Source organism: Myxocyprinus asiaticus, chromosome 49, assembly GCF_019703515.2.
Source record: "Myxocyprinus asiaticus isolate MX2 ecotype Aquarium Trade chromosome 49, UBuf_Myxa_2, whole genome shotgun sequence".
Lineage (NCBI taxonomy): Eukaryota > Metazoa > Chordata > Actinopteri > Cypriniformes > Catostomidae > Myxocyprinus > Myxocyprinus asiaticus.
Genome location: NC_059392.1, coordinates 5,463,463 through 5,524,410, shown reverse-complemented (window position 1 = coordinate 5,524,410; position 60,948 = coordinate 5,463,463). Strand labels below are relative to the sequence as shown.

The window sequence follows — 60,948 nt, the reverse complement described above, 5'->3', positions numbered from 1 at the left end:
TTTGTCAGTGAGATAGAAGATATAAAAATATAAAACATGCCGTTACAAAAATTTACCAACCACCATATTTTCTGCCAAAACATTACATTTACCTCAGTTTCTACAATAAAACTGTGGTAGATGTATGCCACTGCTGCCATCAAAAGTAAATTAAAAGGACAAAAAGATTCTGAAACGTCTTATACTGTCTAAAGGAGATCCCATATTAAATTATTCACTTAAACGATTTCACAGTAATGAAAACATTAGTATTTGGCAGAACCTCTCGTAACCTTGGTAATTTTGTGAGGCAAGACATAACAGAAACCTTGAGGAGAAAATTAAAAGTATTACCAATTTGAAATAGTATGTAACAATAATTATATTTTTACTCAGCAACATCGTTTCCCGCCTTTTGTCGTTTCGTTGTAATAACGGTTTCTCAGCTTCGATCGCGGGCTTCAGAAATGTGAAGAAAAGCGGCAAGTTCATTGCGCACGCGCACGATTTTAAAAAAATAAATATATTTGATGAAATTTAGATTTATGTTAAAAAAATCGGTAATTAATTATATGTTATCATACAAACAGAAAACAAAGTTCCAGTACAGACGTATATGATTGGTTCCTGAGGTGAAAATTAAAAGTATAACCAATTTGAAATAGTTTGCAACAATGATCATATTTTAATTTAACAACTATCTTTTGTGTCGTTTTATTCACATTTCCCGCCCTTTGTAGTTTTGTTTTCGTAACGGTTTCTCAGCTTCGTTGGCGGGCTTCAGAAATGAAGTTTTCACGGCGGCAAGTTCACAATATATTTGATTGCATGTAGATTTATGTTCACCAAATTGGTAATTAATTATATTTTTATCATACAAACAGAAAACAAAGTGCCAGTACAGACATGCTTTGGTCCCTTCATTTGTCTCTGCCTGTCGAATTTATTAAGATTGAAGAATTGGTTCAGCTTGACTAGATTTTGGATGAGTCAACCTTTCATTTAAATTGCAAAATACCTATCTTTAATTAATTTATTTTTTAACACAAGACCAATCGTGGCCCAAAAATGCCAAGCATTATATCCCCCAAACACTTATTCCAATAAAAAAAAAAAAAAAAGAAATTTTCTACCAGACAGGCTCTCATGTAGACCTTTCGTGCCTATGTCTTCACACACACACACACACACACACACACACACACACACATATATATATATATATATATATATATATATATATATATATATATATATATATATATACACACACACACACACACACTCTTGATTGAAATGTTTCCCATGATCTTAAAAATCTTTTGATCTGAAGGCATATGCTTAAATGTTTGAAATTAGTTTTGTAGACAAAAATATAATTGTGCCACCATATTAATTTATTTCATTATAAAACTACAATTTAATAATAAAAAAAAAAGTTTTTGAAATTGATGACTTGGACCAAATAATAAAGAAAAGCAGACAATAAGTGTCCAACATAGATGGGAACTCCTTCAATACTGTTTAAAAAGCATCCCAGGGTGATACCTCAAGAAGTTGGTTGAGAAAATGTCAAGAGTACATGTCTGCAAATTCTAGGCAAAGGGTGACTACTTTGAAGATGCTAAAATATAATACAGTTTTGATTTATTTTGGATTTTGTTTAGTCACAACATAATTCCCATAGTTCCATTTATGTTATTCCATAGTTCTGATGACTTTACTATTATTCTAAAATGTGAAGAAAAAAATTATAATAAAGAATGAGTAAGTGTTTCAAAACTTTTGACCGGTAGTGTATATATATATATATATATATATATATATATATATATATATATATATATATATATATATATATATATATATATATATATATATATATATATGGGGTAATTAGTATAGATTTGACAAAATACTACAAGCAGGACTGTGAAAGGAACTTTGACAACGTTATTAATGGAGAGCAACAGGTCAAAGTGGCCTGGCACAATTAATATTAAATATTTAGGCAATTTATGGCCATTACTCATTAAAAAAGTATTGCAACATAATTTTACACACAAAACAGATTTTTTTTTTTTTAAATGCCAAGGGCATGCTATGTAACCTATATGAATTATTAATTAATTTTAATTTGCCATAAAATAAATACATAATTAAATAAAAAAATATATAGTTGTTATTTTAGGTACTGAAATATTTATACAGTATTTCTTCCTGCAAGACTATTTGTTTTACTGTCAAATCCTGTCAAAAATCTTAAATATTTCCATATCAGTTTTTCATTTTCTTTGCTTAGCTGAGCTGATGTAGGTGGTGACACTGAAAGTGCGACTCATCCAGTATGTTGTGATTTGCATGCTGACCTTCATACATTCCTGAGTTTACCCTTTCCAATCCATGGGCCACACATTGCAAGAAGAGCAAAAATGAAATGCCACAGAATCAGTGAATTTGGGAAAGCAATACCTGTGAAGTGAGATTACAGACTCTGGAATATAAACGCAGTCTGTTAAAATGGACATAACAGAATGCATGATTTAATAGATTACACTTACAGATTTGCATTGGTCTTGTTTTAATTTTATGTAAATTTAGGGGTAGTCACAAGGCATTTTAATGCCACAATAAATGGCAGCTGCTGCCTTTATACCACGCTGCATTATCTGACCTGTATAATGGCAGATAACACCTTTCTGTAAAGGTGTGATGTATAATTCATTAATGCATACATACGATAGGAATCAATACCAGAAATCACACCTAGGAGTAACATTATCTTCTTTACGGGGGGGTAACATGACATTTATTAATTTTTTAAATAATATTATACAATAATATATGCATTTAATATTTTTATGTTTTATATTTGATTTAATTATAAATGTGAAAAGATATTATTTAATGTATATTTTTTCCTTATTTTTAAAAATAAATAAATAAATAAACAAGACATTTTTTAATTATGAAAGCGTTAGGCCTTTTCAAATTCAAATGTTCATTCTCTGCTGTCATCTAGTGGACATTCCAGGTGACTCCACTACACAGACACTCCCCAGGAAACAGGAAAATTCGGTAGTGTCTTGAAGATAACGCCCCGGCTACATAAAGTCTCGCGAGAGCCACATTGAATGTTCTCACACACACACACACACACACACACACACACACACACACACACACACACACACACACACACACACTGTGTTTTTGTGTTTATTTAGAGTCCTACAGAAACGCCACACCTACCCCTACCCCTAAATCTAACCCTAACCTTAACCCTACCATTAAATATAACCCTAAAAGTAACAGTGAATGACACTCTCGCAAGACTCAAGCTGCCGGGGGGTTACCTTCGAGACGCAGCAGGAACGATAGGCGTGGTTTAGTCATGCTGTCCTCCTATTGGTTCAAATCCAGGAAGTGTATATATGCCTTAGTTTAGGCAGTTATTTGAAACCGTAAACAGACTCGTGTTTGTCCGTTCATAAGATGCTAAATTGAACGTTTTAACAATAAATCATTCATAAACATTCCACGTCGGCACAGTAAAGGTAAGATTTAGATTGCTACTGCTTAAAGCATTTGTTGCAAATTAGTTATCAGCGGCGATTTTAGTGTTTTCATATTGAGTACATAAAATGTAATTAATACATAGTGGATATGGAAGCTAATTATTTATTAATAATGTTTTATTAATCTGATTCCTAGTCCTGTAGTGTGTTTGATGAAAGACTGTATAAAAAATATATTTTTTTGTAACAACATACATGATTTTAATCAACACACTATCAAAAAAGTACCTGAAAGTAACGGTATTACCATGTTTCTTTGGGTATAGTACCATGGTACTATGGTAATATCATGTTCTTGACTTTTAATTTAAATGCACATATATTGTTACTTATGCAAATGCAATAACCTGCCCATTGCATGCAACTTTGATCAATGCATTCGTAAATGCATTTGCATCTTTGTGCATCACATTCATGCATTCATGCATCTTTACATGTATCTGTTTTCTTATAGGGCATCAGGATGGAGCAGGTGAGCTGTCTTTCTATCATGAGATCACTGGTGTAGTAATCCGATCTGTGTCTCTTCTCCATCTGCTGTGAATAGAGAAGAGGGTTTGTAGAGCTGATAAGGCAGAGCAAAGTTGGAAGACTTTGAGGAGAGTACAAATAATGTAATAGCTCACAGTGCATGTGTGATCACGGTGGATAAACATGGATAGGAATGCTCTGACTGCTGCATTGCAGTCCAGGGACAAAACTTATGTGTTTTTGTGGACTTACAGCCAGTATCAGGTTGCACAAATTACAATATTTAAATGTCTGTGCAGTTTTGTTGTAGTGTTAAATTTCTAATGCTCTCATATCAATCATTGGTTGTTATAACTGCATTTAACATGTTCTTGCAGCAGGAAGCAAGAGAGTGGGACGCCGTTAACAGGTTGTTGCAGCATCATGGATTCAAACCCGTGAACTTTGCAGATCCAACAGAGAATACGAATCTTGCAGGTAATGTTTTATTTTTATTTTCATAATTTATTTATTATGTAACTAACGAATATGGAGAAATTGATAGATTCTTAGTTATAAAATTTTTGTATATAGCATGTTGTTTTGGCTCAATATGGCTTCAGTTTAATACTTCAATGTTGTATAGGGGTAATGTTGTTTGTTTGTTGTTTGTAGAGTTGGTTCTGTTGGAGCGCAAGTCCGCGGCAGACATAAGGGTGATGTTGAAAACTATGCTTGCAGATTCTGAAAGAAGACAAGGTCTGATCCAAGAACTCATTCAGTCCAACGGCTTATTAAAGTGAGTCCAGCTGTTATTTAACAGATTTTTTTTCTCTTTAATATTTATTTTTTATTATTTATTTATTTATTTATTTTATTATTTATTTATAGAATAAATAGATTTAATCATTATTTTATTTTTAATTGATTTATGTCCAAATTTGTTGAGCTTATTTAATATAATAAAAAAATGCCCCACTTTTTTCTTTATTTTTACTTTTTTAATTTTTTTATGTATTTACTCCTTTATTTATTGTTTTATTAATGATTGGATTACGTCCATTTGTGTTGAGCTTACTTAAAATAATTTACATATTCAGATTTACATCTTAAAGAAAAAAGGGAAAACATATTTTTCTCTTTTTTTTTTTTTTTTATACATCCATTTATGATTCATTGGATTATGTCTGAATGTGTTAAGCTCATTTAAGATATTTTACTTTTTTTTTTTTTTTTAATAACATTTTTCTCTTTTTTATTTCTCTTTATTCATTTAGTATTGATTGGATTATGTCAGAGAATTTTTTTTTTATTTAATTTTTCTCATTTTCTTTTTTTTTTTTTATTAATTAATTCATTTATTTACTCATTTACATTTTTTCGGATGCCCAAATGTGTTGTGCTTATGTAAAATAATTTACATATTCCCCCAAGAAAAAAAAAATTCTCATCATTTTAATTTTTATTTATCAATTAATTAATTTATTCATTTACTGTTGATTGAGTTGTGTCTGAATGTGTCTTGCTTATTTAAAATAATAATAAAAAAAATCTTTTTTTTTCATTTTCATTTTTGTTTTTATTTATCATTCATTTTTATATTAATTTATAATTTATTGGATTATGTTAGAATGTGTTGTGCTTGTTTAAAATAATTTACATATTTTTGTATTTTTAAATCTAATTTTCTTTTTTTTTTTTTTTTTTTATTTATTCATTCATACGTCAATCATTTCTAGGTTTTCATAAATGTTCAACATATCTTGGGGTCATTACCTACATTTCGTATACATACTTTCTGCTCAGTCGGTTAGCACTTGTCCCTTCCAATGGGATCACACCTGAACACGTCGCTTTTGTCATCCACATGCTCAATAATGTAAACTTAAACCCCCCATGTGAGTGAGTGGTGCTGACCACCTGTTGTAATGTGATATATAATCTAGTATGACTGGAGTAGAATGTTGTGACCATGATATGGGGGAATGAGATCAGCTGACATAACAGACGGGTTCCCTTTACTCTGATCTGATGTTCATTCCACTACACCCTTTAGGGTACGTTCAGACTGAACGCATTTTTGCGCCCGTTGTCCAATATGTAAACAGCACTAGATGGACATCTTTGACCGTTGCGCTGATTCTCGTGCAGGAGCACCGTCTTATTATCAACCTTTTTCCTGAATGTGGAAGTGTTCCATGATTTGCCTTTTTTCAATTTCCAGTCTCCAATGTTTTCACCCGCATCTGCGTATATTTTTAGCGAGTAATGTGATGTTTAAAATATCACATTTGTAAACATTTTCAAAAATGTGTGGCTTTAAAGTGCCGATACTTAAAGTTGATATGAATGTTTTTTTGGGGTTTTTTTTAATCCCTTTTTCTCCCAATTTGGAATGCCCAATTCCCACTACTTAGTAGGTCCTCGTAGTGGCGCGGTTACTTACCTCAATCCAGGTGGCGGAGGACAAGTCTTAGTTGCCTCCGCTTCTGAGACCGTAAATCCACGCATCTTATCATGTGGCTCGTTGTGCATGACACCACGGAGACTCACAGCATGTGGAGGCTCATGCTACTCTGCGCGATCCACGCACAATTTACCACGTGCCCCATTGAGAGCGAGAACCACTAATCATGACCACGAGGAGGTTACCCCATGTGACTCTACCCTCCCTAGCAACCGGGCCAATTTGGTTGCTTAGGAGACCTGCTGGAGCCACTCAGCACACCCTGGATTCGAACTCACGACTCCAGGGGTGGTAGTCAGCGTCAGTACTCGCTGAGCTACCAGGCCCCCCGAGATGACCTTTTTTTTGACAGTGCCTCACCTGAGTATGTAGATGTCATGAAGCAATGGTCCAAGGTTAATTATGCTGATATAATTGACTATTTTGAGTTGTTATGACAGCCAACAACTGCACAAGTTGGGCCTGAAATACATTTTTACTCCCAATAACAAAATGGTATTTGTTCTCTGTCTGAATTGCTCATTTTGGTAGATTTTACATTGTGTCTCAAGACCAGAAACACAAAACAGGCAATTAGAATCATCATGGCGCCACCCAGTGGTTGCTCAGGAAAACTTTGGATAGGCGCAAATTAAAAAGAGCGGCAACTTTAAAAAAAAAAAAACGCGTCTTGACACACCCGCGTTTTATTTAAAGGGATAGTTCACCCAAAAATGAAAATTCTTTTATAATTTACTCACCCTCATGTGATCACAGATGTGTATGACCAGGGTTGCCAACTTAGGATACCAGGCTGGAGTGAGATGTTGATGCCATGGCCAGGGCCGCATTAATGAACAGGCAAATCGTCGTTCAAGCCCAGTGGGCCCCGTGCCCATGGCACCTTAATGTGTCCTTGGTCATGTAGTGTGCGTACTTGATACTAGTAAGCCTTCTGTCTTAATGTCTAACACCACAACAAGACCTCTGTAACCCTACAAGGCAATTTCACAATTTCAAAACGCCCATACACTATGGCACAACCAGGGTTCCTGAGTCCAAAAATGGTCTTCAGTGGTGGCTGAGGTACCAAGTTCACCCACAAGCTCAAAGTTGGTTGGTTACATAATTGCAATTAATTACTAATTAACAGAATTACTGAACTGTATTTCATGTTTACATTGGAAATCTGGAACTTTTAGAATTGTACAGTTGTTTTACTTCAAAATGTTTTGGGAAATCAAACTAAATTAACTTAATTTAAATAAGACCTTATTTTTATAAGGTTAGTTATAATATTCTGATGGTATACCTACAGTATGAGTGGGCCATTTCATTGAGCTGGGACTATGCTTCCAGCAAAAATGTTTGTGTCCTTTTCAGAATTTGCTTCGGCAGCCCGAAAATTCAAGTCTCGTGCTGATGGAAAAATCCAAATTGAAGATTTGTTGTTTTATTTATTTTATATTGAATTACGTTTTCTTGTTATTTGGCGTGAGATTTACTTTGGTAGAGTGAGAGCGTGAGACAGAGCCTGAAAGCATCAAATGCGTGAGAGTTGGCAACCCTGGTATGACTTTCTTCTGCTGAACACAAATGAAGAATTTCTGAAGAATATTTCAGCTCTGTTGGTCCATACAATGCAAGTGAATGGTGGTTAGAACTTTGAAGCTCAAAAAGCATATAAAGGCAGCACAAAAGTACTCCATATGACCCAAGTGGTTAAATCTATGTCTTCAGAAGTGATATGATAGGTGTGGGTGAGAAACAGGTAAATTATTAAGTCATTTTTTACTGTAAATTCTCCTCCCCGCCCAGTAGGTGGCAATATGCACGAAGAATGCGAATCGCCTAAAACAAAACAAGAACTCTTAGGAGAGAAGAGCGTTTAGGAGGGCTGCAGGGCCGTTCCCAGATGAAGTATGTCCGGGAATGTATTCATTCTACAAACCTGCATACCTAAAGAATGTACTTTTTTACCTACCGAGAAGTATGTTTTTCATCAAATGTAGTACATACTCTGACTGTATGCAATTTTGGACACAGCTCCTCTGATGTCTGTTTAGTCAGTTCTTTTCAATTAATTGCTTGAACTTATTCACAAATCGGTCTGAATGATTCATTAGCACATAGGTCTGATCCAAATCATTTGTAAAAATCCTTATCCACTAATCACAGATAGCTGGAAAGATCATGGAAAAGTCATTGATCAAAAAGTGTGAAATCTGATACATGCAAAGAATTGCAAAAATTGTTTAGATCAGGAAGTGCAGTAACAACAAGCAGCATTTAAAGGTGTATTTTTGGTTTCTTACAGAGAGGAGGTGCAGCAGCATCAGGCACGAGCCACCTGTCATTCTCAGAGGGCGGCTGAGCTGGAGGGCATCCTAGATGGCGTGAAGGTCAAAGTTCAAGACCTTGAGGACTTGTACATCGGTAAAGCCGCCCAACAGCACAGCCAGTTCACACAGCTGCAGCAGGAAAAGAGAGATGCGGAGGTATTATTGTATTACCAAACTACTTTTTAAACTAACTACTATTAAAGGTTTATATGCTGAGACAACTATGAGTAAGCTATGTGTAGGTTGATTTCCCCCAAACTTTTCAACTCCGTGTGTGTGGTTAGAGACAGTGTCAGTCTCTGGAGCAGAAGCTCTCTCAGGAGAAGGAGCAGGTCTCTCAGCTACAGAAGAAACTCCAGTATGCAGTGAGGGAGGAAGAGAGACGTATAGCCCGACAGAACCAGAGCTTCCAGCAGATCCTCGGCAGATCAGCCCGACACAACTCCACCACTGACCAGCAGTGAGTGACAGAGAATCACAGGATCATCTTGGCCATCTGACCATCATAAATTATAATCTCTGGTTTCTGCACGTCATATTAATTTGGTTTTGTAGCTGCATTTTAAAGTAGAGTCAAATAAACTCAAGTATGTACAACCTGTACATCTATAAACTGGTATATATTGAATACAAAGTGTTTTGTTGAGATTTTTTTTGTCACATATAATATAGAAAAAAGGGTCAAAGGTCATACTAGTCAGGGTTTTGATGGTCATGAAAAACATGGAAATATTGTGGTTGCCAGGTTAAGGCCAGAGTATACTTAATTTATCCGTGTTCCGGATCGGATCGCACCCGGCCGACCGCGTTGCCTTTCTGAGTATACTTTTCTGACCGCAAACGAATAAGAAACGCGTTCGATGCATGCGCACTACATTTGCTTTGTGACACTCATTCAATGGCCAGCAGATGACGTACACAGATGAGGCGGCACGCGGCTTTGCTGATGACACAATTTGCGTCACACATACTGTTCTTGGAGTACATATACATACATATACATTATATATGTATGTGTGTGTGTATGTATGTGTGTGTGTGTGTGTGTGTGTGTATGTATGTATGTGTGTATATATATATATATATATATATATATATATATATATATATATATATATATATATAAAATATATATACACATGCATACATATACATATATATATATATATACAGACATACAAGCACACACACACACACACACACATATATACATATACATTATATATATATATAATGTATATGTATGTATACATATATATATATATATATATATATATGTATGTATGTATGTATGTATGTATGTAAATATATATTATAATATTTTATATATAATTATATATTTGATCAATTATTTATAAACAGTACTGGGCAAAAGTTTTAGGCACTTGTGAAAAATGTTGCATAGTGAGGATGTCTTCAAAAATAATGACATAAATAGTTTTCATTTATCACTTAATGTCATACAAAGTCCAGTAAACATAAAAAAGCTAAATCAATATTCGGTGTGACCACCTTTGCCTTTAAAACAGCACCAGTTCTCCTAGGTACACCTGGACACCGTTTTTCTAGGTTGTTGGCAGATAGGATGTTCCAAGCTTCTTAGAGAATTCACCACAGTTCTTCTATCTATTTAAGCTGTCTCAACTGCTTCTGTCTCTTTATGTAATCCCAGACTGACTTGATGTTCAGTGGGGGGCTTTGTGGGGGCCATGACATCTATTGCAGGGCTCCCTGTTCTTCTATTCTAATCTTTTCTATTTGCAAAAGTAATGTTTGGGAGTCTAACATTTATATTTCCTATTGACACACTAAAGCTGAAGATATAAATAACCATCTTAAGACAAATGCTTTTGTGAAACATCTTATGGGCCTAAGACTTTTGCACAGTACTGTATAATATAAATAATTATTTTTAAAGAATAACAAATATTTTATTTAAATACAACTTAAAACTCATTGGTAAAGGGGTCGATATCCTGCCTCAGTGAAGAACACATTTTATTATATTTAATTATTATTTACACCGATCAACCACAACATTAGAACCACCTGTCTAATATTGTGTAGGTCCCTCGTGCCGCCAAAACAGCGCCAATCCGCATCTCAGAATAGCATTCTGAGATGATATTCTTCTCACCACAATTATCTGAGTTATCATAGACTTCATCAGTTCGAACCAGTCTGGCCATTCTCTGTTGACCTCTCTCATCAACAAGGTGTTTCTGTCCACAGAACTGCTGCTCACTGGATGTTTTTTTGTTTTTGGCACCATTCTTAGTAAACTCTAGAGACTGTTGTGCGTGAAAATCCCAGGAGATCAGCAGTTACAGAAATACTCAAACCAGCCCGTCTGCCACCAACAATCATTCATGCGATTATCTAATCAGCCAATAGTGTGGCAGCAGTGCAGTGCATAAAATCATTTAGATACGGGTCAGGAGCTTCAGTTATTGTTCACATCAACCATCAGAATGAGGAAAAAATGTGATCTCAATGATTTTGGATTGTTGGTGCCAGACGGGCTGGTTTGAGTATTTCTGTAACTGCTGATCTCCTGGGATTTTCACACAGAACAGTCTCTAGAATTTACTCCGAATGGTACCAAAAACAAAAAACATCCAGTGAGCGGCAGTTCTGCGGATGGAAACGCCTTGTTGATGAGAGAGGTCAACAGAGAATGGCCAGACTGGTTCGAACTGATGAAGTCTATGATAACTCAGATAACCGCTCTGTATAATTGTGATGAGAAGAATATCATCTCTGAATGCTATTCTGAGATGCGGGTTGGCGCTGTTTTGGCGGCACGAGGGGGACCTACACAATATTAGGCAGGTGGTTTTAACGTTGTGTCTGATTGGTGTATTAAATTCTTTATTTATGGTGCTTTTCTCAGCATACAATGCTGTAATTGGCTGTAATTGGTGCCAAAGGTGCTTCCACACAGTATTGAGCAAAGGCTTTTTCGTTTTTTATTTTTAATAAATTTGCAAAGATTTCAAACAAACTTCCTTCATGTTGTCATTATGGGGTATTGTTTGTAGAATTTTGAGGAAAATAATGAATTTAATCCATTTTGGAATAAGGCTGTAACATAACAAAATGTGGAAAAAGTGAAGCGCTGTGAATACTTTCTGGATGCACTGTATGTTGATGTATGTGATGGATTGTGATTATGTCAATTACTTAAGTATCTCATGTAATACATTCAAATACACATTTTAATCGATTGACAACCTTAATTATTTTGTTTCTGAAGGATTTTGGATGTCATTGCCGTCTACGAGTCCCAAATGCAGCAACTATGTAATGAACTCAAGTAGGTGTACGAATGATTTTAATTTTAATTTTGACTTTTTCAAAGTAATCTACAACATTTACACATACTCTTGAATCAGGTTTAAAGAAATATGTCTTTAACCAATGGCATCTTGTCTGGCAGACTGTACAAAAGTAGCTCAGGAGAGAACGACTCCTCAAACTCCCAGAAGAACATATATATTACGGAGAAAGACACCACTGACATGTCATCCAACTACAAAACCCTTTTGAAGGTTGTCTTTCTCTCTTTATCAAAGTTGTCTATATACATTTGATGTCTCTCTTCTATTTATACCCAGTGAATTATTTTACTTTTTGGTCTTTGCATGTAAATGTGGTTCTGATTCACTGCAGTCCTACCAGAAGCAGCTAAAGGAGACCAAAGCTCAGCGAGAAGAACTCAGGTCTGAAATCCAGCAGCTTAAAGAAGATCTGGAGTCCAGGTTAGTAATGATCTGGAATAATTCAGTGGCTGTGTTCTAAAATCTAGTGAGCTAGAAGCAGGTTTATAAAGGTTACCTAATTAGTTTGTGCTAAAGTTTTCATTAGAATCACCCCTGTATATTTCTAAAAAGAGACATTACTGATTATTTATATCTTTGGTCATATGGTTTATCGTTAAATGTTTTAGACCTACTGTAAAAGAACTGAAGACCTGCAAGCAGCAGTTGAGACGCATGGATCGGATTATTCAACAGAACATCAGGTAAAACAGATATATATTTTTTAAAACATTGCATGATGTGTCCAATTGGATCTACATAACATAAAGCCCAATCCAGGTGAATTTTGAGAGTAAATGTTTTATTTTTAATCTCCCAGGTCAGCTCAAGCACTGAAAACACAGAACATGCCAGAGACGCTAAACACAGATAACACCAGCATACAGTCCCTGGAGGCCTCCACCTGCAAGAGATACCTTATGGTGTGTAGAAATACACTGAAATATTGGTATAATGTGGGTACAGTGTTGGTCTTGTGTCGATGTTTTCAGGTTTACTGCAGCTGTCAATGTTGTTCGTGTGAGTGCAATGTTTCCGGCTTTTGATTGTTCAGGACGTCTGCAAGGAACTCAACGTTCATGATGTCAATCGTATAGTTTCTTCTGTGAAAGTTCAATGCAAAGAGGCCAAATCTGCCACCAAGCTGGAGAAGGTGTACTTCAAAACGGCTTTCATAATTCTCTATTTTTAACAGTACAGTCTTTCTGGCCACTACAAAAATTGGGGAAGTGAATATCTTCATATTTGATCTCTAATATTATTATCTGATGTACTTGGTAGATCCTTCATGACATCACAGCAGTCCTGACCAATCCCAGAGCTCCGCTGGGGTTGCTGAGACAGCGTGCACAGGCTTCTAGAGATCCCAGTCAGGAGGTGGAGTTTGAGCAAATTATTCCCACCCTGGTAGTTTGGAGCCAACAACTAAACTCTATAGCAGTGAGTAACATCCACGTTCACCTCCACTTAACTGATTCATCTGGTTGAAATTTGGGCAGATTGAAAACAGTCATTAAGTTTGAGACTTTGCTTGGCTGTAAGTCACTAATGCGTTGAGTTTAAAAAGTAATGAATGTACATAGCAGTGATGAATTTCAGTTTGTAAAATTATGTAAATTTACAGAAAATTAAGCAATTGAAAGGACATGAAAAAACTGAACAATTTCCATCTTCTTTCTGCATTTCATGTTTCATGAATTACCGCATTGTAAACGCAACTACAAATGACAAACATGTATAACACATGCTTTTCCACAATGCACTGTAGCCTGAAGATATATATACTATATGTTGATAGTATCCTTTTAAGTATCTGTCACTATATGCCATTGTGCTCACATTTACAAATCTGTATGCATCCTCAGGATCTCCATCGTGCCCTTAGTAGACTGCAGAAGAGGTTGTTGCCATGGCAGCCAGAGGGCAGTATAACTACTCCTTTGGATTCAGTGCGGGTGGAAGACTTATTGCTTATCGTTGACACACTATTGGATGAAACGGCATCAGATGACAAGGTCAATCTCAGCACAGTCGCAATGTTCCAATCTTAATGTTATTTATCCTAAAGTAATCCATCTGGGGCTGGATTCATGAAAATCTTCTCGAGAAAAAAATTAAGAATGTTCTTAAGATAATATCAGTTTTTAAGATGTTTATACTGGATTCACAAAAGTCTTCGAGAAATATTAGGAACACTAGTAGGATAAATGATCAGTTTGTAATATATTTATACTGCATTCACAAAAATTTTCTTGAGAAAAAAATTTGAATGTTCTTAGGATAAATTATAAGTTCTTGAGGTTTATACTGGATTTACGAAAATCTTCTCGAGTAAAAAATTTTGAACGTTCTTGGGATAAATTATAAATTCGTAAGACGTTTATACTGGATTCAAGAAAATCTTTTAGAAAAAAGACCATTCTTTGGATAAATGATCAGTTCATAAGACATTTTATACTGGATTCACGAAAATCTAAAAGAAATGTAAGAACGTTCTTAGCATAAATTATTAGTTCGTAAGATGTTTATACTGTATTCATGAAAATCTTCTAAAAATATTTACGGACATTCTTAGAATAATGGTAAATTCGTCAGACATTTATACTGAATTTATGAAAATCTTCTAGACAAAAATTAAGAACATTCATAGGATAAATTATTAGTTCGTAAGATGTTTATTCTGGATTCACTAAAATTTTCTAAAAACATTTTTAAGAACGTTCTTAGAATAATGGTAAATTCGTCAGACATTTATACTGGATTCACGAAAATATTCTCGAGAAAAACATTAAGAACGTTCTTAGGATAAATGATCAGTTCATATGATGTTTCTACTGGATTTGTAGAAATCTTCGAGACAAAAAATTAACAACTTTCTTAGGATAAATTATAAGTTCGCAAGACGTTTATACTTGATTAACGAAAATGTTCTCGAAAAAACTAAGAGCATTCTTAGCATAAATTATCAGTTTGTTCGATGTTTATACTGGATTCATGAAAATTTTCGAGAAAAAATTAAGAATGATCTTAGAATAAATTTTAAGTTCGTATTACGTTTATACTGGATTCACGAAAATCTTTTCGAGAACAAAATTAAGAATGATCTTAAAATTAGGAGTTCATAAAACATTAATACTGGATTTACGAAAATCTTTTCGAGTAAAAAAAATTATAACTTTCTTTGAATAAATTGTACGTTTGTAAGACGTTTATACTTGATTCATGAAAATCTTCGAGAAAAAAATAAGAAAATTCTTAGAATAATATCAGTTTGTAAGATGTTTATACTGGATTCACGAAAATCTTGAGAAAAAAATTACGAACATTATGACAAATTATCAGTTCGTAATACATTTATACTGGATTTATGAAAATCTTCGAGAGTAAAAAAATTAGAATGTTCTTAGTATAAATTATACGTTCATAAGACGTTTATACTTGATTCACGAAAATCTTCTCGTGAAAAAATGTAAGAATGTTCTTAGCATAAATTATCAGTTCATAAGACGTTTATACTGGATTTTCGAAAATCTTTAAGAAAAAATTACGAACATTCTTAGGATAAATTATACGTTTGCAAGACGTTTATACTTGATTCAAGAAAATCTTTTCGAGAACAAAATTAAGAATGTTCTTAGCATGAATTATTAGTCTGTAAGATGTTTGTTCTGGATTCACGAAAATCTTCTTGAGAAAAAAATTAAGAACATTCTTAGAATTTAAATTTAAACGTATAATTTATACTAAGTTCACAAAACATTTATACTGGATTCACGAAAATCTTGAGGAAAAAAATAAACATTCTTAGAATTAATTATACCTTAAAGTTGACAAAGACTAGAAATCTTTTTGGGAACACAAAATATTCATAACTTTTTTCTTAAATTAGAAAATATTAAGAAAATTGTAGTTAAAGGTGCTGTAAGGGATTCTTTTTTTATGAAATTACATGCAGAAAACACCTATTGCACTGTAGTCTGGTGGAAATTCCAGAATGGCTGAAATGGCTTAAAATGCCTTTTAAGAAGAATTTTATTCTCAAGAATATTTTGAGAATCCGACCCGCCGCTCCTTATATTCACAATATTCTGCAGGTTCTGCGAAGTCCCACTAGACACACCCTGGAGTCGATGGTCGCCCACTTCCAGAAGCTCTTTGACGCTCCCTCCCTGACAGGAATTTATCCTCGCATGAATGAGGTCTACACCAGGCTGGGCGAGATGAGCAATGCCATGAGGAACCTTAGAGATGTTTTGGACTTGGGTATGATTTCAACAGAATTGCCCTAAAAGATTGGGCTCTCTTTGGTGGTTTTTATTTTATTGGAATTTCACCAATGGATTATTAAACATAAAAACTTACAGTAAGAGCATAAGAATGAAATGTGACCTTCCTCATTTTCTCTGTATTTTTATTGTGATGTCATGTGTTAGATGATGGCGCGCCCCCTAGCGAAGTTGTCAACAAGGTCGCCAGAATTGTGTCTCAGTCTGGTAACGTCGCAGGTCAAGAACTTTATAACCTATTGGAAACCACTGACATAGACAGGTGTGTAGAATAACTCTATATTTGAATCTTTAAACGGGCACAAAATAGGCCTGTGCAAATTGTTGTTAAAGGGATATTCCAGGTTCAATACAAGTTAAGATCAATCAACAGCATTTCATAACAAACCCTAAAACACCCGTTAAAACAAGGATTTAAACAACTTTACAGCTCAAATAATAAATACGTTTTTACAGAAGAATGTATTCAAGTGCTTTTATAAAATTATAAACTTCACATTTCTGCCTTTTTAAACCCTCCAAAAATGGGTCTTTCTTACTTCCACTGTAAGTGTCTCACTGTAACGTCGATTTTTGCTTTGAGTCGAAATAATTTTTTGTGTTAATCAACATTATGCCACAGATGCATTTGAGTGCACCTTGTATTGAACCTGGAATATTCCTTGAAAATTCCTTGTGTAAATTAACTTTGTTCAGTGCATCAAATTACATAAATATTTTTTTATTTTTTTATTGTTAAAAAAAACATTTTGCTGAATTGCCACTTTAAATTCAGTGCCTCAATATACGAATGGTTTTAAAATAAAATTCTTAAAACCGTTTTTGTGTAAATTGTCACATAGAGTTCAATGCATCAATTTACAGATGAACGGTTTAAAAAAAAAAAAAAATCGTCAAACTATTCTTGTACAGATTTTCGCTTTCTATTCAGTGGCTCAATATATGTAAGAATAGTTTTTTCCTTTTTCTCCCCAATTTGGAATGCCCAATTCCCAATGTGCTCTAAGTCCTCGTGGTGGCGTAGTGACTCGCCTCAATCCGGGTGGTGGAGGACAAATCTGAGTTGCCTCCGTGCCTGAGACCGTCAATCCGCGCATTTTATCACATGGCTTGTTGAGCGCATTACCGCGGAGACATAGTGCGTGTGGAGGTTTCACGCTATTCTCCACGGCATCCACGCACAACTCAACACGCGCCCCACTGAGAGCAAACCACATTATAGCGACCACGAGGAGGTTACCCCTTTACCCTCCCTAGCAATCGGGCCAATTGGTTGCTTAGGAGACCTGGCTGGAGTCACTCAGCACGCCCTGGATTCAAACCTATGACTCCAGGGGTGGTAGTCAGCGTCTTTACTCGCTGAGCTACCCAGGCCCCCCATAACAATAGTTAAAAAAAAAAAAAAAAAATATATATATATATAATTTTTTTTTTAACTTAAATTGTCACTTTACATTCAAAATTGTTCATAACACCATTCTTGTGTAAATTTTCGCTTTCAGTGCAATGCATAAATTGACATAATAATGGTTTAACCCTCCTGTTGCGTTCAGATTCTGCATACACCTTTTGCATTCATGGGTGGAATTCAAGCTTATAAATAATTCATAACCCGATGGTTTTCATCTAAAACTATATTGTAAGACAGTTTCTTAACTGTTCATAAATGTAAAAAGATTGCTATTTTTGGCATGTTAACTGACAAATATAAAAGTTATTAATATGCCATTTATTTTAGAAATAATAAAATGTAGAAATTATTTGATTTCAAAATATACATTACAGCAAAACCAGTGTGATACATGTGAAGACATCTTTTTTTAATCAATATTTCTGTGAAATTTTTATCTAAAATAATATAATATATAATTTATATTAATATCTAATGTGAGAATTACTAGTAATTTGAATGTATTTCCTATTACTCATAACTGCTCAATACAACTTGGTGGTCAAATTTATGAAACCAACGTATTCTTTTTCAACCAAACATCATCGAAACAACTGTACAACTCAAGTATACAACATTAATAATTTAATATGTTTTTAAGCAAAGTCTATTCTATTTACTTGCATGAACTGCTGAATGTTGATACGTGAGCATACCGTTAGCTGGTTTTACATCAGATGGCTGCAGAGTAAAAAAAATTGGACAATTTCCTCTTTCAAGCCCTATTTAGTGTGCATGTACTTTTGCTCTCACCACGCCCCCTTTAGACAGTAGTATCTTTTACTATGGTTGCGCCACACCAACAGCCATAAAACAGACCATTGAAAGTGTTGTGTATAAACCATTCTATGTTGGTGTTTTTGCAGCATTATCGTAAAGCTAAAGGAACATGACGAATTCTTTCCGGTTTTCCATTCTTTCATACTGGAGCTTCTACAAACTCTGAGTGAGACCAAAAATTTTTCTTTATTCACATTTCATCAAGAATATCAGGAACACTGCAAGTCACAGCTAACCAAATGAAAGAAATAAACATACTATATTTGCAGTTTGTGGTCTAGTGTACGACAATCTGAGCTAGAAGTACAAAAAAATATTTTCAGACATAAATGAAAGTTGTATCGTGTCACTGCTTGACTTCCATTTTGTCTTTTTCAGATGTCCAGAATCTAGACGACATTTTACCAACAATACGCTCTCTCAAGTCAACGGCGTGAAGATAAAGGCTGATAGTTTTGTTAAGCACCATGTGGTTTCATCTGGTTGGTTTTACGGTGTGTTGGTTAGACAATACTGCATGTTTTAAGTGTTCATATTTTATAAATAAATTGCATTTTTGTTGTGTGCATTTTGTAACGTCAAAACTGGCAAGTTTTCATTAAAATCTCTTGAAATTAAATGTTAAGAAACAGTTTGGGATACTGTTCAAGTTTAAAAAGGGTCTGTCAGTCCCCTTCCTGTGAAGCAGTGGAGTGCCCTTGAAGTTTCTCCATAATCAGACTGTTGGAAGGTGCGTTAGTGATCAGCGTTAACACAAATGATGGTGTCCCCTTTAAGACATGACGTATGACGGTACAGGATGCCAGGTCCTCAATGTGAAAGCCAGCATGACGGCGAACGTCTTCATGCAAAATATAATCCTGTGTCTGGTCTCCAAAAAACTGCAAGAGTAAAAATTTTAAACATTAGCTTCCTATTTATTTCTTACATTTTGTTACTTGATATTTAGACCCATTTTACTGTGAATACAGATTTATCTGACTGAATCAGAGTTCCTGTTTGCACCTTTAAATATTCAGCAAACTTTACAATAACGTTCAACATGTTAAAATTACTTGATGCAATAGCTAACATTAGTTGACATTGGTTAATGCCAATTTCTACACACATTTTAACATTAAAAGTTGTATAAAGTTGTTAATTAATGGTTAATTAACCATTAACCTAGATTGTAAAAAATTTTGTTCATTATTAGTTTGTGATACCTAATGCATTAACCTATGTTAATGAATTGAACATTAACAAAACTTTTATGACCACAGATGAAGGTACTTACAGCTTTCCCCGATAACGGGTTGATGAAATCTGCCCAGTAGCCTCCTCTCCACAGTGTGAAGCAGATTTCTTTAGCACCACTGACAAACTGCAGCAAAAACATCATACATTATAGGTCAAACAAGTCCTCAACTAAATATATACGGAAAGCTCACTATATATTTTTTTATATCTGCCACATTAACTGTATAGATAACAAATAGTTCACTAAGAACGACTAAGTCTAATGTCACGGCTTTAAAAACAACAGATCAGTGTTTTTATTATTATTACAGTTAATGAAAATGTTTTCATTTTTTTTTGTTAATAATAAGATAGTTGGGAGAAAACTAAATATATTTTCATGACTCAAAAACGTACAATAAAATGTGTTTTTGATGCACATTCTTTATACAAATTTGAAACTTGCCTTCATTAAACATGAAAATACCACTAGATAACAATTAACACGACTCAGCAGCCATATCACCCTGTAGCTCAAGACTGTTTGCCTACTGAAGCTAAGCAGGGCTGAGCCTGGTCAGTACCTGGATGGGAGACCTCCTGGGAAAACTAAGGTTGCTGCTGGAAAAGGTATTAGGGAGTCCAGCAGGGGGTGCTCACCCTGCAGACTGTGTAGGTCCTATTGCCCCAGTATAGTGATGGGATTACTATACTGTAAAAAGGCACCGGCCTTCAGATGAGACGTTAAACTGAGGTCCTCGCTCTCTGTGGTCATTAACAATCCCAGGACATTTCTCGAAAAGAGTAAGGGTGTAACCCTGGTGTCCTGGCCAAATTCCCCCCTTTGGCCCTTATTAATCATGGCTTCCTAATAACCCCCAGCCATTAATTGGCTCTATCACTCCACTCTCTCCTCTCCACCAATAGCTGGTGAGTGTACTGGTACACTATGGCTGCATCATCCAGGTGGATGCTGCACACTGGTGGTGGTTGAGGAGAGTCCCCTGTTCACTGTGTAAAGCGCTTTGAGTGTAGTGTCAGAAAAGCGCTATATAAATATAACATTCATTCACTAGACGACCATAAGAAATTTGAGATCATCAACCATATTTAAATCATTTCAGTTAACGCATCAACTTTGGTAGTGCTAAAATACTATAACTAAAAGCTAACTTAAAGTCAAAGAGTGAAAACTAACTCAACTTAAACTAAATTGAAAAAAGAAAAACGTTCAATTTTTAATTTATAATAATTTTTTTTAATTACTAGGGTCATAAATCATTAAAATGTGTAATCAAATTAATCACATGACATACTGTCTAATTAATCAAATTAAATATTTGCTGAAAAGGGCTCCCAGATAAAAACAATTCAATATACAATAAAACAATTATACATTTAATATATAAGAAATATATTCAATTTTAATTATACCATATATTTCGAAGTCATTATATTATTGTGGCAGACAAGTAAAGCATTGATTAGATAATACAAACAGTGGCTTTAATATAGCCTATAGTTTGGTTTATTTCCATATCATTAAACATAAGCCTACTCACTAGCCTACAGTCAATGCATTTTAACATTTGAATTCATCAATCTATACAAGGTAGACTTAAGAGATATTCTCACATAAAGCGTTCTTGCATTCACATTGGTGCATCCAAACTGTGGTTGCGTCACTTTTCACTGGTTTTCATAATCTCTAGCATTAAATGCAGCATTTTTAGGAGGTTAGGAAGTTAAATGGAGTTTGAATTTTTTTTTAAACGCAGCTCGAGACCCCTGCACTCTGCTCCATCCAGCAGTCTTCGATAAGTTGACTATTTGTCGTCTGTACAGCTGCGCATCACCTGTACAGCTGGATCTGTGCTTACTGCTCCCTGCTGAAGAGATTCGCAATAACGTGGAGGAGGCACTTCAAGCTTGATCTGGGGTCGGATTCACGAAACGTTCTTCATAAGAAAATTCCTCTAAAGTAGCATTTTCAACATAATTTCAAACTTTAAAAAACGGTTATGAATATTTTGTATTCACCAAACAACGTTAAAATTTTTATCTTTTCAGGAATTTTATTTTTTTTTAATTTTATTTTATTTTTTTATTGTAGTTAAAAAACATCTTAAAGCTAGGATAACCTCACCGTCGTCTTAAATCCCAAGAAGTACGATGTTTTATGAATTTACTAGGTTGTTTCAAATGTGACCCGTTCTATCATGTCAGATGTCGAAATGTGATTTTAGTAGAGGTATACCGAAATATCGGTTTTACCAATTAATTGTGCCGATAGTTGCTTTTTGGATCTATCGGTTATCTCAAAAATCTATGTTGATATTTGCCGATAGTTTTTTCATTATTTCGTCATTTCAAAATAAGAGTCCCCGGTGTGTTTCGGGCACGTTTATACTGAAGTCCCGCGTTATGCACCAAATCTTATTTTTCTCTGGTTATTAATGGGATTTTGATTGAACAAAAAACTGAATCTGGGATTTTATTCATTTTGGACTCTTTGTGTTTGCCCGCCATAGTAAAGAAATAATAAAAAACTAATTTTTACATTCTATAAATCAATTTTAAAAACTACTGGCCGATTAATCAGTTATCGGCCTTTCCCACCACCTTAGTTATTGGTATCGGTCAACCTCTAGATTTTAGACCAACACACATTTTGTCATTTTTATTTTCAGCTTTCAAACCATGTAAATCTTATTTTTAAATTCAAATAATAAAATGTTGTTTTGAAGCTTCATAATGTAGTGAACAATCATGCTAGTCAATTCAAACAAACACACTTCATAGCGCTTTCTCTCAGCCATCTTTAGAGTTCATAGAAACATCCAACATTTACATAAAAAAAAAAAAAATAAATAAATATATATATATATATATATATATATATATATATAGATAGATAGATAAATGTATCGTTCAGTTGCCAGTGTTGAAATATTGAATTTGTTGTGTTAGACAAGGCAGCCTCATGAGCAGGCTAGTATAATATGACAATGTCAAAGCCTGTCACTGAATTAAAGGAATATTCCAGGTTTAATACAAGTTAATTTGTTGATTACCACAAAAAATGGTCTTAGGTTACAGCGAGGCACTTACAATGGAAGTGATTAAAGCCAATTTTTTGAGAGTTTAAAAGGCAAAAATGTGAAGCTAATAATTTTATAAAAGCACTAACATTAATTATGTTATTATTTGAGCTGTAAAGTTGTTTAAAATCACCATTTTTACAGTCATTTTAGAGTTTGTTGACATTACATCATCATGGCAACGAAGTTGTAAAATTGGATATGACTTCACAGAGAAAAGGTTAGTAAGTGATTTAATCACACTAAAATCATGTCAACATGCATACTGTTTATGACATATAGCTATAATTTTTTATAGTTATAATTTTTATGCATCACTGTATACCAGATTTTTGCAGATATTTCAGAAAAGGAGAGCCAATTCAAAAATAATTTTTATGCTAATCAATTTTATGCCACAAATGCTGTCGATTCAGCTTAACTCATATGGAACCCGAAATATTCCTTTAAAAAAAAAAATGTAGACGTTCTTAAGAAAATATTTGAGACGTTTTCAAGAATTGCAATTACGTAAATCAAGCCCCTGCTCTGTTGGTTGGAAAATATCTAATTATGGTGGTGCAATTAAATGCGTTATTTGTTATATAAATAAAAAATAACGCATTTAATCGTGCCACCGTTTTTAATTCCAAAAATCACACTGAAAAAAAAAAAACACACCGAACTGACGCATTACAGAAGTTTTTAGGAGTACGTGTCTGAATCCACAAAATGACAAAACTCACATTATCTAGCAGTTGTTTGTGATCTCTTTCCAGTTCCTCTGTGTCCACTGTTTCATTTCTCTGTGTTACCGTGACAACCGTAATGGGACTTGGAGGAAGTACAGGAAAAAATAGTTCCAACTCTGACAGGACAAAACAAAGACATTATCATCAAAACTGTTAAAACAGCACCAACGACTTCAAGCTCAAGGTGTTTTACCAAAAAGTGCTTCACCTTTCTTTAGCAACTCTGGGCAGGAATGCATGGAACATACAACATTTGAGTGATTAAAATAGTGTTCTGCTTTGCTGACTCGTTGTGCCATGAGAGAAACTTCTTTACCCTGCACAACACAGAAGGATTAACATTACTGTTATTTGAAAAAAAGTACCAAAACATTACATTTGGAACTAGGTTAGAATGCGTCATGTAATTTGTCCTTGCTGAAATTGAAATCCTACACAAAGTGACAAAATCACAGCCAATCAGAACATATTTGATGTTTAATGAACAGCTATGTGGACTAATCGAGATTCCACTGTGGGTGGAGCAGCTCAGCTTGACACAACCAACAAAATGTCTTGTCATGTGCCACTAGTTGCAGCTGATTGGGAGAAAAATTTGAGACTAATGTGAAAAAGACGAAAAATATTACCCTTTTTTTTTGCCTACTGAAGAACTAAATTGTTTTCTAAGTGATCGTTACCTGATATTCATTAACAAACTGTGCGAGTATAAACTCGTGCCTCTCTGTGCTGGATGGGGCAGACAGAACATCCGGGACGGTCCGATGTACTGGCCCTCTCTTCTGTAACCCTGTGCCCTTAAGGTGACAGTCGAAGCCCACGTTGCCTGGCAACTGGAAGCGTTGGTCTTGAGGCCCAAAAGGACCCATCATTTCATCTGGCCATACTGTTCTGGGACCTGTGAGAGAATTTAATCAAACAATTTACTTTAGTTTTAATTAAAGAATGTAGGCAGTTTTGACCCAAAATTTGAAAAACAAATCCCAACAAAGCGTAATATATAATTAAAAGTTCTATATATTACATACTTGTACGAATTTTAATATGTCAACACTGAAAAAAATGACTTAAGATTTAATTTAATAAAGTTTTTTTAAATGTTCCAATAAAACGTTCATTTAAATTTTACTAAACGTATTTAATTTCCACATACATCAGATTTGTAAATAAAAATTACTGTAGTAACTGAAATGTATAAGTAAAATGTACTTATTTTAATCAATGTTATGTCATGAAATTAAGTACATTTTACTTAAATTTATACCGTTAAAAATTATTCCGAAAAACTATGCACAAAAAAACTTACGAAATAAAAATGAATTAAGGGTACGTTTACACGACAACGATGTAATAAAAACGGAAACGTTTTTCCTTTGCGTTTTTGAAAAGTTTCGCAAGCAGACAACAACGTTGTCAAAACGTTCACACGGATCCGCGAAAACGACTAAAAACGCTGTATTATGCATGCCAGACCAGTAGTTGGCGATGTCACTTTGTAAAGAAACACTTCGCGCCTGCGCACATAAGCTTTCTTCCACAGAGCGGTGAATACAAACAAAGATGGCGGCGAAAGCATCGAGCAGTTTTGTCTGGATGGACGATGAGGTTGCTTTATTACTACAATTACTTTGCTGGAGAAGCGTCAATAAACTCAAAATCTTGAGCAGCACAAACACAGTCCTGTAGTCCGCCACTGAAGTTTTGAATGTCTCGTGCATTGTTTTGAAGTACTCTCGCGCATGCCTATAGACTGAACATGTAATACGCATGCGCATGACGTCATCGTTTTCACAAATTGGCATTTTTGTATGTTTACACGGAGATGATAACGGCATCGTTTTCAAAAATTTGCACTTTGAAACCCGTTTTCAAAAGTTTGCGTTTTCAGGCCCCAAAACGCCGTTGTCGTGTAAACGAACAGCCAAAACGCATAAAAAGTTTTCCGTTTTTAGTTGAAAACGTTGTCGTGTAAACGGCCCCTAAATCTTACTAGTCATTTTCTTTTCAAAGTAAATTTTAATGGTATAAATTTAAGTGATATCTACTTAATTTCATGACATAACATCGATTAAAGTGAGTAAATGTTACTTAAACATTTACGCTCTGCTCATGTACCACTCACGCTCACAGGTAAAAAAAAAAGTTAGCTCAAATCCCGCTCCGACATGAAATTACTCTGTAGTATAACTGTTTCCGGGCATGCACACAGGGGGTAGCTACATTGGCCTGAGCAACTGCCCCTTTGCCCACATGGGCTGAGATGCCCCTCTGGGTGAAATATAGACTATAGGCTGAAATTTATTAAATTTTCAAATGCTTAGTAGCGTACATATCTGAAATGATGTTATTGTATTGTTGTGTTTTAGTATATAAAATCTCGCTGTTTATTTTTAACTGGTTTACAACTGCTGTTAGATAATCGTGTGAACCAGAGCTTCTTTATCATTTGTAATCAGTCAAATATTTCTCTGTTAGCACATATCCCATTGAACATCAACAAATAATGCCTTAAATAAAGGTAATTTAGAACTGAATATTGTTTTACTTTAAATAAGTCATCAAACACACCTCTACAAGTGATAAAACATATTGGTGCAGAAACTCGCATATGCGCAAATTTGCGCTTTTCAGATTAAACTGGATCTGAGTGACACAACTGACCCAGAAAAACACAATCTTTTCAACTTTAAAGTTTGAGTCGTTTATGGCAATAATGAAAACAAGGACTGGTACCAGGAAATACAGGTAAAAGTGAAATTCATAATTGTTCTTCAGTTGTCTCCATAGAATGATTATACTGCAGATTTGATACATTAATAGGTTTCTGATTAAATGCTATCAGACTTTATGTCTGTACATTAAAATGAGCAATTTCTCATCCTAATTTTGTGTTCCGTTTTAAAGGGTGTATTAAGTTATCCAGAAAAGAGCAGTGAATGTTTTTCTCTTTTTCAGTGTTGATGCTTTATTAATATTCCCTACAATTTTTATGTACGAATTGTATGCAATCTAAAGGACTGTGGTTAATTATATAATTATTATTATATTAGTAGATACCATGTGCCCCCTTTGTTTTTCCTTGATATTTTTAAAGCATTATAAAGTGAATCTGGACTTTATATGCACCAAACGATCATGTCTTGTGCATGCGCTATTTATATGTACAGCAAGGTTTAACCATGGATTTAACAAATAAAAAAATATTCGTCCTGCATAAAGTGAGATTTTGTCCCATAACTGTATATATTTTATACTTTTTTTCTAATGTACAAACATTTATAGCTTTTTTCTCTGCGCATGAATGCAGCAAGCGATGTTGGAAGATGTTATCCGCAACCACTAATCTAGAGTCAGTTTTCTTACGTTTCACTTATCATTAAGGTGTCGATTTGGCTTTGGGAAACTGACCAGCATTTATGTGCACTTTATCCCGAAGCAGAAATCGAAAGCAACAGGTGGTCGATTAAGGGAGATAATTCCACTATGAAATTCAAGGAAATATGCTTTGCCAATATACAGTATTATTAAGCTTACATATTCAATTGAGGGTGCTCTAACATTCGTAACTCCACAGAACCAGGCCTGCATCTAGCTGGCAGCTGCACTGACATGATTGCAAAACAAAATACCTTACTATCTACTTATCTATTCATTTAATAGTAGTGTAGCCTAGCTCACCTTTTGCTGCACTACCATGTTCGCGTAGCACATCCTCGTGCTCTCTGGCAATGTGACGGAATATTTGCTAATTCTCACAGCCTCTCCACACTCCCTTAAGATTTCCTCGTTCTTAACTTTGATTTATACTTTACATTTATGTAGGCTATAAGGTTTGCAACTTCACTAAAACAATGTTTGAACTCCCTCGGGTCTATTGCTTATTTTGCAAGTTCCCAAACCAGCATATCACGAAGCCTTTCACAGGGAAGCTTAATGCATGTTATTGTCTACTGATTCACTTGGTGCCCAAAACACGATGACGACAACAATTAACAGATTATTGTTTATTTTTTGATGAATGAACGGGTTCTTTTGAGTAGAAAATTAACTTCAGGCATCACAAAATAAGAAGTTACCAAACGTAACAATAAAAACAAATGTAAATAAACTTGCAAACAACGAAACCATGCAAACTCATTATTTAAGCCGGTGCATGGTGCGAACCCTAGCTTCAAAAAGTTAAGTAAACATTACTTATTTTATTTACCCGTAAAATTTACTCAAATTAGCAAATACATATGACAAGGTTTTCTACTTTAGGATTTATACATGATGACGCATTGTAAAGATAACAAACAATCATGAATAATATTTACTTAGAAGCTAATGCATTACATTTTACATGTTTAAATTGAGTACAAATGTAGAATTTACTTAATATTTTCAAATTCACACTTTAACTTATTCAATGTAGAAAGTATTTAAAGGGATAATTCACCCAAAAATGAAAATTCATTCATTGTTTATTCACCCCTGTGTTATTATAACCCTATATGACTTTCTTTCTTTTTCTTAACACAAAGGCAGAATTTGCGAAAAAAAAAAAAAAAAAATGTTGTGCTCAGTGATGTCATACAATGGCAGTTTATGGTGACCACCTCTTCAAGCTTCAAAAGAACACAAAAGTATAATTCAGAAGTCTAATAAATTATTCCATGAGACTCATGATTGTTATAAAAGCATGCGATAAGGTTTGGTAAGAAACAAACCGAAATCTAATGTGTTATTTAGTGGAAATATTCACTGACCGTTGAACTCCTGTGTGCATTCATGATAGGACACGAGAGCAACAGTTCACGCAGCCTCCTCGTGACATTGGGGCGTTCAAGTGAAAACTTGTTAGTTTATCTTAAAACAGGTCCTCCACAGCAACAGCGACAACAGAACACAACACAACTGCACACAAAACAGAGAACAGAATTGATGGATTTCTATGCCCAGCCTTATTTTTTTGAGAATTTTTGGACGTGATGCCAGTTCGCAGTGGACGGAGATACCCACATGATGCCGAAAATTGAAAACAAGCAACTGATAGGATGTGTCACTGCTGGTTAGGACAAAAACTCTGATTACCATAGAAAATATATCTTTTATCGCATGTCATTTGCTGTCAGGTTAGGACACAGTGTGACTGTGGCTGCCCGTAGCCTCCTCTATGGTTCTGTTTGATTTCTGAGTACACCGTTAAAAAAAAATAAGGCTGGGCATAGAAATGCATCAATTCCGCAACAACAAACTCTTCAGACATGCTTAGTAAGTTATGTTCTCTGTTTTGTGTGCAGCTGTGTTGTGTTCTGTTGTTGCAATCGCTTTGGCGAACCTGTTTTTAGATAAACAAAACAGGTTTTCGCTTGAACGCCCCAATGACACTGCGTGAACAGTTGCTCTCGTGCCCTATCATGAACGCGCACAGGAGATAAACCTGTCGGTCCACGGTTTCATTAAATAATACATCAGATTTCAGTTTGTTTCTCACCAAACCTTATTGTATGCTTTCATAACAATCATGAGTCTCATGGAATAATTTATTAGACTTCTGAATTATAATTTTGTGTCCTTTTGAAGCTTGAAGAGGTGGTCACTATAAACATAAACATAAAATCAATTTTATTTCTAAATTCTGTTAAGAAAAAGAAAGTCATTTAGGGTTATAACAACACAGGGATGAGTAAAAAATGACTGAATTTTCATTTTTGGGAAAAATAATCCTTTAATGTTTTCTGCTATATTTACTTTAACCACAAAATCCTTTTTTTTAGTGAAGGTTTAAGTCCCCTTTAAATGCATATAAATCATACGTTCATGTTTGAAAATATACAAAAGCAACGTATGTATTACACACCTGAGTCTTGAGATGGTAAAGCTATATATGGCTCATCTGAACCAGATGATCCAGCTGCTGAAAATCCTCTCACTGTCGCCATTCTCTGAGTCACTGCGTGAACCACAGATGACTGGCACACCTGTCTGGCCCTCCTGCAGAGCACCTGTAGAGTTCAACACAGAGAAACAGGGTTACAACAGCACTACAAACACATAAAGGATCTGAATGAAGAACTTAAGGATTAATTAAAAGACTCACACTCGCCATAACGGTGCAGACAGGTCCACTTCACTTTATGCTGTAAAAAACAAATATGTCGTCAGTTATGGGATTCTGGTGCAAGGATTTTTACAAATTAATTTATAGAAAGAACAGTTTCGAGTGGTTAAATAGTTTAGAGCTGAGTGTAACTGGAAAGAAATATTCACTAAAGACACTGTCTTGACTTTAAAAGTGGTTTGATAAGTTTCTTTATCAAAACAAGTTTCTACATCAAATATTTGTTTTGTTTTTTGTAATAAGAATTATCAATAACAGTCATTGTTTTGATAAAAGACTGTTGCATAACTTACTAAATAAACCTTTAACAACTGCCATCTGTAACATAAATTTATTTTTAATCATTCTGCTACGAAGTCTATTGATTTTGTTCTTGTGTACTCCAGAAATTTGCTTTTTAACACGTTGAAATTTACAAACAGCTCAACACAAACACACTATCTGCTGTTATGATCAGATCACTGTCATTTTAAACACAATTAAAACACAACTAACATGTGATTTCAGTGTCTAACTGTCAACAAAATGCTGTTCTCTTAATATAGATGTTTACTGCACAGGTTTACAGGTGATATGTGTTTATTTTACAGTGTTTTTTGAGGTAAAGGACAGTGTGTTCTCAGTCACTCACCCTGTTTGTCTTCACCAGATTCTGCTGATCACGTCCGCACATTCAGAAACGTGACTCGTGACGTCATGACAGCGCGACGCAAGGGACAAACGACGGAATAAAATAAAATAAAAATCAGCCATATAAAACTAAAAATAAAGAAAGAAATCTAAAAGATAAATGAAATCTATAAATAAATATGCAAGAAAAGCAAAACAAAACACAAATAAAAATACAAATTTATGCATTGCAAAATCAAAAGCTAAAGTGTTGGCTACAATAAAACAAAACAAATATAAAAGTAAACAACACAAAGTAAAATAAAATCCCAGAACTAATCAAAATAAAATAAAGTAAATTAGACTAATTGAGACTTAAAGGTGCGATTTTGTCATGGAAAAGTATGCAAAAAATGTTCCTACTCCTTTAAAGATATTAATTAAATAAATGTCGTGAGATATCTCACCGGTCTCAGCTGTAGACTTTGTAAACGGCTGCGGACACATTTCTTTATTTATTATTTATATATATATATATTTATATATATATATTTTTTTATAAATTCTGCTATAATGTTAATTAGTCTTTTTTTATAAAAATAAAAAATAAAAACATTTTCAATATGCAACCAATTTGCATATGAAATTAGGCCATATAAAAACGCAAAGCGAAATCGCATTGGCCGATTCCGTCACTTTCCACATGCGTTGACAGATAGTGTCCACTAGGTGTCAGCAAAAGCAAAAATTACAAGTTGGCAGTAATGGCATAAAGTAATTGGAGACCTAATTACAGCAAAAATCATGACAGAAAAAAAGAGGGTGTAGTGTTATAAAAGAGCGGGAGACTGTCAAATGAGACAATGTGGCTGCATAGGAAGGTTAGACAGGGCGAGTAGAGCTCCTTGGGCTGAACAGGCTGTATGAAGGGGCAGGGTGGTTCCCTAAGGACTGGGTGCAAAAGTCTGACTGATATGTCCTTAATGGGAGTTAAAACGAAGTGATGTTTGGGCCAAAGGCTCTCGCTCTCTCTCTCTCTCTCTCTCTCTCTCTCTCTCTCTCTCTCTCTCTCTCTCTCTCTCTCTCTCTCTCTTCAGTTTTAAGGTGCTTTTTCGTCATGAGAAATATTAGTACATTCATATTGCCGAAGCGTTAACATGAAAACGCTAAATAATGAATTGGCAAAATATAAAATATACAGTGTATTCGGCAAAGAAGGACAAGGATGACTTAAAAAGAATGTGTGGTTACAAATAAAGGAAAAACGAAAAATGATCAATCTCTCTGTATCTATCTCATTCCACACACCCACATATTTCCACTTGCATCTGCATCACCAGCAGCCACAATCTGGTGCGTTCAGGCCGGACGTGGGAACGAACTAGTCAACGGCTCTCTGTGACGGGTGGGTCACATCATGGAAGGTATTTTGAGTTATATTGTGAAAACGCAGTGATTAGAAACAACAGCATTCAAGCATTGTGATTAGCAACAGTCACCCAAGGAAGTGATGTATTTAAAAATGACTCCTTAGTTCAGTCAAAAATGAAAATTCTCCCATTTACTCACCCTCATGCCATCACAGATATGTCTGACTTTCTTTCCTCTGCAAAACACAAAGATTTTTGGAAAAATATCTCTGTAGCTCTGTAGGTCCTTACAATGCAAGTGAATGGTGGCCAGAACTTTGAAGCTCCAAAAAGCAAATAAAGGCAGCATAAAAGTAATCCATACGACTCCAGTGGGTACATCTATGTCTTTAGAAGCGATATGATAGGTGTGGGTGAGAAACAGATCAATATTTAAGTCCTTTTTTACTATAAATTCTCCCTGCCCAGTAGGTGGCGATATGCATGAAGAATGTGAATCGCCAAAAACAAAAGAATGTGAAAGTGGAGATTTATAGTAAAAAAAACAACTTAAATATTGATCTGTTTCCCACTCACACCTATCGTATCGCTCATGAAGATATGTATTTAACCACTGAAGTCCTATGGATTACGTATATGCTGCTTTTATGTGCTTTTTGCATCTTCAAATTTCTGGTCACCATTCACTTGCATCGTATATTCTTCTAAAAATATTTGTTTGTGTTTAGCAGAAGAAATTAAGTCATACACATCTGGGATGGCATGAGGGTAAGTAAATGATGAGAGAATTTTCATTTTTGGGTGAACTGTCCCTTTAAAGCGGATTTGCGAAGTGTTTGAACAAGGAATATTCGGGGTTCAACACAGGTTAAGATCAATCGACAGCATTTGTGGCATAATGTTGATTACCACAAAAATAATTTTGACTCGTCCCTCCTTTTCTTTAAAAATAAAACAGTGAGGCAACTTAGTTGCCGTAGTAGTTTTACAACTGAGTTGCCATGACGGCATAATGCCGTAAACATTAAAACGACAATTTACTTTACAATTCAAATAATACATGAGTTTTAATAGAAGAATTAATGTAAGTGCTTTTATAAAATAATAAGCTTCACATGTCTGCCTTTAAACCCTCCAAAATTTGGCCCCATTCACTTCCATTGTAAGTGCCTCACTGTAAACTCGATTTCGAGAAGGGTCTGTCGGCGCCCAGCAAGACTGCTACAAGTTACGCCCCCTGGATGTCACATTCATACACTGTGTTTGTTGTTTATTTGAGCCCCACAGCAACCCTACACCTAACCCTAAACCTAAACCTAACCACAAACTTTAAAAAATAAAAAAGTGTGTAAAATTATTAAATATACCGCAACATAAAAGTTCTATTAAATACAATCATACCGCCGTATCAGTAGGTGGCGACATTGAGGAGAAATGTGATGAAAATGAAGAGGGGAAGAAGCTAGCGGTATGCTAAGCTAATAGGCTAACCGGTTAGCTTGTGAGAAAACTGAAGACAAAAGAAAAGATAAATGTTTAATGTCACCATTTATATCTTCTGTTAAATATGACATATGACATACAATTTAAAAGTTATTCTTTGTTATTTTTACATAGTTAAGACAACATGAATCGAACAGCGATTGCATGATCATAAAAGTTATTTTCCTTTCCCAAATGAACGCTATTAATTATACGCTATATTAATAAAAGCATTTACCACCAATATAAACACATAAACAAACAAAATAAAATTATTACAAGCAGAGATAGTCAGAGGTACACTGATGCCCTAATATTTCTGAGCTGAAATATGAGAGCTATCATAAACAGGGATGTGTTGAATTCTAATTCCCGGACATCGCTTGCTGTACTCGAGTCTCATGACATCGTGAGCAGAATCTTAATTACTCAGCATTTGTCTGCAGCAGATATTAACCTGTTTATGACTATATCTTTCTGCACATCAAACTGGAAACAGCCGTACAGGGTCTGAAGGGCATTATATATAAAACGGTCAACGAATTTAGCGCCCTTTCTTGAGCATTTTACGCCAAAATGCCAAAAGGCAAACAAGAAGGAACGAAACATAAGGAACAGTTCAGCTGTGCAGGTTATTAGAAAGAAAAATGTTTGCCTTCGTAATCTTTCATCAAAATGTAATAACTTGCTTCACTTCTGCAACAACTTTCCTTCTAATAGAGGATCTAAATGTCACAGATTGTCAATACAAATACAAACTTCAAAGCTGCATAGTTTTTAGAGCTGAAGGAAAGTGGCGTAGATGATAAATTGTTAATGTATTATTTATTAACAACATAAGCCCTAAAGAGTGACATCATATCCTGTTTCCAATATTCATCATGAAGAGGCAAAAGTAAGTCTAGTGTGAACGCCCCTTCTCTCAGAAGTATGTCACATTATGGGCGTAAATTAGGTTACATGTTGACTTTAACATCCATCCAAATATCTGTAACGCGTCTTTCCTCCTCATCTTCTAATTGTAGCCTCATTTCCGTAAAAAAATGGGCAAGTGGACTGTTCTTCCGACAGAGCCGGAGTGTGATTTGAGGTCACTCTTGATAGTTGGAGTTCTGGTGCAGGGAGTTGAGCAGAACTGTATGGCTCAGTTCTGGGCATTTTAGTGCTGCGCTGTCAAGCTCACAGAGTCCCAGTGCCTAGAATCAGCACTTTTCCTCGACTGTTTCATTTCTTTACTTTTCTCTCTCTTTCTCCTTCTCTCAGGAGAGATGGTGGGGGGCTGTTGGAGCCTCATTAACTCGCCGGATTTGATTTCGCAGTCCTTAGAGGAACACCAGAGTCACTCTCTGTGAGAACTTATCGCTTATGTCGCTGTAAACTCACATGCACTTCATTGCCGTTATCGAGGAATGGTGTTAAATTTCACACAGGTTGTTGTTTTAGTTATAATATTTGGGCCTGTTTACTAGGGATGTGCCAGGGTGATCGACTTATCGACTTGTTGTCTAACAACTGACTAGTCGGTTAGTGGGTTCGACTACTAACATTCATATTTTTAGAGGTGGTGGTTTTAATGGGAGATGCCAATTTCAAATTAATTGAGAGGAGCAACTCTGATGATAACTTGCTGTGTCCATAGTTTATAGTTTTTACTACTAGCCTAAATATCTATAAATAAATAGTTGCAGTAAGAAAGGTTTAAACTGCTCGATGTCATGAACTAAATATGTACCTGCAATATTTTCTCGCAGTTCTAAGCTTTTGAATGTGCAGCGAGGATCTCCCTGAAGCATTCCGGTTACATTGAAGCACGTCATTCTGCGTTCAGTATGCTCATACACAATTTCTATGCCACTTTGTAATGGAACCTTTCTTTTTCTTACTTTGATAGTTTTGTTCAATAAGGCGTTATAGTTATTTAGTCTATGTATTTGTTGAATATCTATTAGAGTGCTGCACTCCACCTGGTATTACGATGCATCTCGGTTGCTCTGATCACAGGTGGTCAGGTGATACACATCGCTGTTTACACCTGGTCACTTAAATGCGTCTCCTGTGACCACTTGTGTTCGGATTTGGAGGGGAGGGTCTCTGTTTCATGATGACATACATCAGTCACTATGTCAGTGAGTTACTGTATGATAATAAAGCGCAACAAAGTCAGAAAAGACAAAGAAAGCGTGCAAAGCCGCTCGTAACCTGCAAAGTTTAAAGTCTTGTTTTAGTGCTGCGGTTGATTGACAGGTGAGGGGTGGCACTTCACTGCTGCTGGGACACATACAGGACGGATTAGTGTTTACACCTCATATGCGATCTGGTCACATGCATTTTGACCACATTCGTATGTGGTTTTTGTGATTCGATCACAAAACGTTTTAGACTCAGTTTAGGCCTGTATTTACGGCTGACCATATGTGATCAGATCACTTGAAATGCATCTTAATACCAGGTGGAAACGGGGTCTTTGTGTCCGTATATCCCTCAAAAAGGTGCCTGATTGGGGTCACTTGAACATAACAGAGCCTAATTATACATTATTATCTTAACACGGACTAGTCGTTCAAACATCAGACAGACTTGTCGATTATATGAATTGGTAGTTTTGCACATCCATACTATTTACATAATTTACATAATTTACTATTTATTGGGCCATATAAATGCCTCTCCGCAAAACGGGTATACAGTATATCCAATCAACTACCACGCAATATGCTAATATAGTCCACTTTCATAATGACGCTAATGAGTTCTTGAAGTAATAATATAAAATGCGTATACAGTACATATTAGCTAAATTTTTTAAGTTACTGCTGTGAATTCCTCATGTGTTAGAATTATTTATTTTCTGTGATTTAGAAACAATTTTGGATATTGCATTACGTGTAGCGAAATAGCGTTTTTGCGAGTAATGCGTTCTGACTAGCACATAACATAGTTCAAGTTCACCTGTGCATTTAGTTTATTGTCTGTGAAGATGTACAGTAACCTGTAATGTTATGTTTATGTTGTGGATATACTGTAGCTGATTAATAGGACACGTTTGAGTAATAACCTGCTAGTAAAGCAGTTCAGTTTAAAGGTATACTACGTTTTTCCATGTACCATTCCGTCTCGCGCACAGTCATTATACACGTGCGCATTTGAAGTATGCACACTACGACTGCTTTGTAATACTCTTTTAGCAGAGTCCACATCAGGCGCATGTGCCGACGACGAGCAGACTGTGTTAATATCTTGCAGTGTTTTCATAATTTTTTCATCAACAGTATGTTTTAATTAAAAGAATTTAATTATGTTGGCTTGACAAAGACTGTCCATTGTGTGCTATATCTTTTCTAATTGATCAGACATACAGTTTTCGCACAGCAGACGTTCAAATTTTAAAAAATCCCAAAGACATACATTGATGGAATGCTTGTTAATTCAAACTCCAACTTTCAAAAATTCAAATGTAAACAAACCCCTAAAAGTCCTTTGATCTGCTTTAAGTTGTTCTCTCTCTCTAACTATCGATATATCGGACGGTTTATATGACTATATCTGACAGTCTGACTATCTAGCTAGCTAGCAAGCTGGCGGTTTATGTCTTACTGTAATGTCTGTATAACCATCAAATTTAAAAATGGTAAAACTAGTTTAAACTTTCAAGGTTTTGTCAAGCCAGCATCAAAATTTGTCTTGACAAATGTTTTGTTTGACCTGTCTTCATTGTCATTGGCAAAATAAAACATTTATATCAGTAATTTCTTTGATGTTATAAAGACTGGTTGGGAACTGTAAGAGAACTTTCAATGGACAAATCAAATGTCAGTTTTGCGGATCACAATGCTGAAAATCAACTTTTCATGACAGTACAGGTAAACGGATGAATCATAATCCCTATTTGCTCCATGCAAATAAAACTTACTACAGCGGGTCTTTGAACCAAAGCTGACTGACAGGAAACAAGTCTTCACTTTAATCTCTCCCCTCAGCAACATGTGCTCTTTACTGATGAAAGCCTAAAAAGAAAAGAGCCACATTCCATGTTCTCTCTTCACACCCTGACTATTTTAACCCTTGACAGGAAACTCGATGCTCCTGGGGAGATTTAGAAGGTGTTTGTGTGATGTTCGTGGAGCTGACCGACCGTTTGCAACTGACTAGAGTTTACGTTCTACCATCTGGTCCTCTCTGCGCTGAAATATGTGACACTGTACTTGCTTTCTCAGCTGGAACGGTGGACTGCCACAAGTTCTTGGAGTTCCAGTTTGAAATTCTTCTTTCAAGATCAACAAATTGTCTGACGACACATTGACTTCAAAGATGACACTTTTAGATTACATGTTGAAGTTGAAAGGTAATACCATCAAACAACATTGTGAAACAAACGTCTGAAAAAATAGCAAGTTGTGCCAACTCTAAACTTACCAAGATCGTAAACTCATCGTAGACCAATCGGCAATGCGTTCTTGGGTTTCCAAACAACGTAATGGATTTAAATATGGTAATATGTTGAACGATTTTATATTTTCTGAACAAGATGTGAGTGGCGTTTGCCCGTGCAAAACTTGCCGCCATGAAGCTAGATGTGGTTTCCAGGGCACTACTATGCGGTTGCTAGGGTGTTCTGGTTTGGTTTCTAGGTTTTTCCTTACTGGCTCAAGTCAAAAGAGCCCACACCCACATTTCTATGATATTCTGGTCTCTAGATATGGCTTGGATCTATCCTTCAATGTAAGTCTATTAGATATTTTCAACAGTTTTATCATCCTTTAGGTGAAAAACATACATCTGATTGCTTAGAAAAAATAATACAGCACCTCTCCTTAAAAAACCACATGATTTGAGGTGTCTTTCCTGTCTATAGCACAAACGGTGTGGGAGAAGTTATGCATCCTTATTGAACGTGTCTCTGGAATACTTGATTATGATTGGTCAGTGGTGGCATCTAGCGGTCTGATATTTCTAAGTAACAACCGCACATCCAGGGATTAAGGTATATCAGACCGGTCATCCGGGTATTGCGAGTGATCTTTCCTATTTCTCGGATTACAGTGCGATCTAAACAAGTAATAAAAGCTAATAAAATAATTTCAACTCATTTCAATGTATCATGTCCATTTATTTATTTATTTGGCAAGTAGTATTGTAATAAGCTGGACAATGAGCACTCAGACAGTCATTTTTGCAAAATAAACACCACCAGAACTCCGACGCAAACCGGAGGTGGAATTCAGTTGTTTGGCGATTTCTTTCTTCTCACATAATAAAATAATTTCAATGAAAATCAATATTTCATGTCCATTTATTTATTTATTTGGTTAGTAGCCGTGTAATAAGCTGTATAATGTACAGTCAGCCGGTTGTTATCACAAAATAAGCCCAGGATTTATTTTGCGATGACAACCGTTATACTGTACATTATCCCCTACAAAATAATACATATGTTATAGTATTAACATAAGTTCTGAAAAATCCAAATGAGTATGACCAATAGTAATTGTAGTTATAGTAGTGATGCTTGACTTAGCAAACCAGACTGATCTCTCTGTTAATTTATTTTCAGCACAAATCGGTCTGTGCTTACCAAAATTTAAAACACTACCCCCAGTGGCCAAAGATTGAAGTGTTGTTGAATGTACTGGCACGTGTGAGTTCCAGTTTCTGGCTGAAATGGCCACAGAGTGGCGCCAAAGGCAAGTTGTAAAGCGAGCTGATTAGCTGTAAATGATGTAATATAGTCAACAGGAATGTGTATTTTATTAACTCTGCCTCTTAACCCAAACCCGAACCACAACTCTAGCCCTCAGTGGAATGTAATTTCAGAGCAAAAATGCAACCTCCGAATCACACAACTGCTTCCTGGTTGAGCAAACACCACTAAATACATTTTAACATGTGTTATTGCTCAGTATAAACCACCCTAGTCAAATATGTGCACAAAACACAGTTTCAGGGATATTCAGGGATTTAGAATTTTCTGTGGAAAAGCGGCTGTCAGTTCAATTTATGTGGAGCGCAGGGTGGCAGCCGCAGGGTTTGTCAGTTCAGCAGGTACCCAAAAGACCTGTCTTTGTCCTGGGGAACACAGTCCTCTCATCTGCCTGTGCTGGGCTTTGTTTTCCCCTGCTTTGATTATAGAGAAAGAAAAGCATATTTAATTTGAATACTCTTAACAGTGCGGAACAGCATAGATAAACAGTATGAAAGGGGGTGGGACAGAGAGAGAGAACTTTGAAAGAGTGTGGTTTGCATATGATTAAGGATGAATGACTGCCCTCATTCTGAAAGTGGTTTCATTGTGTTCAAATATTATTGCTGTTAACCCTGTCCATAAATATCTTGCAAAGCTACTAATGTCAACAAATTGTTTTGAGGGAGAAAGAGGAAATTAAAAAAATTAAAATTCTGTCATCATTTACTTATCATCATGTCTTTGAACACCTGTATGTCTTTTTTCCATGGAACCCGAAAGGAGATATTTTGAAGAATTTTCATGCTGATCTTTCATATATAATGAAAGCAGATAGTGACCATATTTTTCAAGCTCCAAAGAAAAAAACAAAAAGCTCCAAAAAAACTTGTGTGCTATATTCCAAGTCTTCTGAAGCTATACGATAGTTTTGTGTGCAAAAAAAGTCCAAAATTTAATATAAATGTTATATATATATATATAATGTCATATATTTAATTTAATTTTAAAATAAATTTAATATATATAATATTTATTGTATATATGTCTATTTGAATAATAATTCTATATAGTATATAAATAATTAATATATAATTTAGGGCTGTCAACTTAACACGTTAATTCAGTGCGATTAATTATATAAAAAAATAACGTGTTAAATAATTTATGCAATTAATCATGTCCCTGGACCGTAAAGCCTGGTTTATACTTTGGAAGAAGCCAAACTTTTTTCTCTTGGGCGAACAAATGCACCGTCGGCGAACGCAACTGGCATTTATACTTAATCGCGGCATTGTTTTAAAATTACAGCAGTTAGTTTAGGGTGATGTCACAGTGTTTAACATACTGTTCCAGTGCAAATCCAAATGCAGGGATCTCAAGAAGTGTTTTCCTAAGTTCCAAACGTTTAACTTGACACAGCCACCTAAAAACGGTATGTTTATGATGCGACGCAGCCAAAGTGAGACACTCCAAAAGTGTCCGTCTGATGTAGGTGTACACTGATGCGTCCTTAGAAAAGCTCAATAATAAGTTTACCTATGACAGATTGATGATTTGAATTGCAAAATGGATTGCTGTGAACTGTAGGCCAGTGACTGGATTATGTTAGATAATATGGAAATATATTGGATTCTAAAGCCAATTTTTGTTTTGTCTTATCAATGCTTTACTTGTCTGCCATTAAACTGTAATTCATTTTAATATCTGAATTATAATTGTTTTTATTATATACAGGTATATATACAGTATACTATATATATATATATATATATATATATATATATATATATATATATATATATATATATATATATATAATTATTTAAATATAACTATTTGTAATTATTTAATCATTATATATTGAACTATAGTTATTTGAGGGGCTTTCTCAGCAAATATTTACATATGGGATTAACTGCGATTAATTCGATTAATTAATCGGCACACCATGTAATTAATTCAATTAAAACAAATGTATCGATTGACAGCCCTAATATATATATATATATATAAATACAATAAATACAATTATACATACAGAAAATACATGCATACTGTTGCATTACTCTGCTCTTTAACCTGCTTTCTGCTCTCATCACCACTGTTGCCTGGCACCAGTGCTGCCAGGTATTTGTGTGTGTACATCTGTGTGTGCATCTGTGTGTTATAGTGTCGCAGAATTGCCGCAAGGCAGATCTCTCCCTTTCTCTCCACATACACACACAGAGGGAAAATAAGCAGAACGTTGGCATTTTCTAAGGCAGAAATCACTGTCACACTAAGCTTTCTGTTACTTAATGCCACACCAGAGAGGGAGAGAGAGAGAAAGATGCAGAGAATAAATAGTCTCTCATCCATGGACATTTTCATAGACTTCTTTCATCTTAAGGAACAACTGCAAAATTAGAATATTCAAAGAATAAAGCATAAATGGTTCATATGTGAAGTGTTTGGTGGTGGAGGGCTTCCTTGTTTACCTGAGGGAAATTCAGGCAAAGCAACGCTAATCCAGACACATCAACACAAACCCAGAAACAACCCTTTTAACCTCCCCTCTCGACGTGTATTACACACACACACACACACATATACTTGTCTGGGGTCCTAACCTGCATCCATCAGCACACATTATGCACGGCTAGTGCTAAACCCCGACAGATAAAGTGGAATGGGGCGGCCACATGACACCTCTGTATATATACATGATAATAAATGTAGATCGGATTGACTGTATCTTCCTCCAAGTGCAATTTCGAACATACAACAAGTGTCGCTTTGTGAAACAGAACTGTGGCAATTGTCAACAGATATTTGTTTATCTTATGTTAAATGTGCAATTGTGGGGACAAGCCGAACAATGCACAAACAAATGTTATTAGAGTGGATATTTTATATTTTGTTTGCAAATTGTGGTGACAAGTTAAACAAAGAACAAGCACATATTGTTACAGTGGATGTTTTCCATTTGTTTGTGAAATATGGGGGCAAGTTGAACAATGTACAAACAAATGTTGTTAATGTGGAGATTTAAGAATTTGTTTTGGAATTGTGTTGACAATTTGAGCAAAAGTTCAAAAATGCTGTAAGAATTATGGTGATAAATCGATAAATCAAAGTTAAAAAATGGAAAACAAATGTTGTTTGAGTGAACATTTTGCATTTTTGTAACAACAATTTGAATGAAGTAAAAATAAACTTTGTTAGTGTGGTTATTTAGCATTTTGCTTGTGAATTGTGGCAAGTATAAAAACAAACAATTGATGTTAGATCATATATATTTGGTGTTTTGTCTGCAAATTACAGTGACAAGCCAAAAAAAGGACAAGAAATATTACAAGAGCAAATATTTAGTGTTTTAGTTTAATTAGTGCGAATTGTGGTGAAAAGTCAAACAAAGTACAAACAAATGTTAGAGTGGATATTTAACATTTTGCTTGAATTGTAGTGACGGAAACATACAAACAAATTCGATATTTGCAGTTTTGTTTGCAAAGTATGATGACAAGTGGAACAATGGGCAAACAACCAAATATTTAGTGAATATTTTGGGAATTGTGGTGACAATTCAAACAAAGTAAAAATACATGTCGTTAGAGTGGATATTTAGCATTTTGTTCGAGAATTGTAGTGACAAGTTGAAAACGTCAAAATAATTTGCAAACAAATATCCACTCTAACAGCATTTGTTTGTCGAACAAAGGACGAAAAATATTATTAGAACGAACATTTAGCGTTTTGTTTGGGAATTATGGTGACAATTCAAACAAAGTACAAATAAACGTTGTTTTATTTGTGAATTTTAGTGAAAAGTTGAAAATGAAAGAGTATATATTTTTGGTATTTGTTTGCAAATTATAGTGAGCAAATATTTAGAGAGCAAATATTTAGCATTTTGTTTGTGAATTGTATTGACAAGTCGAAATATACAAACTATGTTAAAGAGGATATATTCTATGTTTTTTTTTTTTTTAATTATGGTGACCTCTTGAAAAACATACAAACGAACTTTGTTGGAGTGGATATTTTATGCGTTTTGTTTGCAAATTGTTGTGACAAGTCAAACAAAGTACAAACAAATGTTGTTAGAGTGGATTTATTTAGTATTTTGTTTGTGAATTGTAGTGACAAGTTAAAAAACGTACAAACAAATGCTGTTAGAGCAGATATATTTGCCGCTTTGCAAATTATGGTGTCAAGCCAAATAAAAGACAAAAAAATATTGTTAGTATTTTGTTTGCAGGTTGTTGGGACGGTAAAAGAAAGTAAAAATAAACCTTGTTAGAGTGGTTATTTCGCATTTTGTTCGAGAATTGTAGTGGCAAGTTGAAAACATCAAAATAATTTGCAAACAAATATCCACTCTAACAGCATTTGTTTGTACAAGTCAAACAAAGGACGAAAAATATTGTTAGAGCAAATATTTAGCGCTTTATTTGCAAATTGTGGTACCAAGTCAAACAAAGTACAAACAAATGTTGTTAGAGTGGATTTATTTAGTATTTTGTTCGTGAATTGATGAAAAACGTAGAAACAAATGCTGTTAGAGCAGATATATTTGCTGTTTTGTTTGCAAATTATAGTGTCAAACCAAACAAAAGGCAAACAAATATTGTTAGTCAATATTTACTATTTTGTTTACAGATTGTTGGGACAGTAAAAAAAGTAAAAATAAACATTGATAGAGTGGATATTTAACATTTTGTTTGGGAATAGTGTCGACAATTTGAACAAAGTACAAATATAAACGCTGGATTTTTAGCACCTTGTTTAATACAGTAGCAGGAAAAATATTACTCCTGTCATACCAATTGCTGAACTCACTACAAACTCCTGAAGTCCATTGATTTAGCAAGTCGAGCGAGAGTCACACCAAGTGTTAAGGGATGGTCGCACACACACACACACACACACACACACACACACACACACATATGGTTGTTTTGATGTTGTCTTTCTCTCATGCTCCATCGATCAGCATCTGTAATTCTTGTTTGAAACAGAAGCAACATGAAAGGTTTTCATATAGTAGGACTTCAGATGGGGGTTTATGATCGTGTAAAACACTAGCGGAGGGAGTATCAACTGTATTGTGAGAAAACACACTTTAAAAAAGAAAATGTTGTTTAAAAAAGCATGTCACATGACTGAATCTCTAAAAGAGTATTTTAAAAATGGTGTTGTATATATTATTTGTTTTATTTCCAACAGTAAAATCTGGGTTCTGATGCTAAAATTTGGTATGCACAGCTGAATGGAAAAGGTTGGAACGCTACTTTACTAGACAAAAACAAGGTGTGGATGATAAAATATCAATGTGATATTTCTGTCATTTAAAAACTATGACAACACGAGAGGTTTGAATAGTGACATACACTCTCGCTATATAACATGCGGTGATGGTACCAATGGAGCTTCAACAGGTTGACATAACTGGGTGAATTTGACTGCAAAAGCATTAAAATTCATAATATAGATAATATGACAAAGACTGCAGGCAGTGGATCAGGATTTCCTCTGTAAATCCTAGTGTACAAACATTATTTACGCTTACACTCACACACACACACACACACACACAGACACACACAGACAGAGAGACAAACAAACTGGTTTTTATATCATTGTGGGGACTCTCCATAGACTTCCATGCATTTTATGGATTTTATACAGATCTAATGATAATTTCTATCCCCTAACCCCTGCATTTTTTCATTTACAAAATACACCATTTAGTATGTTTAATAAGCCATTTCCCTCGTGGGGACCACTTGCTGGGCCCCACAAGGTAGGGGATCTCAGGTTTTACATAAACCTGTACACACAAACATACACACACACACACACACACACACACAGTGTATGGTACGGTAGGTGTCCTGAGGGTGATGTCTAGGTACGAGCATTGACCTTTATTGTCCAGATGAGAGGAAATATCAGATTATCAGTGACCTAATTCAGCTACTGACTCACATCACCTGAAATTAACATCATACACAACACACACACATAAACAAATGTATATAAGGCACACACACACAAACGCAATCCATTGCATAAAAAATAAATGGATCCATGTAGCACTTTTTTTTTTATATATATATATTTTATTATTTTAAACGTAATAATACATTTTCATTGAATAATCGAACACTGCATGAAATCATCCCAAACCCTACGAATTTCCAATTCGTAAAATTAAGAATAAAGCAATAAACCTAGAGACCAATAACTTCTGGGTTCCTTCTTGATAGTTTGTTCCCTCACAAAAAGTTTTGCAATCCATCACAATTATTTTTGCGCTCCTTCACAATAGTTTGCATTCTATCGCAATAAGTTTTGCGTACCCTCACAATTAGTTTTGCTCTCCTTCACAATAAGTTTTCGTTACCTTGCAATAGTTTGCATTGAACAAACAGGTAGTCCCGCCCCAAACTCACACCATTGGTTGAGACAGATGTTTACATGTTGTTCTGCTCAAACAAACAGAGAAATGTTTAAACGTTTAAAGCACTACAGAGTCACATGTTTACACTCTTCAGGAAGTCAACCTATGATTGACTTACTTATTGTTGTCTCTACGTATTAGGCTGGGATACGAGAATGTATTTTAACATAAAAAAACCTTCACCTTTAAATGTTGCATAATAGGAGTCTGTATGCCGTCACACCACATTAGCATGTCTGTGATTAGCATAACATCCGATGTTGACTGATGCCTTCAACATGCCAAAGCAAAGTAGTTGATGATGAATTTATCTCAGGAACTGCCATCATGTCAAAACTCGACTACTGAAAGAGAGAGAGTGAGTGAGACAGAGAGTACACAGGGAGGGCACAAGAGAGTAGATTCATTAGTGTGATTTCATTTGATATGGCTGCACCACAAGCCTGTCTAATTGCAGAGAAGTTGATCTGACAAATAAATCTGCTTGGTGTTATCATGCTGTACATATGTCCTGAGGGTGGAGAACTCACTCTGTGAAGCTTCACTGAATCTAGCGGGTGACATACAGTATATATATTGTGATCTCAGATAAGTAGCGATTGCCTTGTTTGGGCCTGGTATTTATGATCTTTTTACGCATAATGGATCATAACCGTCATTGTTTATTTCTTACTAGATTGCCATTTTAATGCTTGTAAGTTTCTAAGCTTATAACTCCTCGTTACCTTAAAGCTGAAGTAATTTGGGGCTGGACTAACTATCTGTATAACCAGTGGAAAACTGGGGAGTGTTCAGGAAATAATTATTTTTGCAATTCCATTGTGACGCTAGTGGCACCAAAACTACACAATTAACCTCTGAAGAGGGCATATTTGACATGTTTGTAGCATTTTAATTTTTGGTAGCATTTAAAGTCCACTAATAATGTTAGTCAAAGTAAAATTGTGTAAGATGCACCGACATATCGATTGCCGATATTTATCGGCCAGTTATTGACCAAATTAACAAGCATGAAAACGCAGATATAAAAACCGATGGTTTATTTATAATTAATTAGTAACACACTTTGTAAAAACTCTGTGAATTCAAATGCACATCTGTAGAAGGGTTGGCACTCCTAAGAATATGTAATATTTCATTTTTACTCTCTCATTCTTACATTATTAAGGAAAAATGGCATAAATGGACATGACAGTTGTGAAAGCAGCACGTACCTATAGGCTACATAATTAGAGAAACCATCCAAAACACTTTGAAACCAGCAGACTTTGACTTTCGAGATAATAGAAATTATATATTGGAAATTATTTATTGTTAGATAAGTAAAAATGCTTTTGTACCTCTTTATACATCTTTTAAGCATTCCTAAGTAAAACAGTGATCAGATGACAAAATAAGCTAATGGCAAAATATCGGTATCTGCCTATTATTTTTTGTAAAAATCAGTACTGGCAAAAAAAAATGTCATATCGGTGCATCCCAAGTTGCAATTTAGTTTTACAATAATATATACAATAAAGTATAATGGTGATGATTTTTAAATGACCTGTTTCAAGGTTGGGTAAAATAAATATTCTAGGTGGACGGGTAAGTGAGCTTTGCATTGTGAATGTTAGATTTGTCTATTATTTTATTCCAAAACGGCATGGAAAATCCAGTTTTCCATGATATGACCCCTTTAAGCAAAACTTTAAGATTTTAAATGAGCCTTGTTAGTAGGCTCATGATAGTAGGCGTGTTACGTGTGTGTGCAATTTCTTCCCATGCCCCTTACACCCAAAGGATGCATATAAAACAACATAAATGAGTAGATTGTGGAGCTATACTCATTTAAAAAGCCTATTTCAAACCTCATGGGTGTTTATAAGAACCACAGATAGACTTTTTACACTTTAAATGGGTTGGTCTAGTTTCCTGGTTTGGATGCTAAACCAATGTAGCAACCAACAATAGTAATGCAGCTTAGCTGTGGAAATGTACTAACCTACTTTTTCAAACTCTCACAATCTTGCATCTATATCAATGGTGAGGTCATTTTTACACCACTAGCATCAGCAAACAGAATTAACCAACCAGCTTAGATTTGTTCTGCCCAATATCCCTCCACAACTTCACTGTTTGTACTGTATATCTCCAGAAAGGTAAACCAGAAAGGCAAAATATCCATTCCAGGAGCGTCCTTGGAGCTGTACGACTTGGCGGAGGTTAATTCAGAGGTCACAGAAACTTTCAAGCTCTCCATTAGAAGAGAATAATGCTTTGGAGAAAAGCAAGGCCGCTCAAAGAACTCGCTCTGATCTGAACAGCTTCAGGCTGGACTCCTACTTAATAAAACACAGTCTGCTGGCCTTTCACAACCTCTCATTTGATCTTGATGGAAAATAAAGGGGTTTCTCTTTTTGATGTGTCAAAAGCGGTTTTCCTCAGCTGTACCTTCGTTTCAACCTGCCAACATTTACACACACCACAGATCAAGATGAAATCATGTAAACAGAGTTTTTTGAACGATTTTTGCTATTTTCTATGCAGTAAATTATTATGCTATTGTACCTTTTATATCTACCTGTATATATGTATTATATAGATACATGCTGTTAAATTGGTTTTCAAGATTGTTAATCGTTGTTATTAAATTGTACGGCTACTTTTTTAGATTCTACTTCTAATTCTACCAATTGTTTAAATTGTATGCTATAAAGGCATTCAATGAGCGCGATAACATGTATGTTTACTTACACGATTATGCTTAATAAGCCAACAATGTATGTGGTCATGTACTATAAATGCATTAAACGGCTTTCCTTTATCGGTGTATGGTCATAAATGGCTTAAGAATAAACCGATCGATTTTTGTCTGTTACCCTGATTTCGTGTTGCATATACAGTAAACACCTTTACCAACATTCTTACCGGGTTATCCAATGTACGCACGTGTTGTGTGCATGCTTCTTCACGGTTTGACATCAAAAGCAGAGAATAACGCGATTATTTCAAAACTCATGTAAACAAGTTTTTTTTTTTGCTTTATCGGATTTAAAAAAAAAAGCGGATTCTAGCAAGTTACCAGCGTATTGGTGTGCATGTAAACTGTCATGGCTCCGGTGTTTGCCAGTTCATTCAGTTGTTTGTTTTTTCTCTCTCCCTCGTGTTTCACAAGTGGAGTCGGTGAGCGTAGTTGACATTCCATGGGAACGCTGATCGCCCCCAGGGAGGCGTTGATTACGGTAATGGATTTATCACATGCTCCACCTGTCTTCCTCTGATTGCACACCCTATTTTATCCCTTGTGCTTCCCCTGTCTGTTTGCTGGTTTATTGTTTGTTGTACCACTCATGTTTGTTTCCTGTTTAGTGTGGAGTTGGTTGCGCTGTTCTCGAGGTGGTGTTTACCCCCACAGATCACCATTGCCCTGTTGGTTGCTCCCGAGGAGGATTCCTTGGATTATCTACCCGTGTGTCGGGGAACTTGTATCCTGGGCAGTGCTTCGCATCACACCTATCTTCAGCGGATCTTTCCGGACTTCCGCTACAACACTTACTGACGAACACACACTCCTCGCCCTCTTGGCTTTATTACTTTGAGCTTGACTGAGTTGACACTGAGCACTTTATCTGTTAATAAAAGACTGACATTTATCTCCTCTGCTCTTGGGCACTGATTTCCCCGCACTCTGACGCTTTTTAATAGTATATTGTATACATTGCTGGAGTTTGATGCTCTGGGCAATGTTCTGCTGGGAAACCCTGGGTCCAGCCATTCATGTGGATGTCAGTTTGACACGTGCCTCCTACCTAAACATCGTTGCAGACCAGGTACACCTCTTCCTGGCAATGGTATTCCCTGATGGCAGTGGCCTCTTTCAGCAGGATAATGCCACACTGCACACATTGTTTGGGAATGATTTGAGGAACACGATGAAGAGTTCAAGGTGTTGCCCTGGCCTCCAAATTCCCCAGATCTCAATCCGATTGAGCATCTGTGGGATGTGCTGGACCAACAAGTCTGATCCACGGTTGATCCACCTCTCAACTTACAGGACTTGAAGGATCTGCAGCTAATGTCTTGGTGCCAGATACCACAGGACACCTTCAGGGGTCTTGTAGAGTCCATGCCTTGGCAGGTTGGTGCTGTTTTTGTGGCACACGGAGGACCAACAGCATATTAGGCAGGTGGTTATAATGCTTTGGCTCAACAGTTTTATATATTACATTCTTTAAAATTGGCGTTCAGTGTTGTGAATTGTCGAAATGCTGTTACATTGTACAGCTATTTTTTTTACAGTTATATTGTATAAATTGTCCTGCTTTAAAATCAGTGTAAAATGTTGTAAATTGTCGTAAAGTTATTACATTGCACATCAATTTTTACAATTATATTGTATATACTGCATGCTTTAAAATCGGTGTTCAATGTTGTAAATCGTCATAAAGCTGATATGTTGTAAAGCTATTTTTATATTATATTGTATACATTGCAAGCTATAAAATCAATGTTTCACACTGCAATTTGATGTAAAGCTATTACACTGTAAAGCTATTTTTTAAATTACATTGTACATGTTGAATGCAATAAAATCAGTATTCAACATTGTTAATCATCATAAATGCTTTCAACTGAAAAGTTATTTTGTATATGTTGCATTGTGATAATTAACATAAAAATGTTTTCGAATCCCTATCCAAAGTGTTACTTGCTATGTGTAGCTCTGTCCTGATTATTGATGTCAGGTATGTTTACATTAATTGTGTTGGGCTGAAGATTGTTTAATCCTCTGCTGAGGTTCATTGATCGTCCTGGAGGGCAGTAGAGGTCAGGAATATTCTGCTGCCAGCCCCAATCGATGTCATCCGCTTCAAGGGCAATGGGACTCGATAAAGGTTTTCTTCTATATACAGAGTCTGCTGCATCAATCAAGTGATGATAAACAGATGCAATCGGAAGATGGACTGCCTGGTCAAATTCTGATAAAAGTCTGAAAAACACTCAAAGTTACATAAATTACACATACATGTCTGCATTGTGACCTTGACATAGTGTCTCAACCAGATGCAATGTTTTTCAGTCCTCACTAAAAAAAGACCATATTTGATGTTTATTTAAAGTTTATTAAATGGATAGATTAGGTCCTAGATGCTGATTGCTCAATAAAGTGTTCCAATACAGCTATACTGCAAAACATGTTCATCAAGCTGCTGTATAAATGCGTGAGTGCCTTTACATGCACAATCATACGATGATCATGGTTAATAAGCCGACAATGTGAAAGGTCATGTAAACGTTCTCTTTAAATAGAGAAAGGTCATAAACCGCTTAAGCACACCTCAATTTTTGCCCACTACTCTGATTTCACTTTGCATGTAAATGTCTTTACCACACCATTTAGCTGTGAATATATTTCAAATATGTCAACTGTTATACAGCAAGTTAAAGCAGGATTTTGGACCATTGAGATTTCACTGTGGGCGGAGCTACTGAGTGAGTCACAAACCCTTCCTAATGATTCGTAAACACAAACTGATGTCAGAAAATGAAAATGCAACACTTAAATAAATGTATTTGAATATATTTACATTTCAGAAGAATTAAGATTACCCAGAAAAAATGATTGAACCACATACACACACAATTTAAAGTGTATGTGAGATTAGAGTATTTACTTTCTTCAGGATTAGCTCTTATATTGTTACAAATGTAAATCTTTCTCATTCTTTAACTCTCATTCTCGTTTCTTTTCGTTTTGTATGTGCAAGACTGTAGAAGGGTTCAAAAAACAGAACATGAATTTGGTTAATTGTGTTTGCACAGGTGAAGTGTGTTTTTTTTTTTTTTTTTTTTTTTTGCATTTCCTCACAGAGTTTTGTTTGGTGACTCACGTGTTAGTACAGGTGTGTTCACAATGAGTATGTGTCTGTGCACTGAAAATGTACAAAAGGAACGTGTCGGAACTGCAAACGACCACAATAAGAATGTTTCTCTTTGTGGAAAAAAATCCCATGTGATTATAAAATTGACTGCTTGCTATGTTTCTCTCAGTTTGTCTTCAAACAAGAAAATATTTCATTAATAACAGGTGTGAAAAGGTAACGATTCCAATAATCTTTAAATTGCTTTGGTTCAGAGTCCCTACATACAGTACACACTCTAATTATTTCCTCTGCAGTTCTCATTTCTCTAATTGTCAGGCATGTGTTGTAAAGTATTGTTTTCTGGGAGCCGTTAGGAGAGAGATGAAAAGCTCTCGGAGGGATCTGAGGAACCGCAGAGTGCCCAAAGAAGAGAGGTCAAGGGCAAATGACCTGAATGAAATAAGAGATAAATAATCGAATACTGATGGGCGCCTGGAGAGAATGAGAAAGAGAAAGAAAGCACACCTGAATAGCTGAAAATTGGTTGTGGCAGGAATAGAGTGGTGTAGATATTCACAAAAAGATGCCACAACTAGGGACGTGCAAAACCACATATTTTTCTTTTTCTTCAAAGTGCTAAATCGGTTAGTTCTTGGGTTGTCGGAATGAATAGCCAGTCTAAAAGGAATAGTTTGCCTTAAAATGAAAATTCTGCTATCATTTACTCACTTTCATATTGTTCCAAACCCATATGACTATCTTTCTTTCTTCTGTGCAACACTAAAAGAGAAAATTTGAAAACTGTCCTGGTCACTCTTTTCCATGCAATTACAATGAACGGGATCCGAAGTTGTCCATTCTAGTCGTGCGCTACAGTATATTCCAAGTTATATTAAAAATAATAATGCGCTACAAATTAATAATTACTTCTTTGAAATTGTAATCAGATTACTTTACGGATTACATAATCGAAAAAGTACTCATATTGCTAATTACTTTACTTTTAAGATACTTTCTGAAAAGTTAGTTTTTTCTTCTATACCTGTATTTCCTCCTTGTTCATTTTCGATGTCCCTTCAGCTGTCACAGAAACACAAACGTACCGCAAACATACATGTGAACGTAATTCACGATTTATATGGATTCAATAATACATATATAATACTATTATAGAAATATGTGTAACCTATGTAATGTACTGAAAAGTAAATTAAAAGTCATTAACTGTACTCTGAATACAATGATTTAAATTGTAATGTGTTACACTAATTTTTGACTCTGAGTAATTTGATTACAGTAACATATTACTTTGTAATCAGATTACACCCAACAATTGCCATATGATAGTCTCATGCTGAGTAAATATTGCAGGGCTGCAACTAACGATTATTTTGATAATCGATTAATCTAACGATTATTAGAACGAATAATTGACTATTCGGCGATTATTGCAACGATTAATCATTGGCTCTTAACCAACTATTCAGCTCGTGCCCTTACTTAAAAGGTTGTATTAAACGTGCTTATTAACAATACAGAGGACAAAATCATCTTTTAAAAATACCTCTAAATGACATTCACTGAATTATAGGGGGAAAAAATACTTTTTACTAAGTTTAATTCATTGCAAAAATCCTATTGTTATCAAGCGTTTCAGCCTTGTTTTCCATTTAAAATTGTCTAAAAATCCTTAAAACAAGATACATTTATTTGAGAAGTAACATATAAGATATTTAGACTTGCTTTAAGGGAATGTATCTTAAATATCAGTGTATTTTGTATATAAGTGTATTTTTTTTCACTTGGTTATACTTCTGCGAGTGCAATAAAGACAAAATATACTTATATTCAAGATCTATTCTCTAAAAGCAAGTCTGAATATCTTATATGCTGCTTCTCAGGTGAATGCATCTTTTTTTATATATATATATTTGTATTTTTTATATTATATTCAACATTCTCAGATAACACATTTTTCTTCTGCAGTATAGCTGCTAAAGTAAATGTACGTTGTTTTAAAGGAGTTTTCGATATTTATATTGGAAAACAAGCCAAAACAAAAACAAATCAAAAACATATTTTGTTGCAGTGTATAATGGGGCAAAGACTACCCTCTCTCACCTTTCTGTTCACTTCAATCCATCTTTAACTCACAAAAAAACAAACTCTCTCTTATTAATAAAGCTGCATATTGCTGATTTTCTTCACGATAAGAAATGCACAGTGATGCATATATTATGATTCAATAAGTCACGAGTCATCACGTTATAGTCTAGCTGCATTAAGCGTGTGCGCTCGAGAGACGAGCGTCCCCGTGACAGAGTGTGCATCAGCCAGGTGGAGTTTCAATCTCTCCCCCTTAGATCGGGACACTTCACGCAACTCATAGAAGAGGCGCTGACTGCACAGAGAAATGCCAGTTTCGGAGTTTGTAGTTATTTACATGATCTGCTTCTGTATTATTTAAACTTTTTAATAAAGCTATAACGCAATAAATATAACTGCATTTAAGATGTAATGCCGGGGTGTTTCCTTTAAAGAGCTCCGGCTTCGCTTATTCCACAACAAGAGTGCTTCTGTATTTACTTATTTTGTATTTTTGCATTATAATTCCCTCATACTTTGCGATCTACATCACCTGAAGCTGTTTGGAAAGTTTAGAGTGCATCTGGACTGTGATCTGTGTAATTCTTCCTTTTCCTCAATCAGGTGCAGGCTGCGGTGCTGCTCTCACGCACCATCATTAGAGTTTAATGTGATCTCATGTTATGTTAAATGAGATCAAACGACTATTTGACAATGAAAATTTTTGTCGACAATTTTTTACTGTCGAGATTGTCAATAACATCGACTAATCATTTCAGCCCTAAAATGTTGACAGAATTTTCTGTTTTTTGGGTGAACTACTCCTTTAAAGCTAAAATAAATCTAGATAAACTCACTAGTTGTCCAATTTGCTGGATGTTGGATGACTAGTCAACTATCCTGTCCTCCTGATTGCTTAACCCTCTCATATTCTCCTAACCCCTAACATCGTCTCCTCACATCATTAAAGTGTCATTACTTCTCCTTATGAGTCTAAAAAGGCCTCATTTTCAAAATCACAGAGCTATGAAACATCATTGGGTTCACCTCCAGGGTCTTTGTTGACCTTGCCAAATATAGACATGACCTCGGCCTGACTGTGCCCATTTACAGCGTCTGGGGATGGCCGTACCCGCTGCATTCAGTGCGTCTGTGTGTTCCTCAGGCTTTCTCCTCACTGTTCTGTCTATAGAAATAACTCTGTTGCACTCCAAACACATTCTAAACTCCCAGCGACAGCCCACCCATCCCGCATCAAAGCCGTCCAAACTGCTAATGTCATGCAAAACTGCACTGTCAACACAAAAACACAGAAAAGTCGACCTTCAGAGGCCATTTATCTGAAAAAAAGAAAGAAAGAAAAAAAAACATTGGCAGAGTCCATCATCCTCTTACAAAAAATACTGGGATAGTACCATGGTAAAGTGATGGTATCAGATGGAACTACCATGGTACTTTAATATCATACTAGGCCTGAATGCAAAATAGTACCCTCACAGTACAAAAATACCATGGTAATACCATCTTTGGACATGTACCGTGGTAGTACCATGTTTTTTATGGATATATACCATGGTAGTATCATGATCTTTGGACATATACCATGGTAGTACCATGTTTTTTTTGGACATATTCCATAGTAGTACCATGTTTTTCAAATTATACCATAATAGTACCATGTTTTTCAAATTATACCATAATAGTACCATGTTTTTCTACATATACCATGGTAGTACTATGTTTCTCGAAATATACTATAATAATACCATGTTTCTCGATATATATACCATAATAGTACCATATTTTTCAATATATACCATAATAGCACCATGTTTATATATATATATATATATATATATATATATATATATATATATATATATATATATATATATACCACGGTATTACCATGTTTCTTCTGGATATATACCATGGTATTACCATGTTTTTTTGGACATATACCATTGCTAGTAACATGTTTTATCGATATATACCATGGTAGTACCATGTTTTTTGGACATATACAATGATAGTACCATGACTGTCTTTCTTCCATGGAACACAAATGGAGACTCACCTTAATTGTATGGAAAAGGGAAGGAAGAACATTCTTCAAAACATCTCTTTTTGTGTTCCATTGAAGAAAAGTTATACAGGCATGGAACATCATAAGGGTGAGTAAATAATGACAGTTTACATTTTTGAGTGAACTATCCCTTTAGGTATTCACAGGAAAAAAAAAAATGTCTGCAATGCAGAAAACAAAGGAATAAAAATGAAATCTCCAGCTCAGTATATGTTTTAGAGAGGTAAAAGAATGGAATAAATACACTTTGAAATCTAAAATAACCTGAAAACAAATATTTTTTGTTTAGTCTAACCTATGATGTTATTGCGTTTATTGTGTCTGTATAGGTGTGGCGATTTACGTCTATTTGCCCACTATCATTTTTCCCCCCCAAAATCCAAAAAGATAAAGATTAAAAAGATCAAAGACAAGTGAGAGTTAATCTGCAGGACACACACACACACACACACACACACACACACACACAAACCAGTAATGTGCAGGTCAGTGACACAAACACACACTTGTCTGTTTCAGTGTGTCAGTGGTTGAGCAGGTGTCACATGATGTCAAACAGTATGTGGCTGATGCAGTGAGATCAAACCTGCAGGTCTGTCTGTCCAGAGATCCGTACAGTCGAGAAACACACCCTTGGGTGATGTCATCCATGAAATACAGTAGCTAAACAACAGAATAAGAGAGAGGGAGTCACTTGGGTTTATCTATGAAACAATAAATACACAACAATAACAGGTTAGAAATTTGCGCTTAACCATATATTCTACTAAATGCCTTTGGTAATTAATATTCGAAATGTAAAAAAATTTGGGCTGTCAAATGATAATTTATTAAAATTGAATTAATTACATCTGTAAATTAATCAAATTAATCACATTTATCAATATTAGCTGACTGTCCCCTGCTGACAAGGCTCGTAAAAACACGAAGTTACATTCAAGCTTGAATTGCTCTGATGGTATACAGTGTATATACTGTATATGGAAGAGCATGAGGGTAATAAATGATTGCAGAACTTGCATTTTTGGGCAAACTATCCCTTTCAATACTAGTTTTCTGCGATACAATACAAAGGCAAGCTTTATGGACAGAACTCAACAACCCCCAACTGTCCCTTCTAGAAATGTTAATACGCGCTTTTTTTTTTATTTAGATCTCTGATGAAGATTTCAGGACTCAGAGAGGCGAACAGCTGCGTTTCTGCCCTGATAAATGACTCGTTTAAATGAGTTTCATTAACAATACATAGTCTCGTTCAGCAGCCACGATGTTTTGATGTAGAACAGCCGTTATGACAGCAGGGGTCTGCGCGGCGGCCCGTGAGCTAATGGCATCAAATGGAAATTATCTGATGGCTAACACATCTTTGAATTTAAATGTTTCCTCTTCATACGCCGTTTAGATTGGAATATTAAAATCAGGCTGATGATATGTTACACGGTTGAGGAATTTTCTGTTCTTTCTTCTACTGTGAACATGTAAGAAACCAAAGTACCTCATAAAAATGGATGTAGAATTCATTAATTTCTCTTTGGCATTAATATTCCCCCGTTACATAGACATAAAAAGAAATAACTGCTTCATTTAAGTCACTTATGTGATATGGCTGTGGGGGGGGGGGGGGGCATTTAGACTTGGGCCACGCCTACACTAATCCATTTTCATTTAAAGGGATAGTTCACCCAAAATTTAAAATTCTCTCGTCATTTACCCACCCTCATGTCAAGTGTATGACTTCTTTCTTCTGCTGAACACAAACTACGATTTTTACAAAAGTATTTCAGCTCTGTTGGTCCAAAACGTAGAAACTAAAAGAAACACATAAAGGCAGCATAAAAGTAATCAAAACGACTCCAGTGGTAAAATCCATGTCGTCTGAAGCAATAGGAGCAATAGGTGTGGTTGAGAAACAGATCAATATTTAAGTACTTTTATTACTTTAAAACCTCAGTTTTCCATTTCCTAATGTTATCGTTTTCCAAAGGTTTTTCAAAGGTTTTTCAAAGGTCTCTGTTTTCGGTGGAGGGAAACGGCATTCTAGTGTGGATGAGAGATGTAAACATTACAAAATCAATGTGTTTCACACAAAAATGTTTTACTGTGAACGTGGCCTTGGTTACTTAATGCTCAGATAGCCATCCGATCATAAAAAGACCAATTGTAAATACCTTCCAAGATGCATTAGAGACAGATAGCAATCCAATTGCCACTTCAGAAAGCTGTTCGAGACACATACAATATGCTCCTTCATGCCACATACGTAGGCAGGGTTGGGAAGGTTACTTTTAAAAAGCATTCCGCTACCGATTACAGAATACATGCTCTAAAATGTAATTTGTAACGTATTTCGTTAGATTACTCGAGGTCAGTAACGTATTCTAAATTCTTTGGATTACTTCTTCAGCACTGTCAAATGTTTTCACTTGTTTTGACTATAAACAAACAAAGAAAATTCTCTGAAACAAAATCCCAAATATCTTAAGTTAACCTTGTGTAAATTGTCATGTGAACATTTAGCTTTATGCTAAGCTACAATGCTATTTCTTGCCTTTATATGCATCTGTTACTAGGCGTGATTATATTTTATAATGAATTCTATGAAGAAAATTCACGCTAGAGCATAACTTGTTATTTTCTAGTAAGACCTTTGATTTAAGAATAAAGATCTTATTCTTTTTTTTCTTTTCTTTTTTTTTATCCCCTTTTCTCCCAATTTGGAATGCCCAATTCCCACTACTTAGTAGGTCCTCGTGGTGGCGCGGTTACTCACCTCAATCCGGGTGGCGGAGGACAAGTCTCAGTTGCCTCCGCTTCTGAGACCGTCAATCCGCGCATTTATCATGTGGCTCACTGTGCATGACACCGCAGAGACTTCCAGCATGTGGAGGCTCATGCTACTCTCCGCAATCCACGCACAACTTACCACGCGCCCCACTGAGAGCGAGAACCACTCATCGTGACCATGAGGAGGTTACCTCATGTGACTTTACCCTCGCTGGAGTCACTCAGCACACCCTGGATTCAAACTCGTGACTCCAGGGGTAGTAGTCAGCATCAATACTTGCTGAGCTACCCAGGCCCCCAAAGATCTTATTCTTAATGAGAATTTAAATGTTGTTTTCCTGTAAAAATATCTAAAAATCCTTAAAACAAGATATTTTTAATTGAGTAGCAAAACTGCATAAGATAGTTAGCCTTTTTCTAGAGAAGTGTATTTTCTTACTTTGTTTACTTGTTTATGGTCAAAACTAGTGAAAAATCCCCCAGTGCTTAAGAAGTAATCCAAAGTTTTTAGATTAAGTTACTGACCTTGAGTAATCTAAAGGAATATGTTACAACTGACATTTTACAGCATGCATTCTGTTATCTGTAGCGGAATACTTTTTGAAAGTAACCTTCCCAATCCTGTTCATAAATCAGCTTCTGAGCGTTGGACAACAGAACGCTATGGTCGGAAGTCTGAGATTTCAAGTAGGAACATCCCTAGTATTTTAATCAGATGCATCATTAATCTACAGTGCAGTAGTTATAACTGTTGTGTTACTTTAGTAAAACTATGCTACATTTTTATTTTCCATTTGTCACTGACAGCTGAATTAAAAATGACTGAAACTGCCCAATTTTAAAATTTCTTATGTGACTCAGCGAGGCAAACCCTGATCAGAATTTAGAAGCACTCAGAACTGAGTTCAGCCTGGTACTAAGCAGCATTTCAAATGGCATATATGAAACGCTCAAGCCAATATTTGATAGCCGCAAGCTATGTCACGTAAGAAATACAGCTTATCATCAAAACACAGCCCTGTCCTCTTACACACACACGCTTCTGCACGATGCCCTGGAGAAATTCATCCTCGCTTAATTTAATCTGCTGCAGCATGTGGCATTAAATGAGACAAAGCTAGTTTTAAGGGGGAAAACTGCTCTCCGATTAACGTCTGATATAGGCTATCAGTAATGCAGCTTTGGGAATTAAATGATCGATAATCACTTCTCCATATTCAGATGTTGAGATGAATAGAAAAAAAGCATAACCAGGAGAAAAAAATATGCAGTATTTTTAATATTTTTATTTTCTGGTGAAAATGTGAATGCCCTTACGAAAATTGAGAGTTAGCAAGTTTGCGGCAAATTTGCCAATGACAATTTTCACATGCAAATGAGCTTTGTGGCAAATTGTCCATTGTCACCAAAGGTTTGCCGGAGGTTCACCACTACCGGCAAAGAGCTGCAAACTTCTGGCAAACATTTATGGCGAATCAAAAACTCATTTGCATGTAAAATTAACAAGTGGCAAATTTGCAGCTAGTTTAGATTTGTTGTAAGGGTGGTGCTTACCTGGTGAAAAACTGCCATGATGCAAATGTTTTTCACCAGGGTGTTGCTATGCGGTTGCTAAGGTGTTCTGAGTTGTTGTCAGAACGTTGCTGACAGGTCTTCTGTGTGGTTGCTTACTGGCCAAGTCAAAAGAGCCCACCTCCAAGTCTCTATGATATTGTGGTTTTTAGATAGGCTATGACTCAGATGTGTCCTTTAATGTAAGTCTATGGGACTTTTTCACCTGTTTTATTGTCCGCCAGGCAAAATTTGTAAGTCCGATTGCTTAGAAAATTAATTGCACACCTCTTCCCAACAATCCGTACGATTTGAGGTATCATTGTGTCCATAGCAAAAATGTGTGGGAGGAGTTACGGGCCGTCTGATTTGCAAAACTTTTTGATAAACCAAACTGTTATCGAATAACGCTTCAACAAATCTGACGGCGAGCATGCTAAAATGGCCGTGAGGCTGTATCTTCGCAATGCTTTGGCGTATTGACTACAAACTTATATGTCATAGCCATCATGACTTGAGGGTACCTGCACAGTTTCGGCACAGTATGCCACCTAGTGGTCAGGAAATATAACAAATTTAAATTTTTTGCATGATACCCAATTAAAGTTGTTGTTGTTTGGGTATTAGTTGAGGGCTGCTGTTGTATAGGAAATTATCCCTTGGTTGTTGTAAAGCCCAAGTTGCCGTAAAATCCAAGTTGTCGTTAAAAGTTACTGAGCTTATTGTAGCCCATGGTGTTTGTTGTTATTTTGTCATTTGGTTTTTTCTTTATTTTTCTTTTACAACTGTAAATCGTATAATTATTAATATTCCAGTCACAACTTTAATTTGGGAAGCTGTAGGGAGGGAGAGCCATTTTTGTTGTTACCAACCTTTTCCTCTGTTTTTGGTTAGACAGGGAGTAGGTAAGAAATTGTTTTTCTTTTATTCTTTCTTTACAGGTTAATTAATAACTTTTGGGATTGGGTTTAGTTAGTTTACCTTTTTGTTTGTTATTTTGGCCTTGCTTCCTCTTGTAGAGATCTGTGCTTCCATATTTTTCCATATGTCAGACATATTGGGCGTCGGCCATTTAGAATTTTATCATTAAATGCTGTATTTTACAAATGCATTGATGAAACCTTACGAAACTCTGTATGCGTCATTGGCACCATGCCCTGAGGGTACCTATAAAGTTTGGGGCCAACGCCACCTTGTGGTCAAAAGTTATAATGAAATGTATTCAA

At 35.4% G+C, this 60,948-nt stretch overlaps 2 protein-coding genes across 6 annotated transcripts; one reads left to right on the top strand and one right to left on the bottom strand.

The window, feature by feature from the left end:
• The first annotated feature begins 3,309 nt into the window (after positions 1–3,309).
• On the top strand, positions 3,310–19,199 carry cep70 (centrosomal protein 70). Of its 4 annotated transcripts, none has more exons than XM_051693841.1 (18): positions 3,310–3,536; positions 4,012–4,029; positions 4,409–4,505; positions 4,683–4,806; positions 8,771–8,951; positions 9,080–9,255; positions 12,052–12,111; positions 12,235–12,346; positions 12,468–12,556; positions 12,745–12,819; positions 12,936–13,038; positions 13,170–13,268; positions 13,397–13,555; positions 13,981–14,130; positions 16,210–16,378; positions 16,549–16,663; positions 18,718–18,797; positions 19,010–19,199. In XM_051693841.1, the coding sequence occupies exons 2-18, from the start codon at positions 4,021–4,023 to the stop codon at positions 19,066–19,068; spliced, it is 1,857 nt and encodes a 618-aa protein (XP_051549801.1). In that variant the 5' UTR covers positions 3,310–3,536; positions 4,012–4,020; the 3' UTR covers positions 19,069–19,199. The 4 variants fall into 4 exon arrangements, with proteins under 4 accessions (XP_051549801.1, XP_051549800.1, XP_051549799.1 ...); XM_051693840.1 differs by having other exon boundaries at positions 3,311–3,536; positions 4,406–4,505; XM_051693839.1 differs by lacking the exons at positions 3,310–3,536; positions 4,012–4,029 and adding an exon at positions 4,143–4,292 and having other exon boundaries at positions 4,406–4,505.
• mmadhca (metabolism of cobalamin associated Da) lies at positions 19,002–39,685 on the bottom strand. Of its 2 annotated transcripts, none has more exons than XM_051693844.1 (8): positions 39,675–39,685; positions 29,764–29,804; positions 29,524–29,668; positions 24,362–24,579; positions 23,890–23,998; positions 23,676–23,797; positions 19,908–19,994; positions 19,002–19,512 (listed from the first exon to the last, which is right to left on the bottom strand). In XM_051693844.1, the coding sequence occupies exons 2-8, from the start codon at positions 29,770–29,772 to the stop codon at positions 19,297–19,299; spliced, it is 906 nt and encodes a 301-aa protein (XP_051549804.1). In that variant the 5' UTR covers positions 29,773–29,804; positions 39,675–39,685; the 3' UTR covers positions 19,002–19,296. The 2 variants fall into 2 exon arrangements, with proteins under 2 accessions (XP_051549804.1, XP_051549803.1); XM_051693843.1 differs by lacking the exon at positions 39,675–39,685 and adding an exon at positions 30,416–30,513 and having other exon boundaries at positions 29,764–29,803.
• Positions 39,686–60,948: the final 21,263 nt, after the last annotated feature.

Bases quoted from the DNA above. Each gene is read 5' to 3' on its own strand.
- mmadhca (XM_051693844.1), bottom strand. The intron at 24,580-29,523 runs GTGTGTAATACA...ATTCTCTCACAG, and splicing joins TTTACCATCTCAAGACTCAG to GTCCCAGAACAGTATGGCCA. The intron at 19,995-23,675 runs GTGAGTTTTGTC...TTTTTGCTGCAG, and splicing joins ACAAACAACTGCTAGATAAT to TTTGTCAGTGGTGCTAAAGA.
- cep70 (XM_051693839.1), top strand. From the start codon at position 4,212: ATGGATAGGAATGCTCTGACTGCTGCATTGCAGTCCAGGGACAAAACT. The intron at 14,131-16,209 runs GTCAATCTCAGC...AATATTCTGCAG, and splicing joins AAACGGCATCAGATGACAAG to GTTCTGCGAAGTCCCACTAG. The intron at 16,379-16,548 runs GTATGATTTCAA...GTCATGTGTTAG, and splicing joins TAGAGATGTTTTGGACTTGG to ATGATGGCGCGCCCCCTAGC.